Here is a 63,500-nt window from a genome sequence, read left to right as displayed (position 1 = left end):
TCAAAAGTTTAAAAAATATAAAGCATAATGGTCAATTTAAAAATGTCATTTAAGATTGTTTTTTTTTAAAAGATATTACTGTTTACCGTTGCAAAAATATGAAAATATATAAAAATGTCAAATTAGTGTTTTAATTTTTAGCCATAAAAAAAAAATTAAAAAAAAAAGAAAAAGAGAAAGAGAAAGAGAGCTGTGTACTTAAACAATCTCCATGGATACTAGTGAGAGGAAATAGGTTAAGAGAACAAGCAAAAAAGCAATGAGTAAACCGAGAAAAGAACCTAATACGAAAATACAATGGGTTTGGGTCAACACTCATATATTGCTTGCCTAGCACGAAGGAATAAGTGATGCGTTGCATCTTTCAACTCACGTGACAACGAGATTGCTCAGAAAAAAAAAAAAAAATAGTATCAGATTACGTGACACTACAGATTCGTACATACAGCTCCTAAAATTAGCCGTTTTTCAGCGCTCTCCGCTGCCAAAACTTGGTTCAGCTTTATGCAGAATGTTAGAGAGAAATTTTTTTAGAGAGAGAAAGTTTTTTTTTTTTTTAATGAAATAAATGACCTTATTTATTTTTTTGAAATGTCTACGTGGAAACCTTTCAGAAAAATGTTGAAATTAATATCCCTTTAAAATCATGTGGGGACTAAAAAAAAGACTTTATGTAGAAAAAAAAACTCAAAAATAAATCAAAAATAAATTATTCTTTGTGATACTAATAATAAATAAATAAGGTCATGCGTAATATTATTCAATAATTATTTTACTTTTTTTCCCAAATTTGAACTTGGTGTCAAATGGTAATGTACTAACTTTGTTCTTCTGTAATTGTATGAGACTTGATATATATATATATATATATATATATATATATATATATAAAGGCCAGACAAAAGCTGACGGATTCCTACACGCTGGCAAAAGCTACTGGAGGTAAAGACAAATTTGACCTTCACAATAACCAAAATAATGCTTATGTGGACTGAGGAGTGGCCTGATACGAGGGGCCAGCTGAGCAGGTTGTACATTTTTCTTCATTTGGGTAGGGGGGATTACTTGTATTAGGCACACAAGATAGAGGGGTATTTGAGTCAATTGAAAAGAACCTTTTACACAAAAGGAATGTCAGCTGTCTAAGTATTATTGGTTCGAGGTATTTATATGCATGCAAATGGTAGTTTCACTTTCCAGAGAAAACTGGCACATAAAATAAGTCAAAAACAATACTAGCAAAATGTAGTCAAATCTTGTTTCTCTGTGTTACTTGGTTCAGCCAGCCAAAGAAAGAAAATTTCACCAATTTGATGCAAAAGACATGCACTCCACCAAGTCATGCAGACATTTCCACAAAAGCTAGCAATAATTTTATTTATTTATTTATTTTTTTATCCATCCTTTTTAAGTTGCTCTAAGTCTTATATATATATATATATATTTTAAAATTCCACTCATGAAAAGGGATGAAATACTTTGATCTTCATGACATATATTCTTCCTAATTACACATATGTGTATTTTGTGTCCTTATTTCTCACAAAAATACCATTAAAGCTAGTCCTACCCGAAATATATAAAAAGTAATAATAATAATAATACAAAATAAGTGAACCAATAAATTAACAACCTGATAATTTTGTAACATGTTTGAAGCTAATAATGGTGGCAGTGTCTGCTAATTATTTAATCAAACTTGGAAAAAGGAAAAATGTTTATGAAACTAGTAGTAAAAAGACATTTTATTTCTATTGTTTCTAGACATGTCAATAGGGATATACAGTTAGCTTAAAAAGGAAAAGGGGAATCACACTATGTATGTTTGTGGGAAGAAGAAGATCACCAACAAAACTAAAATGGTGGGAAGAAGAAGACCTGATACGAGGGGCCAGCTGAGCAGTTGTACATTTTTTTCATCATTTGGTTAGGGGGATTACTTGTATTAGGCACACAAGATAGAGGGGTATTTATTTTTCGAAAAAAATATATAGGGGTATTTGAGTCAATTTAGAAGAACCTTTTACACTAAAGGAATGTGAGCTGTCTAAGTATTATTGGTCCCAGGTATATACATGCATGCAAATGTTAGTGTCACTTTCCCAAGAAAACTTGCACAGAAAATTAGTTTCCACTCATGAAAAGGGACGAAATACTTTGATCTTCAAGACATATATTCTTCCTAATTACACATATATGTATTTTGTTTCCTTCTCACAAAAATACCATTAAAGCTTTTGTACGTAAGCATCTTGTCCATTTAAAATTATTACATTACCTATTTAAATCTATTGTACTGTCAATTAAGACAAGACCAAAATTGCAGAGAAATGAAATAACATAGGTATAAAGTCTAGAGAGTTTGAGAGTTGACACAACATTTTTCTTTTTTTTTTTTTTTTTTTTTTTTTTTTTTTGAATAGACAATATAGTAGGTTCACCTGATGGATGGCTATTTTTGACATTTCGACGGCCTTCTTCTACACTTAAGGTATAGAGTCATGTCAATTATTCGTCCAAGGCAGTCAATATTGATGCAAATAGTAATGCTATACTAGCAAGAAAACTGAAATAGTGGGAAGAAGTATTTAAGATGGAATATATTGATATTTATTATTATTCTTTTTTTGACATGAAATATGTTGATGAACAAGTCAAAAAAAGAGATTGGTTTTTCAATATTTCTAATTATAATAAAAAAGAAAAGGTAAATTACATATTAATCATGATCCTAGAGCTATAAGGCTTTTTTTTTTTTTTTTTTTCAAAAAGTTATACCAACTTTCTTGTCACACATTATATGTTTTCATAACTTACATTAATCTTTCCATTTCTTCTCATTGTTGATCAATGCTGATTGTGGTAGATCTATTATAAACAATGTAGGCCCATGGTTAAAAATATTTTATATCATTCCAATATGCATTATTTTTCTTCTTATATCAATCAATTGATATGCACTAATTTTATTAGCTTTGTAACCATTAGGAGAAAATAAAAAAAGGAACAAAATCCTAAATTATAATATTTATACATATAATTTTTTTTTATAAATAACCATTTTCAATTGTGTCAAAGGTTAAAAAAATAATTTGGCAAAATGATTAGGACACACACTCCTACACACACTTTTGTCTTATTCGAAATAAATTCCATTTGAATGGTTCATTTTCTAAAACCCGTCCTCCTCCTTTTTTAACACACACTCCCTACACACACAATCCAAATATAAACCCTTAGAGTCGACCCTTAGATCCAGTGCTCTGGTTGATGATACCTAGAGAGCTGTGTGAGCTCGAGAGATCGATCTAGAGAGAAGAAGGTCGTCGATTCCAAAGGTGAGAGAATATCTACATCGTTTTTAGTTTTTTTTTTTTTTAATTTTCTTTCTATTTTTGCTCTTTAAATTGCGTTTATCTACTTTTTTTTTTTTTTTTTTTTTTTTTCTTCATTAGGAAACTTGCTTTTTTCTTCTTTACTTTCTATTTTCAAAGTCTCAACATGATTGCTGCTGCTTCTTTTTTTGGTTTTCACTTTCTATTTTTCACCTTAAATGTATATATATATTTCATCTACTGTTTTAGTCCGATTTTGGAACATTTTTTTTTTTTTTTTTGTTAAAAATTTTGGAACAATTTAATCCTTCGTTTTTTCATTCTTTTTTTCTTTTTCTTTTTTTTTTTTTCTTTTTATTAATTTTGAAACTTCAAAATACATCTGTTTCTTGATTTATAGTTTGATGGATCTCTGTGTTTTGTTAACTTGCTTTTCCGTTCACATGTTCATATATTGTATATATAAAAGATATAAAACCCTAGTTAATAAGTTGGTTTCACGTTAATTTCTTACAAAATAAATGTGTGAGGTTTTTTAGGTTTTGATATTGATATGAATTTGGGTCAAACTGAGTACGGAGGGAGTTTATAAACAAGCAGATACAATAAAAGCAGCTGTGTGGGTGTGTGTGAGCTATTATAGTGAAGGCAGTAATGTTTTCATTATAATTTTTGTTTTAACGCCAAATTAAACCTATTTAACATATTAGAAGTATATGTTACGATTTCTGCATATCTGCATTTGACGAAGCTACAAGAGCTTATGATGAAGCAGCGAAGACCAGAACCAACTTAATTTGTCACTCATGTTTCTGCCAATTCTCCTATCCTCTCTCCTAGAAAATCAAAAACCTTAACTATTAAAAGAAAGGCCTGTATATTGAAACTGTTTTAGTTACAATTAGTAGTAGTGTATCAGGGAAAGTAATTTGCTGCATTGAGTATCTCTTTAGCATGTATTCAAGTGAACTGTGAGAGTGACTTGGTATTTGGTGGAAAGACCGGCCACTGAACTTTGAGTCACTGTGCTTTGTGTGTGTGACATATAACAACTTGTGAGAAATTAATACAAGGTATGTAGGTTATTAATGGTTGATATTCTATTCCAACAGGGGAGAAGTTTGAAGAATTTATCGAGGGTATATAACTAACCAATGGCTGCACACAATGAAGTAAGTAATTTCCTCTCTTTAAACTTTTAAAGAGTCCTTTGTGATGGGGTCGCCTGCTTGCTTTTTTCTGTTGACTTGTTGCTTAGTCCTTATATTTTTTGTATTTTCTATTTGATGCATTTTCATGTCGGTAGTTTTTTTTTTTTTTGAAAGTTAAAGTTTAATATAAGTGTACAAAAAGCCCAAAGTAGTTAGCCCATTGCTTACTTCAGAAACAAACAGGCCCAATGGGAAAATAAAGAGCATTATAGCTCAAAACAACCCAACAACAGTTGTGTATGTTCAAATGCATTAACATAGCAATCCGGTGCTCATGGAGGATGATTCCAACAATGCTATGCATAGCTAACTTCTGATGTCTGGTGACTTCTTTGGGGGACGAATCACAGACTCAGGCAGCTCCCATTCATGTCTGTAGTTTGTTTTGTGATAGTCCTTGTATATGTCTGCTGATTTTTGTTTGGAGTTTAAATGCTCCATCTGTTGCTTTGGACTTTGGGGTTTGGGCTCCCTTAGTTCTGTACCTTTCTTTTACAATCTCTATAAATTTTATTAGGAGTAAAAGGATTAGTTAAATTGGCTAGTAGAAGACAGCATCATCAAGCACAACTTCAAGGAATTTTTTTTTTTTTTTGATGTATGTGAGCCAATGTGTTTGTTGTTATTATAGGAGGATAACATTACCGACATTGTGGATCACTCTGATAGGCTGACGGCTGTAGGACAGCAAGGACATTGCAGTATGTGCAGTACTCTACAAATTTCAAGTATGTTATAAGTATCATGTTCTGCGTTATACCTAATTTTATAATTTTTTGTAGGCTGTTGTTATGCATGGACGGGCCTGGGGTGTATAGAATTCCTTCTGAATAAGGATAAACAACCCAATGACTTTGTGGTGCTGTCGAAACAAGAACTGGCAGACTGTGTACCTGTAAAGTTTCCACCAAAAGAGGATGCCAAGCCGGATCTAGTTGGATGCTATACGTCCTCTATCAATCAAGCATTTAGATACGTCAAGAAATATGGAGTCAATACTGAGGAGAATTATGGGTATGTAGGTAGGAGAGGGGCTTGTAGAACTGATTTTGACAATATACAGGTATATGCATATAACTCTGTAATGTATATTTTAGTAGTATTAATTTGAGAATATATATCTAATTTTTTATTTTTATTTTTTTATTTTTTATGATTTCTTGTTTTAGGAAGAAAACCGGCATTGGATCACTGATTTTGAGACCATTGATTGTGAAAATGAAAGTGAAATTCTCAGGGCTTTGGTAAAACAGCCACTGGCTGCGTCGATGACTGCATACAAGTCCCTAAGGGAACTCCGGGAGGTAAACACAGCTAGCTTCATGTTCTCTTGTTAGAGATTTTCTCTTGTTTCCACTTTGGCTTGGTTGTGTGCAGCTTTTCTTCTCTTTTTATAATTTCTTATAAAAAAACAAACAGTATCTATAGTTGGCTTACATTTGCGGAATGGAACATTGTCTTAGATTCCTTGAGAGTACCACTTAATTATTAATGTTATTTTGAGGCTGTTGTCTAGAAATGTGGGTAAGCTACAACCTCTTGTTAGTTTATTTTCTTTCTCTCATACTCTTGCTTTCTTTGCTCCCCCTTCCCCTCTCTCTAGTTGGACTCACTTAGCATGTTTAGAACACCACAGTCCTAAACAAAATTTCATTTTTGGCTATCCCAAGATGAGTTGAACTACCATCTTTTTTCCTTTTCCTTTTTTTAATGATCTTATCTGGAAATCTTTGAACAACAGAGCCTTTAGGAGTAAATATTCCCATTTCAGTCTATAATCAATCAGATGCAAGGCTTTTTTTTTTTTTTTTTTTGGGTAAAATCAGATGCAAGTTGCATCCATTGAGCTCAGTACTAAATGTCATTGAAAGGTGACTGGAGATGGTCTTTACTGCTCATTTTTCTTTGCTTTTGTTGTAGTTAGTGAATAAACTTTACTGCCGATCCTTTTTTCCTCCATTATTTCTGTTTTAGCACAGCTAGCTTCCTGTTCTAGCTCTATTAGCTTTGTTTGCTGAGAATGATGCCATTGCTTTGTTGTTGGCTCATGCCTTTGACTAGCCTATATAATAAACCGCTACTAATTTATTATTTGTGTTATGTATAGGAAATTTATGAAGGCCCCAAACCTGGAGAGAAAGGAGCTGGTCATGCAATCATATTATCAAGTTGGGGCACCGACGTGGACACGGGAAAAAAGTATTACAAGGTCAAAAATTCTTGGGGTATTGGCTGGGGGGTCAATGGTTTTGGGAAGATAAGCCGAAATCTGATCAAGCGCGTATCATTTCCAAAAATTTGAGGTAATCAAATGTTTGTGACTGTATTATTGTTAATTCAATATCTTTCACGTCCTTCTATTTGGTGACTTGTTTATGTTTTCTATAAAAGCTCTGTTCATTTCAGTCATAGATCTTGAAGCCTTACAATCCTTGAATGAGGTAGGACATAAGTTTCAAATCCTTAGTTTATTTTGCACGTACCATAAAATGATTCCTTGGATAAGAAGCCAAGAAATGGCCTATTTAAAAAAGGATAGAAAAAGAAATGGCCAATATAGATATAACCATTCTACCTCTTCTTCCTTGTATACTCTATTACATCAAAGGAATCTCTACTTCTTTGTTAATTCTTGTAATCTATCCTGCAAATATTTTGATAGTTATGTTTTATCTATACATAACTGAGTATAGGTATATAAGATACTTATATGCTACCATAATTTATTATTGCAGATGTTCTGGCAGAGGTGCAAAAAGTAGGACTCTGAATGTGATTAGTGCTGGAAGTGAGTTTGCTGCTTTTTTCTAGACCAATAATCAGTTGCTGGACCTGGACATATATAGTATATCCAAACAGTGGTTTGACCCACCTCTTGTCTACTATTCCATTCTAAATGGAATATAATGCTAACTGGCACATCTTGCTAGTTTTTTTTTGGTGGACCCTCAGTGTTTACACTGTAGACAAATACAGAGTAGATTTCAAATATATTTTACATATCTAGCTAGGAATCAATGTGTTTTTTTTATTGGATAGGCTGCAATTATATGGATGCTGAACTTGTGCTAATAGTTTCTTCAACTGATGGCAAATACAGAGTAGATTTCAACCATGTTCTTTGAAATAGAATCTGGATGTTTGATGATTTGGTATGTTAATGCTTATAATACTGTTGGGGATTTCATTGTGAAATAAAAACAAAGAATTTTCATTGTATAAAGGGCTTAAATCATAAAACCCCACTACTTTTAATTTTTGATCATAAAACCCCCACTACTTTTATTAAAACCTCAACCCGTTTATAAAAACCCCATAGTACGTTTTATGATCAAGAATTAAAAATAGTGGGGGTTTTATGATTTATGCCCTTATATAAATAGACATGTTCAAGGATACATAGTTTACAATAAAACTCGAATAAGAATACAGGACTTTGTACAATAAAAGGTATTATACAACAATAAAATTGGTAATAATTCTTACTAAATAGATCAATTAAAATAATATAATTTTCACTATAAAATCACCATTAATTGTAATTTAATTATATATTTTTAAAAATATTTCCAACAAACACATCTTAGTGAATTGATCATATTTGAATTATGGTTTGAAATTCTCTCCAGTTGATTATTTTTCTTCTTATACGAGAAAGATGGCTTACAATTTGTCAGCTGTTTTCTCCCTTCTCTCATTTGTTCACATCAGCTTGATATGTCCCTGAATTAATATAAACATATGTGTGCTTCTTTTTAGCAAAGAACACTGCAATTATATGTGTAAATTTTAATGAAGGACGGCAAACTGTAAGGGAAATAGGAGGTATGAAAAAAGGGATCTAAGATTGGTTACTTTTTCTCCTTCTGTTTGGTTGAGAAGGAAGGAAAAATGTGTGGCATTCTTATCCGTCATATCTTTTACATATTGAGAAAAACATTACCATAAGGAAAAATTTCTTTCATTATTTTCTTTTATACACACACATATAAAAAGAAAAAGAAAGTCAATCCCCCTTTTTAGTTCCCACCCACTTTTGAAAGGAAAGAATTTGCCGACTTTTGAAAGGAAAGAATTTGCCGGTTATGGAGAAAAGTGATTCATCTTCTCTAACTTCTTCAGTGTGGAGTCCCAATAATACTTAAATCAAGCCAATATATGGCTCACCCTTCATCATGTCCATCCTTTACAACCTTTTTGTGGATGGAGACCCTATAATTTTCATTCATAAGTCAACGTGTGTCTCATGTCTATCATTTACCACCCTTTGTGGGTGGAGATCCTACAATACTCGAAGCGAGTTATTATGAAATTATTCTATGTAGGTGGAGACTATTAAGTGTCTTCTCTTTAGGATACCTAACTATCTCCATGCTAGCTCTTTCCCTTTAAAATACCTAGCTCTCCCTATGCTAGCCTCTTCCTTTAGAATACTTAACTTTCACCATGATAGCCTCTCAACTTAGGATACCCAGCTCTCGCCATGTTAGCCTATTCTTTTTAGGACACCTAGCTCTCGCCATGCTAGCCCCTTCTCTTTAGGTCACCATGATAGCCTCTTCTCTTTAGGATGTCAAGCTCTCACCACGCTGGCTTCTTCTCTTTAGGATGTCTAGCTCTCACCACGCTGGCTTCTTCTCATTATGACTCACATTTCCATTATGCGGGCGGAGGTCCTTACACTCAAATCGAGTCAAGTGTGGCTCATTCCATTTCATGCGGATTAAGGTCCTTAAACTCATTTGGAGTTGCATTCAACTCATTTCCTTTTCTTCATGTGAGCGGATGCCCTTACACTCAAATCGAGTCATGCATGGCTCATCCTATTTTATACGGACGGAGGTCCTTAAACTCACTTGGAGTTGCATTTAACTTACCCACTTTCCTAGCTTCATGCTGGTGGAGGTCCTTACACTCAAGTCGAGTAATTGCAACGACCCAAATTCAATGATCTAAATTGTTAACCGGGTCTTACCCGAACCCGGGAACACAAGGGTAATATGGTCATTTAATATTTTAGCGTTGGTTAATTGACATGACAAAGGGCAATTTGGTCATTTATAATGATTACCAGATAATTAATATGATCTCTTAGGCCAAATGCGAAATTTAATAGAAGTTCTTGGTTAATTGAAAAAATTACCCAAGTTAAGAACCAAAAAAATGTAATACCCCTAATTTTCATGACATTTATTTATTTGTTATAATTGCATTTAGTTCAATTATTTGGATATTTGTTTATATGGATTAATTTAATTAAAAATATTTAATTGATCATGTGCTATGTTATTGGTTGTTGTTAATTGAATTGTTTATTATTTAATGGAAGAACAGCGGGGAAGAGAGAGCACCAGCTGCCATCACCCTCATCGACGCACCCCTACTATGCTGCCATCCCAATTCCCCAACCTCCTGCCTGCCGTGGGCACTATTGAACCCACTTTAATTTTTATTATTGCCTTCCCTACTCAGCTCTGATTACCACTTTGGATCCTATCCCTCATCTTCTGTGATACCTTTGGATTTCCGAATGCGGGTTGGCCAGGCCCACGCCCGAATACCCGGGGTTATAAAAAATAAATCAGTAATAATCGAACACAGAATACAAAAAGATAAATAAGAATAGATAATAAGTTGAAGTGAAACTATAATGATAATCCAATAATTAATCCTCAGAATAAATTTTCATTAAATAATAACTTATTCCAATACAACCAATTCTCCAAATTAATACAACTCGGGAATCTATACTATGTGGACCCCTAGAAAATCCCAACTGAGCAAGTGATAGCAATAACTGTCTACAACAGAACACTGAAACACAAAGGAAACTCCTATGTAGATAATCTGGAAGAGTGAAATAGACTGATCTCTGCTCAGCACGAACAATCTCTACACCTGACGAACACCTAAAAAATAATGGTAGGTCAGGCTTACAAACAAGTTCTACTCTACTACAGTCCAAGTAGAGATCCGATAATCGTATACATCTTAGGCAATCAAACAATGACTAGTAGTCCGTATATATATATATATATATATACACACACACACTATAGGATGCTCACAAGGTTATAGGTTTGCCTCAACCTAAATAGAAGGCAACATGCAAATCGCACATAAAGTGGGCATGAGTACCTGAACCTACCAGGGCACACAGATATCTACTATATCTAGTTATTCATCCTAGGCAATATACACACCCTAATCATGATCCTGAGACTCAAGCTCATATAATGGCATATATCACATATATATATAATTCATCCTGTTTACAGCATAAAATAAATACCTGGTATGTCATCCAACTGATTCAGTTGACCTGACATGAAATATGTAGGATTTTGAATTTTAGTTAATCCATTCCGTTATACATGAATAGGTAGGACTTAACGTTTTTAGTTAATCCGTCCCTATGTTACCACTATTCCATACTGGTGCATATAATACATATGATCCATAAGTGATGCAACAATTATAATATCAACATCAAATACATCCAGAAATAAACATAATAGAAATTAGATATATACATGATCATATTATACAGCCAAGATATGATTAAAATCATATAACCTCTATTTAAATTGCTAGAATAGTTTTAAGTAATTAAATCATCCACACAATCCAATAATTGATTAAATAAGCAAAATAGAACATCAATTAAATCTAGAACCAAGCATAATAAAATCAGACAATAAACTAAATATATTATACTACTAATACACGATTAAGATCATATAACATCCATTTAACTTGCTAAATTAACATTAAACAATTAAATCATCTGTTTACAACATGCAAATTATTTAAATTTCATATTGTTCAAGTCTATGGCGTATTATTATAAATTATGCCTCCTGAGTGTTTAACATGTCCATCGCTTGTGATTTTTTGGACTTTGGATGAACTTGCCTTAGGCTGTTCTAAATCCAAGGCTGCATTTTCATGAAAAGCTTGAGATCGACTTATATGTGTGGCTTTTGAGCCCATTCAAGCTTTCTAGCCTCATTGATTATAAAATGAACCAAGCTAAAGCCTCATTTGAAGCTCACTTGTTAAACATGCTGAGCCTGCACAAGGCCATGCATGGCTTGGTAGACTCGTGAAAGAAGCTTATTCAGCTCATATGTAATTTTGTTTTAGTTATTGTCTAAATAGTAGCTTCGAAAACTATTTAATTGCGCATGTTTGCGCTGTGTTTAATGTAAAAGCATTTTTAAGTATTACCGAGTAAGGGAAAGCTTACCAATTCTTACACCTTGGAGTACGTCATGCTGATTGCTGTCCATTTCTGATTTATGTTTCTTGATTTGAAAATTTCTGATATCAGACAAACAGAAATTTGACGAATGACTAAAGTTTAAGGGCATAGCATGTGGCCTGGCTGAGCTGCCTTAGCTTGCAAGCTTGTTGAGTTACTCCCAACCCAAGCTCGAACAGAAGTTTGAAGGCAAGTACGATATTGGGCCATACTTCTATAATGTGAGCTCTAACTGCCTGATACTTGGCTTGCATGGTTCATTTGCAGCCCTTAAAATTACATCCTTTTATTAATCTGCACTCGTAATGGTATTTGATTAGTTTATGCATATGCATCAATTTAGCTGACCCTCTTAATCTTTGACATGCCAAAAGACCCCTTTAAGTCGTATATTTTGAATTGTTTCAAGTGTACATTGATTTAATCGAAGGCATATGCAAATTGAAAGGATATATACACTAATTTAGTTATTAAAGGGCTAGCCTAGTGCATGAGGCTCCTACCATTGTGGAGTCTGGGAAGGATCAAATGTATACAGCCTTGCCCTCCACATGTGGAGAGGCTGTTTTCCGTTTGAAACCTGTGATCTCCAGGTCAAGATGGAGCAACCTTACTATTGCACCAAGGTCCATTCTCACTAAATTAGCTATTATGTTTAAAAATTCAACCATCTTGATGTTGACTAGTTGTATTGGGTATTTAATTTTTTTGAACCTTTTTAGTATATATTTTAATCACGCATTATGTTTTAACGCTTAGGCTTGCACCTATGTTACGTCTTTACCTTACATTCCAAAGATCTTGGCACTTTAGTGGTCCTTGAGCATGCCGTCTACACATTACTTCTTACTGTTGGGATGTATCAGCCTATGTTTATTAGAAACTCAATGGAACTCTGTATATATTAATAGAGGGTAGTTTACTGTAACCTTAATATACTCACCGCAATTATATTCCCTTTAGTGGGTATTCCACTATAATTAATTTCTTGCGTGCATGAGTTGTCTCATGTGTTGATGAAATGTGTTTGTGGAAACAGTTTTGACCTTATGATACTACCATTTTTTATTTAATTAATTTTGTCAATTGATCCATTGTACAACAATGCTTTCTGTGTGCAGCTTTCACTTGGATCATGCTGCTTCCCTTCCATATTTCTTGAAGAAGGTTTGTTTGAATTCCTAATTAGATTTTATTCAGGTCTTTTGCAGATAAGCTGAAATGCTTGGATTTCTTTTCCAGATCACATTCAAGGGGCGAGTTTTTATGACTCATGCCACAAAGGCTATCTACAAGTTACTTTTGTAGGATTATGTAAAAGTGAGCAAAGTTTCAGTTGTAGATATGTTGTATGATGAACAAGATATCCTTCGCTCCATGGATAAAATTGAGGTGTGTTTATAACATATTAGGCTTTTACCAGCGCTCTTTAGAAGAACGCTGGTATAGGTGAAAATCATACTAGCGCTTTACCAAAAAGCGCTGGCATAGGGGTAATCGTACCAACGCTCTTTTTAGGAGCGCTGGTATAGGGGTAATCGTACCAGCGCTTTTCTCTAAAGCGCTAGTATAGAATAGTAGTTATACCAGCGCTTTAAAAAAAAGCGCTCGTAATGGCCCTTCCATTCCCTACCTTTTTTCCCCTTCCCTCCAATTTTTTATCTTTTCCCTCCACTTTTTTCCCTTACCACCACTTTTTCCCTCCGCTGTAAAATATTTGGGGCCTTTTACTACGTCGTTTTTTTTGGGGCCATTAACACTATATTCACTTTCCCATTTCATTTTGCAAGCCCTAACGCTCTCTCTCCTTCCATCACAGCTCTCGCTCGATCTTGTAATCCGTTTTGTTTTCCATCGCAGCTCTCTCTCCTTCCATCACCGGTCATCACAACTCTCTCCCCTTCCATTAGCCAGCGTTCCAAAACTCGAATTTTAATCAGAAACCAACGCTCTAAAACTGGTGGCTTGGTTTAGAGAGACAAAGTCATTGCTATTGCACACAGAGAGAGAGAGAGTCATCGTTGGGCCGGGGTTCCCAAAACCTCGTCTACACTAACAGATCGGAGCAGAATTTTTTTAGGTTAGTAACTGTTCGCCTTCTGATTTTGATTACTTGAGTAGATCACTATACCTAAGATTGTTGTTATTTTGGTGATAATATCGAGTAAATTTAGGGTTTTATGTGGATTTGTTGTTTGAAGTGTTTTAGTTTTCAGATTGCATTTGTGAATTTTACGCTAGATTTAAGGGTTACATGTGTTTAGTGTACTTTCAATGGCGTAATTATCTCTCTATACACACACAAATCAGGTTGTTTCCTTTTACTTTTCCCCTTATCTGTTACGAATTTCGTTTGAATCTGTTTGGCAAAAATTTAATCTCTTTGCTTGAAATCTGTTGAACTTGTAAGGGGATATTAAATTTAATCTATTTCCATATATTATGTTGTGTTTGGAGCATAAATTCTTTTGGCTGTTGAAATTATTGTTTTAGTTCAAACTTTTAATTATTCTTATTTTTATTTTTGCGGTTTTAATTCATAATTGCTGTTTTACAGGAGTGGTTCAGTTTTTTGAATATCTTGCAACCGAGCATCTTCCTTGCTTTGCTTGTTCTCTGTCTTTAATCTCTCGGCTTTCTTCAAGCAGACTCTTCCTTCGCATCTTCAAGAGCACAAGTTAGGTATGAAAGTCATTTTTCTGCATCTTGCCTTGGAAACTTTTGGTCATGAAGGTCCCTGCAACATCAGTAAATGGAATTTTGGTGTCCTACGACAACTGTTGAGCATCAAATGTGTTCCCAAACTCCAGAATGTCAGGCCTTAGAGTTGTCTAAATTGTTGTCTGATAAAATAGTGTTTGACCATATATAATATGCAAAACATTTTTTTATAAAAAACTATTTTAAAAAACTATCTTCTTTTTTCTTTTGTGTTACAAACAAATCTAAAAGAAAATGTCACATTAAAATAACTTTTTTTGTAGAGCAATTTCAAACAAATAAATAGTCATTTGTATGCTGGTTTAAAAAAAAAAATTTGTATGTGAATTTCCTGTATCAACTTTTTTGTTTGCTGGTTAAAAAAAAAAATCAGACCAACAGTTGGCTAACCATCCTTCTGTTCATGAGTATTTGCTCCACTCATGAATCATGGCAAGGTTGTTGTACGGCTACAATTTGCACCCTGACCTAGACTTGTGCTAATGAAAACTTAGAAACATAAATTAATCTTTCAACATGATCATTGCCAATGTTAGAAGTAATATGGTAACAAAATCTTATGTCTCTTTCAAATTTACCTCTTGAGTTACATTTTATATACTTGACTTCTGTTTTGTAGAAGTCTGTTTCAGATTGGTTTGCAATGGAGGCATTGTTATGCTTTCATGACGCCTAAAATACATCGCTAATGTCTTGTAATGGCTTTTTGTTATGGCAGGCGAGTATAATCGAGCGAGGGGAGTTGAAATAGGAAATAAGGACGTAAAGCTTGAATACCTGGAAAAAGCATTCACAACATCCAAGGATAGTTCAGATTTACAAAGTCAAACCACCAAGTAATAGGTGTTGATTAACATAAACCCTCCTCCCTTTTATGTAGGACAGAAGGAACATGGTTGATGAATTTTGAGAGCTTCTTTAGTCTAAGAACTTTTAGAGATATTCACATTTTGCCATTGAGTTTGAGTTTTTAACATTCGAGGCTTATATTTATTTGCTGGAATCCTTTATGTTGAAAATTTTATATTGCCTCCTTGCCTAATATTTATCAAGTCTTTTGATCAAGTAAATGCCCAGTTCCTTGACTGCTTGGGACGATGTAAGTGACTAGCTTAGTAGATCATAAAGTCAAGATTGGGCACTGGACCATTTCCTCTATGAAGGAGAGCTTCTAAAGATGAAACTAGATAACTATTCTCGTAAACAAATGAATCTGTGTTGGGTCTTCATGATTTTCCTTGTTATGTATTGGGTGTCTCAATTTAAGTTTTTGTTCTTGATGCTCTTGCTCTATTTTTATTTTATTTTAATATGATTTGTATAACATATATGCAATTTCAGGGGCTGGATTTCAATTCAAAAGCAAGTATTTGTTTGGGAAATTAAATATTCAGATCAAGCTTGTAGAGGGTGACTCTGCAGGGACTGTCACTGCTTTCTATGTGAGTTTCAATTTTCAACTATTATTTTTCATGAATAATATTATATTTATACACACAAACATATACACGAACTGGGTTTAATGCAATTATAGTTTTGGTACATTATATCATTCAATGCATTTATTTTAAGTGTTCAGTTGCAGAAAATAGAAAACTTGACATCGTTTAAATTCAAGAACTGGGGTAGTCTTAGCTGGCTGTTCCTTTCAGCTTGTGAATTGGATTAAATTCCATTTATTTTTCACATTTAAAGCCTACCCACCTAGTATTTTGTCCGTGAACTATTCATTTCCTCCACAAAAAAAAAAAGATGATGACCAGTTTTGCTTTACTCTTTTATTTCATTAGGTCAAATCTATTTCTTGTAAAATTAGAAGATTATCACTCTAGAATTTGCTTTATGTTGATTGGTAATTGACTGTGACATTGATGATGATGATGACCAGTTTTGCTTTACTCTTTTTTGAGCTGTTGATGTTGATATTTTGTTTTTGGTTTTGATGTGTGCAGATGTCATCAGACAGCTCAAATCACAACGAGTTCGATTTTGGCTCCCTATTTTGTTTGTGGCTTCAGTATTTTCTTTCAAGAATATTGCAATATCTCAATTAGTTGATAGAGCAATTTATAGTAGTGATAAAATAATTATGATGATTTCAGCAACTTTGTATCTTTGCTACGATTGTCTGTGTAAATCCACGTATCTTATATTTTTTAATTTGCGGTTGCAGGGAAGAGACTCATCTTTTGATTTGCTTGATGATAAATATTTGCATACTTGGCCCCTATCCTTTCTCCCCCTTTTTTGTTGTTTAAATACTTCTAAACCTAGCTCATAGTTAGGGTCTGAGGTTGTTTTTCAGCAATAGCAGGACTTTATCCCTTCTCCTACATCATTGTTCCTAAATCATGTCCTTTATATAAATAACTGCAGTTTGCTGGTCTCTTGAATCCTATTCATTTTTATTTTCTTCGTATTGTTTGAACTATTTCCTTATATTGTTTTAGGTTTCATGCAGTGATGGGATGAATTAATGGTTATATATCACTTTGTGCTGGAGACCCTTGCCCTCCAATTTTTAGGTCACCTGTTGCAGGACTGGAAGATATTATGGATAATCAAGTCATGTAAGTTTCCAATAAATCAGAGATAATCTTTAAGTGGGTTAATTAAAATAAAATGCATCTTGGACTTCTTTTCCTTTTACTTTTCTATTTTTATTTTTTATCTCCTGTTACTCCTCTATTGTTCAGTTGTGCTATATACAGACTTCCAGATGCTCATAAACATATAGCTCGACCACCAGTCGGAGTTATATTCCCAAATAAGGTATTTAGGTGACTATTTTTTACATTTTGTCGGACCATCTTCAGTATTTTGTTTTTGTCTCATCTTATCTCCTCTGTTGTTCCTACTTCCTACAACCTTGTCATTGATGTATACATATTTAAAAAATTTCAACTCGTCTTACTACTGGTAAATCTGAATTCTGCATTTTATTCATGCTCATTTTTTGAACATTAACCATCTGAAGTTCCTTTTGAACATGTTCTCTTTATATGGAGGTGTTGGGACCTACTTCTTGATATTTGTTGGTTGTGCTGCGGTGGTGGTGAATTTGGAGAAGGACAAGGTGGTGACACTTCCGGGAATAACAATTGTTTGGGGACTGGCTGTGATGGTCTTGTTTCGAGAATGTTATTACATGGAGTCTCATTTGACGCAAATTCTCATGATTTGAGACATTATAACTTTTTTTTCTTTTTTTTTTTTTTTTTTTTTTTTTTTTAACTTTGATGTGGATTGGGTTTATCTTGTTAGTAAATTTTGTTTATGAATGGACTTGATGTTTGATTACAGGTTTAACTTGTGCTATATTGGATGACATTTAGTAGCCGTAATCTATTTTAACAAAAACAATAAAGGGAATATATATATATATATATATATATATATATATAATGACCTTTTACCAGCACTTCTTAAAGAAGCACTGGTATAGGGGGGGAGGAAAAAAAAATTAAAAAAAACTTAAAATACTCTTTACCAGAAAGCGTTGGTAAAATCCTTTTACCAGCGTTTTTCCAGAAAGCGCTGGCATAGAGTATCTACCAGCGCTTTTTGAAAAAGCGCTGGTAAAAGGACTTTACCAGAGCTTCTGGAAAAGTGCTGGTAAAGGCCTACCGACATTACATTTACCAGCGCTTTTGAAAAAACTCCGGTAAAGCGCTAGTAATTGAATTACCAGCGCTTTTTAGGACTTTTACCAGCGCTTTTGAGCGCGGGTAAAAGCCAGAACTATTGTAGTGTTTATTTATTGTTATTTTTTATTCTCCATCTTGTCAGAGTATTTCTCCCAAGTAAAATTTGGTTTCGGTTCAGGATTGGCTTGCAATTATTCTGAATTTAAACTTAGAAGTGGATCACTTATCAAGAACTTTCCATATGACATTTGTTTTTGTTTTTGCGCACCTGATTTTTTTTTGTAAGTTTGTTTTCGCACACTGATGGTAGAACATCAGTCCGTTGTTAGCATATCTCTTATCATTCAAATCTCTCTGAAGTTGTTCTTCCTTTAAACAAAAGTTTCATTTTTTCATTGATTTCATGAATATGGATGTGGTGATTGTTTGTTATCTATCATTGTGTTACATTGCAATATTTGTATGTTAGCCATAGTTGTGTTACATTGCAATTTTATTACATCTAAACTTTCTATCTAATATTCTGGAAAGTGTTTTTATAAAAATAGTGTACGATCTAATTTAGATTAGAGTAATATGCTCCTAAGGGATCCTCTCATGAGAAGAGCCATGAGCTCTCCCTATTTAACTATTGGATTGGAACAGTTTTTTGAGATATGTGAAAAGTCAAATGAATTATTTAACGCATCTTTTAATCCAATAGTTAAATAGGGAGAGCTCATGGCTCTTCTCATGAGAGGGTCCTCTTAGGAGCATTACTCTTCAGGTTATATGCCAGTTGTTTTTTTTTTTTTTTTTTTTTTAATTTTTTTTTTATGTGTTACTAAAATAGTTATACATCATTTTTAACAATACAATTGTTTTATACATAACATTTTTTAGTGAAAAAATGTGCTGGTTGCAAAGCTATATTAAAGTAAATAAGAAATTTGTTATACATTTGGCTTTTCTTGATTTAAGTTCCATGTTAGAGGGTTCTATTGGTATTGCTTGTGTAGAATAATAAAAGTTAAATAATGATTGGACTTGATGGATGTATAATTTAAATATCCATGATTAAGGGAAGAATGCTAAATTAACGCACTACTTCATAAGATTGAGATAGGCTCTACAGATTACGATAAGGATTAAAGATTATGATAAGGATTAAAGATTACAATAATGATTAAGTTTACAGATTACGATAAGGTAACTCTACATGACATCTTGACCTAAGCCCTATAAAGAAGGCGGGCTAATCAACGTTTTGAGGTACGCAAAAAACCCTAACTCAAGTTATTGATTTCTCTTAAGAGATACTTATTCGTCGGAGCCTACTCTACCGGTAACACACTGGTGCTTGTAGGATCACATTTTCTTCTCTCTGTTCAGGAAGTTAGATTAGATCTGGGTTGCGCAGAATCCATCATTAACAGTTGGCGCCATCTGTGGGAACGATTTTAGTTCTCTAAATAAAGCATGGTTCGATTGCGATCTGGTCTGGCTGCCGGTGAGGATGAAGCGTTGTAAACTTTTGATCAAGGGGACTCGACGAGGCAACCCCCCGTCGTCCCAAACGATCAGGAATGCGTCGCAACATTGGAACTACATGTTTAAACCTTACATGAAGGAATGAACCAGTTAGTCCAGCAAAATGCATTGATTCTGTAACGCTTAGCCGCCCCAATGAGGAGAGAAATAGTGAAGTACTAAATAATGACTCTCGTAGGGTTAACAACGACGTTGAGTTTAGTCAAATAAGGGGACAACAGAGGAGCCACCACCATCGGTCTCCTGAGCGGAATACCACCAGGCTCCGTGGAGATACTTCTAGTTATGTTGGTGACAAGACAGAGGACTTCACTCATTTCGATTAAGAGATGCAGGATCTGAAAACTAGAGTTGAAGACGTCATGCAAGCGATGAAAGGGAAGGGCCAGGTCGTAGTGAACGATATGGTACAGAAGACCAACCTAGCTTTTAGCCCAGCTATTATGAGTTGTCCTCTACCTAGAAAATTTAAGATGTTAACTCTTGAGAGCTTCGATGGGACACGAGATCCTCTCGACCATTTAGAGACCTACAAAGCTCTTATGTATTTGCAAGCCGTATCGGACGAGATTATGTGCAGGGCTTTCCCTACCACACTAAAGGGTTGGGCTCGTCTCTGGTTCAATAAACTGAAACCAAGCTCAATTGAAAACTTAGAAGAGTTGAGCAAACAATTCATAGGACACTTCATCGCTGGGTAGAAGCATAAGAGACCAGCAACACAGTTATTGAATGTGAGGCAGTAGAAGGGAAAGCCTCTTCATGATTACATAAGTCACTTTAACACTGAAATGTTGCAGGTAGAAGAGGTGGACGACAAGGTTGCCCTCACAGCCTTTATGGGAGGACTACAGACCTCTAAGTTCCTGTTTTTCTTGTCAAAGGAAGCCCCTACGAGCATAACAGAGTTGATGGTTAGAGCACAAAAGCACATAAACGCTGAGGATGCTATGAATGCACGAAAAAACAAGGATAGTGAAGATAAGAGATCGGATAAAAAGAGGCTAGCACCTAGCACTAGGGAGGAAAGGGAATCGAAGTACAAGAAATTCTCAAACACCCAAGCTGACAGATCGTCTCGCCGTCTAGTGAGCCTAGGCAAGTATAATAACTACACCCCTCTAAATACATCAGTAGAGCAGGTCTTTCTGCAGATTCAAGATGACGCATCATTGAAATGGCCGCCAAAGCTAAAGTTGATCCAGCAAAGAGGTCTCGAGATAAATACTGTAGGTTCCACCGGGACCATGGACATAACACAGAAGATTGTTTCGACCTTAAAAATCAGAACGAGAACCTTGTTCGTAAGGGTCATTTACGCAAATTCACGACTGAAAATGGAAAAGGAGGCTCCAACCCAACCCGAGAAGGTCGAGATGATCGCCTTCCTCAACACCAACCAATGGGTGAGATCAAAGTTATATTAGGTGGCTTCGCTGGTGGTGGAGAGACTAGTTCGACTCGGAGGGCATATGCCAGGAGAATTTGGAATTTTTCAGAGGTGAATGAAGTTGGAGTGACAAGTCCTCCAATGAAATTACCGCGAGTTGAAGAGCCGGTTATAACCTTTTCTGAAGAAGATGATAAGGGAATTCACCAGCTCCATGATGACCCTCTGGTAGTTTCCATGGTCGTCGCTAATTTCACTGTGCGACGAATACTGATAGACAATGGTAGCTTGGCTGACACTATTTCTCGGGGTGTACGACAAATTAAAAATCGGCCGAGAGAAGCTCCGACCCATGAAGTCATCACTGGTGGGATTTTCAGGTGACAAAGTATATCCACAGGGGGCAGTTACCCTTCCAGACACTGCAAGAGCCAATGCAAAGCAGGTCACTGTAATGGTGGACTTTCTAGTGGTGGACTGCCCATCATCATACAATATTATCCTGGGGAGGACAGCATTGAATGCCATGAAAGCAATCACTTCCACTTACCACCTCCTGATGCGTTTCCTAATCTAATATGGTATGGGAGAGCTAAGAGGGGACCAAACAATGGCTCGAGAATGTTATGTCGCCTCTCTCATAAAAACAAAATCTCAAGAGGCACTCATGATTGAAGAGTTAGAAGGGAGAGATAGGCAAGATTTTCATAGAGCGGAACCTACAGAGGAGCTAGAATAGGTCATCTTTGGTGATGGTGAGCCAGAGAAGAAAGTGAGTATAGGGTCTTTACTCCCCCCAGGTATCAAAAATGAACTTACTCAATTCCTTAAGAAGAATCGAGACGTATTTGCATGGGCGCATAAAGACATGCCGGGTATAGACCCAACTATCATGGAGCACCGCCTATAATAAATCCCAACTTCAAACTTGTCAGACAAAAGAGGAGGACTTTCGCTCTAGAGAGGAATCAGGCTATATCAGAAGAAGTGGAAAAGCTCTTAAAAGCCAACTTTATTTAAGAGGTGTACTACCCCGACTGGCTGGCAAATGTGGTCTTAGTGAAGAAGGTAAATGGAAAGTGGAGGTTATGTGTGGATTTCACCGACCTTAACAAAGCTTGCCCGAAGGACAGCTTTCCTCTCCCAAGAATCAATATGCTCATTGAGGGAACAGTTGGACATGAACTACTAAGTTTTATGGATGCATATTCTGGATACAACCAGATATCTATGTACACCTTAGATAGAGAAAAAAATCATTGATAGAGGTTTGTACTGTTACAAAGTAATGTCTTTTGGGCTCAAGAACGCTGGTGCAACATACCAGAGGCTAGTGAATGCAATGTTTAAGCACCAAATTGGTAAAAACATGGAAGTATATGTTGATGACATGTTGGTGAAAACCTTAAAAGCTGAAGACCATTTAACCGACTTGCAGGAGACCTTCGAGGTACTTAGGAGGCATAAGATGAAACTCAACCCCAGCAAGTGTGCCTTTGGGGTTTCCTTAGGAAAGTTCTTAGGATATATGGTATGCAGAAGAGAAATTGAGGCCAATCCAGAGAAGATCTGTCCAGTCATTGACATGAGATCGCCAAGATCAACTAAGGATCTACAACGACTAACAGGGAAGATTGCTGCCTTGAGTAGGTTAATCTTTCGGTTAACTGACAGGTGCCTACCTTTCTTTTGTGTGCTAAGGAAGGCTTTTGAATGGACCCTAGAGTGTGAACAGGCATTCAAAGAACTAAAACAATACCTTAGTTCTCCCCCACTACTGTCTCGAACCATACCGGGAGAGGAACTATACATATACCTTGCGATCTACACGACAGCTGTCAGTTCAGCTCTGATACGAGAAGAAGAAGGGGTCCAAAGGCCAGTGTACTTTGTGAGCAGAACACTCAGGGGTGCGGAGGAAAGATATCCAATGATGGAACAGCTGGCTTTTGCTTTAATTGTGTCCGCCAGGAAACTGAGACCATACTTTCAAGCATATACGATAATGGTGCTAACAGATCAACCCCTCCGACAGGTCCTACACAAGCCAGAAAGCTCTGGTCGACTGATGAAGTAGTCAGTAGAGTTAGAAGAGTTCGGCATTCAGTACAAGCCAAGAACAGCAGTAAAGGCCCAGGTGTTGGCTGATTTTTTAGCTGAGTTTATGTGATACCCCCTAATTTTGGAACACGGGTTGATCAAGTCCGCGCACAAAACCAGAGGATATCAAAACAATTAAAGTATTTCAAATAAGCACAGAGTACAAAAAGAAAATAAAAAGAATAAATAACTCGCTGAAGGAAAATCTATTAAATAATAAATCCATTAATAATTCTCCAATGGTTACAGCTCGGGAATCCTGTAATTCAAGGACCCCTTAACCAAAATCCACTATCCAGAAATTCATCAATACATACTGAAGTAATAATATCCTACTTTGAAATAAAATAGAAAGAATGGCTAAGTCCTCCAGTTGCGGATCCTCAACCTTGAGACTTGGAACTTCTAATAACCTGAAAAATAAATCGTGGGTTAAACCCTACGAGCAAGTTCACTCTACCAGGCCTCTGAAAACCAATAAGCAGATCATCTCTGATCAAAACCAAACCTAATAAAGTTTTAACTTTAATAAAGCACGATATATATAGCTACATATAATTATATATACTATACTAATCACATCCATTAATAGGTTTATTAAATTTTCATACCTATTAAATAATTATTAGAATAATAATCATTCCTAAACCAATCCACCATTTATTTTTAAAAGAAAACTCCTTGAAGCTTAACTCCATCCTAGTCAATTGTTTAATCATTTAAATAATAAATTATAATAAAAGGAATATTATATTTAATCCCAAAATCCAATAATGATTTTAATTATTTAAATCACATATGCAAAATCTAAGCTTTGACAAATCATCCATGTCTCCACCAGTATTATTTTATTAATATGCATAAGATAATACACTAACCTGTAAGTACTAGATTATTCTAATTTAAGAATATCTAATCCTAATCCAACCTATACAGACAATAACTATAGATGATATTTTAATCATCTAACACACAACAATAGAATTACACTTTGGCAAATCAACCATGCCATTATAAATATATTTATTTATATATTGACAACTCAACCATGCCTCCTTATGTATATATATTTATACTTGTAATTAACAACTCATCCATGTTTCCAATGTATGTGTTTTATTCATACAAATATTTAGGCTATATATTTAAGCCTCTGGCAGCTCATCCATGCCTACAATTCAACCATATACCAACTTTTAACTTAATGATGAACTAAATCACACATAGACTAATGTCATGCATTTCATAATCATAACATTACTTTAATAACCAGCCTATCCAAATATACCAAATAAGAATAATTTATATTAATCATCTTAAATGATATATATATAGACACACACACATATATTATATAATATGTAAATATGTATAATACCATCCATAATAATATTTGATTCTTTAAATCATATATATATATACACACATACATCCATCCTTATCCTAAACAATTAAACCATATATACATATATATAAATAATATTATATATATATATACTTCCTTCCATAACAATATATTAATTTAATTATATTTACTTAATTTAAATGTTACTAAATCTCGTCAGAAATAGTTTCCCATAAATACTCCATCTCGGTAAATAATTTTTCGACACTGTTCCACTAAAACATAAATATCTCCTAGTATGATGGGAATTCGATAACGAAATCAGTACCATTGGAAAGAGGACAAAAAATCGTTAAATTTGAGCTCAAGAATGACCTAATTTGGATTTAAGATGACTAAGTTATGACCGTTTCAATTTCAAGTAACAAAACAAGCAACACAATACGTTGAGCTCAATTGCTACTGTGAGCGCGACCACACCGAATGATAATTCAGTTGACTAGACCAAGTCAACGGTCCCAAAGCGCAGACGCACAGAACTCCATGCGCCGCGATGCACCAGATCTCTTTTCTGTTGACAAGACTACACCAAGGGCATAGATCAGTGGTGCATTGAATCCCATGGACGTCCACCACATCGAATCAATCCAATTATATTAAAGTAATCCTATGGTCTACATCAGCGCACTCACCCTTGTACCATAAGCCGCGCCTCACTGGATTACAGCCCCCTCTTTCATGCGCCGTAACCCAGATTACATAAACAGTATATATATTTATTTATTTATACACAATTTTCCAAATAAATAATAGGAAAGGAAATCTAATAAATTCCAGAAAAATATATAAAAATACCAGAAAATTTCAGAAAAATACCAAAAATTCCAGAAACCATCTTTACCCTCTTGAATCATAGATCAACCTATAAATTGATTTTAAAATATATATATACAACATCTATATATACAATTAAAATCTAATAATTCAAAACTAAAAATAAATCATAATTCATACTTTTAAATAATCTGATCTAAACATAATTTAATCAAATAAATTTAAGTTAATGTTTTTTTTTTTTTTTTAATCCATTCTAACCATGATTTAAATTAATAATTTAATTAAAATCTTGATACTCAAGGTGAAATCCTTATGGGTTCTAAGAGGAAAATTAGAGAAGAACTTGCCTGAAGATTTCGAAACGAAACCGACGCTTCAAGCTTTAATTATCTCTTCCAATTCCGACGTCCTCCTTTTCAGATCCGACCTCCTCCTTGTCAGCCCTTCTTCTTACTCTCTCTCTGTCTGTTTTATTTTTCTAACGTGTAAAACCTTTAACCCTAAAGTTTTATGTGTATTTTTATACACCTTAAATTCCAAATCCTATTCCAACTAGTATTATGAATTAAAATAATAACCTTTAAATAATTTATATCTATAAACATATATTATATATAAATATATATTCCTTCCATAATTAACTCATTAGTTAATTAAATCATATATACTTATAAATATCAATAAATATATATCTATATATATATCTTTCCATAACAATTATTAATTAATTATATTTATATATAGATATATATATATATATATATATATATCTATATATAAATATAATTGATACAAAAGTGATCATTTAAATAATTAAATAACCACGGACCTTCATTAATTAACCCAATAAGATTTCATACAAGCCCAAGACCACATCTTTTGGTCCAACTTTCCTTAAGCCCAATCCAATTAATTTAAATAAATAAGATAATTAATTAAATACAGAAATTAAAATAACTAATTACATGAAGCACATAAACAAACAAGAATTTACAACTAAGTCATATAATACCAATAAAATCAACACACCAATAATTCAATCAATAATCAACCACACAAACAATCAATCATCATACATAATCACGAAATATAACTTAATTAAAATAAGATAATTAATCTAGCACTCAATAAAATAAAATAAATCATTGAAAAATAAAATAAAATAATTAATCCTAATTAATAAATCTTTTAAAATTATCGGGGTATTACAGTTTACCCCTCCAGAAGAGGAAAAACAACCCCAATTTTTGGCAGAACCAGGTTCAAGCGAGCAGATAGGCCCAGAAGTAGTCTAGAACTTGTTCGTGGGTGGGTCATCTAATGTTCAAGCTAGTGGAGCTGGGCTTGTTCTTGTCTCCCCAGAAGGAGAAAGTATACAGTACGCACTTCGGTTTGGTTTCAAAGCAACCAACAACGAGGCAGAGTACGAAGCCTTGATAGCAGGATTAAATGTGGCAAATGCCCTAGGGGTTGAGCAATTAAAGGTGTACACCGACTCCAAACTGGTCGCTGGACAAGTTCGAGTGGAATATAAGGCAAGGGACAAGAAGATGAAGAGTTACCTATAGAAGGTAGAGGAATTAAAGAATCTACTTCCCTTGTTAAAGGGTGAGCTGGGTGAAGCTCATAGTAATCTACTTTCCATGTTAAAGGGTGAGCTGGGTGAAGCTCAGAGTAATCTACTTCCCTTGTTAAAGGGTGAGCTGGGTGAAACTCATAGTAATCTACTTCCCTTGCCAAATGGTGAGCTGGGTGAAACTCATAATAATCTACTTCCCTTGTCAAAGGGTGAGCTGGTTGAAACTCATAGTAATCTACTTCCCTTGTTAAAGGATGAGCTAGGTGAAACTCATAGTAATCTACTTCCCCTGTTAAAGGGTGAGCTGAGTGAAGCTCGTATTCATCTACTTACCTTATTACGAGCTGCGTGAAACTCGTCTTAATCTACTTTCCTTATTAAAGGGACGAGCCGACTAAAGATGTCAATAAGATGAAGTATTAAATTACATAATGCGACAATCGCAATGACAAAACATAACTGTCCATCTTACTCATGAACCCTACAAATATAAATGGAAACTAATTGCAACGACACATAACGGTAGGATGCCAGCATGGCAACTTGCCAAATAACGGTAGGCTGCCAGCATGCCAGTATGACAGCTTGCTACATAACGGTAGGCTGCCAGCATGGCAGCTTGCTACGTAACGGTAGGTTGCCAGCATGACAGCTTGCCAAATAACGATCGACTGTCAGCATGCCAGTATGGCAACTTGCCACATAACGGTAGGCTGACAACATGGCAGCTTGCAACATAACTGTAGGCTGCAAGCATGGCAGCTTGCTACATAACAGTAGGCTGCCAGCATGGCAACTTGCCACATAACGGTAGGCTGACAACATGGCAGCTTGCAACATAACTGTAGGCTGCCAGCATGGCAGCTTGCCACATAACGGTAGGCTGCCAGCATGGCAGCTTGCCACATAATGGTAGGCTGCCAGCATGGCAACTTGCCACATAACTATAGGCTGCCAGTAAGCCAGCATGGCAGCTTGCCAAATAACGGTAGACTGCCAACATGCCAACTTGCCACATAAAGGTAGGTTGCCAGCATGATAGCTTGCCAAATAACGGTAGGCTGCCAGCATGGCAGCTTGCCACATAACAGTAGGCCGCTAGCATGGCAGCTTGCCACATGACGGTAGACTGCCAGCATGGCAGCTTGCCACATATACGAGCTACCAATATGGCACTACGACAAATATACGAGCTTGCCAATATACGACAAATATACTAGCTTGCCGCATATACGAGCTGCCAATATGGTACTACGACCCTCGACTATATTTGCGAAGTGGCAATATAAGTCAGGCTAATGGACAAGACTCTACAATTCTAACTATATATTATTATGTAATGTTTTGGAATTAACGTTCCGGTGGTTTGACAAGCAATACTCCGAAACGGGGGGCAACTGATGGATGTATAATTTAAATATCCATGATTAAGGGAAGAATGCTAAATTAACGCACTATCTTATAAGATTGAGATAGGCTCTTCAGATTACGATAAGGATTAAAGATTCTGATAAGGAATAAAGATTATGATAAGGATTAAGTTTATAGATTACGATAAGGTAATTTTACGTGACATCTTCACCTAAGCCCTATAAAGAAGGCGGGCTAATCAACGTTTTGAGGTACGCAAAAAACCCTAACTCAAAGTTCTTGATTTCTCTTAAGAGATTAGTTCGCATACTGACTTATTCATCGGAGCCTACTCCACCGGTAACACACCGGTGCTTGTAGGATCACCTTTTCTTCTCTTTGTTCAGGAAGTTAGATCAAATCCGAGTTGCGCAGAATCCATCATCAACAGGACTTGTTTTTTCTTCTAGAAAGTTGCTGGTTGCAAAGCTATATTAAAGTAAATAAGAAATTTGTTATACATTTGTCTTTTCTTGATTTAAGTTCCATGTTTAAGGGTTCTATTGGTATTGCTTGTGTAGAATAATAAAAGTTAAATAATGATTGGACTTGTTTCTTCTTCTAGAAAGTAGTAAAGACTTATCTATCAAAAAAATAGTAATAATAAAGTTGTAAAGACTTGAAGTTCCTTTTCCTTTGAAGGTTATGCATAGGGACAGAGAATTATTGTCACTGGATCTGCCACAGCAAAAGTACTTGTCGAGCACTGGAGGACAGAACACCTTTTGTCCACCACATATCTGGAACCTGTTATACACTTGCAAAGGATTTACTTTCAGATTGTGGAAAAGAACTAGTGAAAGATGCCTTGTGTTAGAAACCTATTTAAAAGTTGTCTGTTAATTCGTTCTTTAGTTTAATTGCATTTGAAAACTCGGAAGGGTATGAATTTGATATAGAAAGCATATAAATCCATTCATCTTGAATCCTCTCTGAGTGTCTAAATTTTGTGGACCTACCACATCTAACCTATCAGTTCCATGTCTCGAAACCGGCAGAGAAATTATTTTAAAGAAAAATTACACTTACTTTTTGCATGTGATCAGAGTCCTCATGGTTGTTTGTTACACTTCAATTATCAGATTTTGCAATGCTTTGGATTGAAATAGGAACTGGGTTTGTGCCCTAGTTCAGTTTGAGTGGTTTTGAGTCCCAACCTGCAATTTGCTGGCTAACTTGAATATATGAAAGTACATCAAAAAACAATTTAAAATTATGTTCACAGTATCAATATGATTTGAAATATATTTGGGTTACATGTGGTTCAGTCTCTAACCTCGATATAATTATGATTTTGTACTTGAGATCCTGAACGTCACGTACGTTTAGGTATTATTTTGATCCTCTAGTATACCCTTAGTTCAACCTTAGTTTGGCCATTGTACCCTATAAAATTATAAATTCCGGGCAATCATATTTTGCAGCCTATTTATTTGACCATAGCTAGCTCTGATGCATTTATTCTCTCTGGTTTATATTGACAGTTCCCGTATCCTACTACTGTTTTATCAACTACTTTAACCTGAAGCCTTTTTACATGCCTATCCAGACTTGGGGACCTTAAGCATAGCTTCTGCATAGCATAACAAGTCTCACACCCATCCTGAAACTCTGCCAGCTTCTTCTTTGTAATTGGCTTCTCTACATCACTCTAAGTATTGGGTGAAGGGTTTCTTGGTGTTCTGGATTTTAGGAGTCGTTGACAAACTTGACATTAGCTTATGCAAATAAATTAATCTTAATTGTTTATCTTTTGAGTCTCATTCGACACCAGAATTTCCCTCTTTGGCAGGTTATTGACTTCCATCAGACTTTAGAAGTAAATGGTATCCGCTTCTGGTGTTACACTGCAGGTCATGTCCTTGGTGCTGCCATGTTCATGGTTGACATTAGTAGTGTCCGAGTGCTCTACACTGGAGACTATTCTCGTGAAGAAGATAGGCATCTCTGTGCTGCTGAGCTCCCACAATTCTCCCGACATTTGCATTATTGAATCCACCTATGGTGTTCAACTGCATCAACTCGACATATACGAGAAAAGCGCTTCACTGATGTCATTCACTCTACCATTTCTCAAGGGGGTCACGTCCTGATCCCAGCATTTGCCCTTGGCCGTGCCCAAGAACTCTTCCTGATCCTTGATGAGAATTGGTCGAACCATCCTGAGCTCCATAATATTCCTATATATTATGCTTTACCTCTCGCAAAAAGGTGTATGGCTTTTTACCAGACATGCATCAATTCCATGAATGAGAGAGAATCCGCAATCAATTTGCCAACTCGAACCCCTTTGATTTCAAGCACATATCACCATTGAAGAGTATTGAAATTTTCGAAGATGTAGGCCTGTCAGTGGTTATGGCAAGTCCGAGTGGCCTTCAGAGTGGGTTGTCTCGCCAACTATTTGATAAATGGTGAGTTGATAAGAAAAATGCTTGTGTTACACCTGGATATGTTGTGGAAGGGACATTGGCAAAAACCATCATTAATGAACCCAAGGAAGTTACTCTCATGAACGGTTTGACTGCTCCTCTCAACATGCAGGTCCATTACATTTCCTTCTCAGCTCATGCGGATTATGCTCAGACGAGTACCTTCTTAAAAGAGCTTATGTCTCCTAATTAACATTATTCTTGTTCATGAACAGAGTTATTCTTGTTCATGGCTTAAGCGCGCAGAACTTATCTCCCTGTTTGCTGACCGCAACACCAAAATTATCTCCCCTAAGAAGAACTGCCAGTTGGTTGAAATGTATTTCAACTCTGAGAAAATGGCCAAAACTATTGGAAAGATGGCGGAAAAGACCCCAGAAGTTGGTGACTGAAACCGTCAGTAGTGATTTACTGGTAAAGAAAGGCTTCACTTATCAGATCATGTCCCCTGATGATCTTCGTATCTTCTCGCAGCTATCCACTGCAAATGTCACTCAAAGGATTACCATCCCTTACTCAAGTGCCTTTGCTGTGATAAAGCACAGGCTCAAGCAAATATATGAGTGTAGAGTCATCTGTTGATGATGAGTCCGGGGTTCCAACTTTGCGAGTGCATGATCGAGTGACGGTGAAGCGGGAATCGGAGAATCATATTTCCGTGCATTGGGCAGCAGATCCTATTAGTGACATGGTCTCAGACTCAGTTGTGGCTCTGGTTTTAAATGCAAGTCGGGAGATGCCCAAATTAGTTGAGGAGCCAGTAATACATGAAGAAGAAAACGCGAGGAAGGCTGAAAAAATCTGCCATGCTCTTCTCGTTTCTCTCTTTGGAGATGTAAAGCCTGGAGAGAATGGGAAGCTGGTGATAAGTGTTGATGGGAATGTGGCGCATCTTGATAAACAGAGTGGCGATGTTGAAAGTGAAAATGAAGGCCTTAAGGAATGAGTGAGGATGGCATTTAAGCGTATCCAAAATGCGGTGAAGCCAATCCCTCTCTCTGCATCTTAGTTTTTCTTTTGCTCTTTTCTAGTTGTTCTCTACTTTTGATATCAGTTTATGCGTGAATTTAACTTGTATGCTGTGTAGAAGGAACTGATCATAGAATTCTCAATGCTAGCTAACGTACCTTGGTATCAAACTGGAGCACAAATAGCAGCTTTTTAGTTCATATTATTCTTTGATGTGCTGATGTTAACAAAAAAAAAAATCTATTTAGATTTCTAGTGTTAGTGAGCATGAAAGCCATATTTTCTGCTTCCACTCATGCTTCTCTCTCTTTAAGCAGCAACAAGAAGCTCTTTGAATTTATGCATCCACTAGGAGAGTGCTTTCATCTCTCTCTCTCTCTGGTTATTTATGTACTTTTCCAGGTCAAGTTCAGGGTTATTTCTACACATCTCTCTCCCCCGAAAATTCCAAGCATTGAGGAAGGAAAAAGTGTGGACTGATATTGGATCATTGCCAACCTTAGGCTACGAAGATGGATTGCATTAGTTTGGCCACGAGGAAGGAAAGTTCATGATATGGATTGCATAGGTTTGGCCATGAGGTTTAGGGAAAAGCTGAATTGACCCTCATTTGGTGTTTTGGTTGATTGTCTCAGGCAATATTAGCAATTTTATGAAGATGGTATATATATACATATATATATAGATCTATCTTTCCTTACAATAAAATCTACTGTCACCGGACTTTCTTTGTCTTGGTGGCTTTGGGTCTTAAGGTTTGGTTGAAACCTAGATTCTTATCTACTTAGGCTGAATATATTTGGAATCAACTTTTAGCTCTTAAGATCCATCATGGATCTGATAAAATATTTTGGAAACACAGTGTCTTTTCATTCAAATCAGTTTGGAAGAATCTAAGGCCATGTTCGGCGGGTATGGAATTGAAATTGGTAAAATTGAAGAAAAACAATCCAGAAAATTGAACCAAAATTTCCTCTAATTTCAATTTCAAAACTCCAATCCCATACTGCCAAACACAATCTAAGAGGTCATCACCCAAAAATAAATAGAGATACAAATCCTCTCCATTTAACCTCTCACTGGTGATTTAATTGTTTTTTTTTTTTTTTTTTAGTTGGTAAAGCAAACACAAACACACTTTTTTGCCCACGCCGACCCCTCCCCTCTTCTTTGAAGATGGGGAGGTTATACCATTGGGCCAAAGGCCCTTTGGTGTGATTTAATTGTTTTTTAATAACAAACAAAAGAATTGGAATTATTAGCTTCCATATAAGAACGAAAGCTAGTCCAATGGAATTGAATTCTACGAAGTCCTACTCTGTCTTCAATTGAATTATAACTTCATACAATTGAACACACTCTTAGGTGTGTTTTTCATGTACAAGTTGGGACAATTTGAAATTCCAAATTTGTTGGAATTATGAATTCGAAGTAATTAGTACTCCGTATTTAATTATTTAGATCAAATATGAATTCATATCAAATTAAGCTCCAAAATCTGTTTAGTATTCACTAATATATTTTTAGGTAAATACATTAACACTATGTAAAGTTTGTCATATTGACAATTATATATAAGTTAGGTCTTTTTTAAACAATGACACCTATCAAAAATTGAATCCAAATAGCTCCTTAAAATATGTGAAAAATCTTTCCCAATCTTGATCGCTTTGGCACTAGCTGCCGCGGTCACAAGGGTGGGTCCAAAGTTCCCTTTTGGGATGTGTAGGGCTTGACACTATTTTGGTACCAACTCTTCACTTGATCTTTATCGCGCGGCCACTATTTAATTTGGTACCAGTGCTTCACTTGATCTTTATGAGCCGGAGATTGACAATGGAAATGATGAGAAAAATGGCCATCATAACAGCCTCAATGGCAGTGATGGTCATTTTCCCGGCCATTATGTATTTTGTGTTGGGCACTGGTGACTACTCTTTTTTTTTAATATGAATTTCTAAAATGAACGGAAGATCTATATATAGACCTGTCAATGGAGCGGATCTTGATCTGGATTCGATCCGATTAGTCGGATATGGATTGAACAAAAAATTCGATAACCCGATTACGATCTGAATCAGATAATCCATTAGTTTAACAAATCGGATATGGTTTATGCTGATTCGATTTGAACTGATTAAAATTATATATAAAAATTATTATATATATAATTATTTATCAATAATTTTACAAGTATATAGATATATATATATATATATATATATATATATATATATCAATACTCCTATTAGAATTGTACTAGAGGTAACCCAAAAATCCAAAATAAAAAAATAAAAAATCATAATGTTATATATACAAAAGTGTGGTGTTTTCATCCACATGATAATACATCTCTTAATACACGTACTAATAATATCATACTCTTTATTCATTAACAAAGAGTAAATAATTTTTTTTTTCCTTTTCCATTCATATTAGAGTAATTTTTTTTTTTCTTTTCCTTTCATATTTTACTTATCTTTTGTTTTATATCTTTTTCTTATAATCATTGCTTCTTTTTTTTTTTTAATTCTCTTTTGACATTAATTATATATATATATATATATATATATAACCTACATTTTTATCGGATCTAATCAGATTATCGGATCGAATATCCGTTTATTAAAAAATCGGATTCGGATTAACTTACAAAATATCCGTCGAATTATCGAATCGGATTGGATAAACTAAAATACTTATCGGATTCGGATCGGATCAGGCGTGATCCGGTCCGAATCCGATCTGTTTACAGGTCTATCTATATATAAATATGAGAAAATTGAAGAAAGTGATATGGAGTGTTCATAGACCATTTTGGTATTTGAATTAAATTTGATTTAATTCTAAATCAATGCCACAATTAATTTCTTTCAAATATAGTAAACAGTCGAATTGATCAAATTTTTGGACATTACCTGATTGCTTAGTTGGATGGAGGATTAGCAAGCTTGACAATTGAATTATAAGAACAAGTTAGCATGATTCCCCTTCTTGAACAAACTCTTTTTTTTTTTTTTTTAGGTAAATGGATAAGCTTTGAATAAATAAAAAGAAGAATGTACGGAGGTCCAATTAAGGACATTACAAGCCAAGGCCAAAGACAACAAGGTTGTCACAAGATCAACCAAGCGATCAACAAGAAAACAACCACAGCTAATACAAAAAACTACCAGGCACTTCTATGAATTGACTAATACACACCTTCAGTAAAAACTGTGCAGAAAAGCAAATACACTGAAGTAGCCGCAATAAGCAGTCTGCAGTTCCAGAATCAATGTAGGATCCTCAAATACATTTGCCAAAGCAGCTCATATGACTTTTTCACCCTTTAGAACTCCAAAACCATCATCTAAACAGCTAGAGAGTAGTAGAAATCAGTGTTGCACCAGCAATGCAATACTGAGCACTGAGAATCCAAGAGATATGAAACACAACCATGACCATGTGGAAACCATAGAATCTTTGAACCCATCAGCATTCAACCCTCCCAATAACGAGACAGAAGGTAGCTGCTAGTCTATGATACACCATGACTGTCCCCCTGCAAATGTGCATCCCTTTAAAAATAATTGATGAAGATCATCCAAGGAGTCCACTTTCCTTAGTTCATGACCAGTCTTGAGCATGGTAGAGGTAAATCTAGCTCTAACTATGCTCTTGATAAGGGTTATGGTATGCTGTGGGGATGAAGAAATGTTTCTGAATGCCCTTGCATTCCTCTCCTACCAGATGAAATATATTGCAGCAGCAAGCAGGAGCTTGTTTGTTATAAAGTGTTTTTAAGTCTAATTGCTACTAGACCAGGTAATAAGGTCCTGCTAGCAGTTGGGTTGAATGTAAAAGCCATTTGCATGCTGAATGAAGTCCCAAATGGCTGAACTATAAAGGCATTTGAAAAAGAAATGGTCAAATGATTCCCATTCAGAAAGGCAAAGGTAACAAACATTTGTATAATGCTTGTTCAACATTGGTTTGGTGTCCATAGTTTACAATCTCTCTCTCATTGCCAACCATGCAATGTAGCTATGCTTTGGGATATGGTGTTTAAACCAAATTAGGTGGTGCCAGAGGAAGGATATAGAGGGAGGGTTGAAGTAATCCATGGTATGTTTCTAAGAGAAGCCTTTTGTAGGACATGGCAGCCAATCAATCAAGTCAAAAGAAGATGATGGGGATGGAAGGGAGTGTAATTGATTGGAAAATGATTACTGACTTAGCGGTATCAGCCTCTTACATTTCAAAGGGAGGTCAAGGGTTTAAGTCTCAGAAGAGACAAGTGTGTGTGAGTACCAATTAAAAAAGAAAAAAAAAAAAAAAAAAAAGGATTGGGACTGTAGGAAGGGTATGTGCTGAAGGTGAGGAGGAATGGCCCATTGATCGTTGGAAATTAGGCTATCAACTGAGACTTGTGTGTTCAGTTGAAGAATTTTCACATCAGTGAGACCTAATTGAGTGGATAAAGGTCCATTTGGCAACCAATAGTCCAACCAAAGCATTGTGCCCTTCCCTGTCCCAATTCTGTGTTTAATAAGGCCCCTACCCATATCTCTTATTAGCTTAAGCAGATTCTTCCAAAACCCTGAACTTAGTGTAGAAGCTTTAACAGTCCAAATAGACTTGTTCTTGATCAGGTACCTGTGAGTCCAAGCCACCCAAAGGCTCTCCTTCTTGGCACATAACTTCCAGAGAAACTTGAGTCCAACCACTCTATTTGTCAGGTCAACACAAGGGAATCCAAGTCCACCAAACTTTTTTGGTCTGCAAATAGAGGACCAAACAACCTTTGCCCCTCTCTTCTTCGTATTTATACCAGCCCAGCCCAGTAGAAGGATCTAAAAATCTGATTAATTTGGTCAATAATCTTCATTGGAAGTCTAAAACAGTGTGCCCAGTAAGCTTGAACAGAGTAAAGGATTTACTTGATGAGTACAGCTCTTCCTGCATAAGATAAAAATCTTGATTTCCAACAATAGATTCTTGCTGTGATCCTCTGGACAAGGGTCTGACAGTCAGTGGCATTGATTGAAGAGGAGGATAAAGGGAGCCCAAGGTAGGTGATTGGAAGAGTTCCAGTCTCAATTTGTAGTGAGAGAATGGCAGTCCTTGAATCCCCATCGACATCAGAAAAGAAGGCATGGCTTTTGGAGCCATTAACTGATAATCCAGAAAAAGAGAGGAAATCTCCCAAAGCAGCATATAGTATTTGTACAGATGCAAGACTACCATGAGAAAAGAGGAGGATATCATCAGCAAAAGCAAGGTGTGAGATGGCCAGTCTACTACACCTCCAATGATACTCAAAGCCTGGGTTATTTGAAATTGCAGAACCTAGGGATAGTGACAAGACCTCCATTGCTAAGACAAACAACAGGGGTGAGATAGTTTCTTGAACAAACTCACTCCCTCAGCTGAAGAAGAAAAGTAGTGTTCATACTTTAACCAAATACTATTTCAAAACTCAAACCACAAAATGTGTATCATAATTATATATATAATATTGATACATATAATATTGATACAGAAATATATATGGAGGAACAAATATATATATATTGAATAAGACACAAATAATACTACGTATTGCTTAAGTGAGATAGGAGAATCTAATTTAAAAGTGATAACAGGAAAATAAAAAAAGGGGTGACATAAAGAGTTCCATTACCTTTAACTTAAGCAATATTGGGTATATAAATGGCAATTAAATACTTATAATGCTATGCAACCAAACAGATGGTCCTTAATTAGTTGCATGATCATGTTATATTAAGAGGTTTTATTATTATTATTCTTATTATTATTATTATTATAACAAAGGGATATATTAAAATTGAGAAGATTTGTTTATATATATAACTATATTTTATGCAAGATAACATTAGACTATCGAGTATATATTGACTTCAAAAAAAAAAAAGTCCCAAAATTAAATGAAATAGGCCCACTGAATTCTTTCTAGTTCAATCCCATCCAAATCCAATATATAACCCTTCAAATTTCACTAAAACTATACTTGGTACTATTTAGTGATACCATTTTTAGAATTGCAAGCAATAAATGTTTGGTTGGCAACAAAGGAGGTTAAGCCCGGACATGTATAGATAATTGGGAGACAAATCTGATATATATACCAAACAAAAATTGAAAGCATAAACGATCAGTCCTACTTTCTCCTTTTGTCTATATGTGTACAAATACTTAAACGTATTATAATACCAATTGCAAATTCAAAACAAAATAATGGAGAATAAAGAAATTGATTATAATTTACCAATTTAATTCATGTAATGGGACCTATATATCATCTCTCTCACATAAATTAAAATGAATATATGCAGAATTCAATCCTAAATTACTATTATAAAGAAATATATTATGTCAAGTTCAAATAACCTATTGATTATTTAAATACACAAATTTAAATTGCTCTTTTAATTTCCGATTTCTATAGCAGTGTTATTTAATTTATACTATTAATTTAAGGTTAAAACCATTTTAGTATGTCAAAATTGCATTACAAGTGGATGATGGTTAACATTTGATTAATCATCAAGCATAGGTTAATTAACTAGATGCCCTGTTCAATTAAATTGTCTTTATGAGCCAGTTTAAAATTTTTAAAACATAAAATAAATAAAAATTAAGCTCTACTCCCTTCAGACCCTCTCCTCCAATTCCTTATAAATTTATAATAATTTTCCAACAACTTTGACAAAGTTACTACAGTACTACTTTGTGATCTAGTTAAATTAATTGTCCGAAATTGTGAACAAGTCAAAGTGAAATTACTTTAGCATTTTAAATAACTTTGGCTATTAAGGAAAAACCCTAGATTTATAATTGAATTTGTACATTGAATAGTAAGATTAAAAAACTTATTTGATTAATTATTTGGGTAAAAAGAAAGTATGCCGTCCATATTAAAAATAAATATATCAATTTATTGGACAATATAATGCATTTTGAAGTGGTTTTCTTATGAACCATTATCTTTAAAGATGTTCTACTGATTTTAATATTTATTTATTAAAGCAATATTTTCTATGTCCAAGATAAACTAGTTTTTTTTTTTCGTTAAAGATTTTAGATCTTATTTTGGAGAGATTATAGTTTGAAAGAAAGATCAAATTAAAGTGGCAAATATAATTTTTATTTTGAACTTATGTTACTAACTAGTTGAAAAAATTAAGTTAAAACTATTTGGATCTTACTGCACTTATGCGAATAGGAGACGGACATAAATACACTCTGGATATGTCCGACTTACAAACGTTCTGTCATGACTTCACCTAATTAAGAACGTGTTTGATATGTGTTTTATTTTTGTATATTTTTTTGAATAGAAACAAAATAAGTGTTTTATTGTATGGTATTTTGAATAGTAATTGAAAACGTCTTTGGTAATATTTATTTGTTGCAAAAAATTTGGAAGCAAAAACATAAAAATATATAATTGGTAAAAAGTGTTAGAAGTTTAAAAAATATAAAGTATAATGGTTAATTTAAAAATGTCATTTAAGAATTTTTTAAAAAAGATATTACTGTTTATCGCTGCAAAAATATGTAAAAATGTCAAATTAGTGTTTCAATTTTTAGCCATAAAAAAAAATAAAAAACAAAAAGAGAGCTGTGTACTTCAACAATCTCCATGTATACTATTAAGAGGAATTAGGTTGAGAGAACAAGCAAAAAGCAATGAGTAAACATAGAGAAGGACCCCAATACGAAAATACAATGGGTAAATAAATGACGGTATTTATTTTTTTGAAATGTCTACGTGAAAACCTTTTTGAAAAATGTTGAAATTAATATCCCTTTAAAATCATGTGTGGGGATTAAAAAAAAAACTTTATGTAGGAAAAAAAAAAAAAAAAAAAAAAGCTCAAAAATAAATCGAAAATAAATTATTCTTTGTGATACTGATAAATAAATAAATAAATAAATAAGGTCATGCGTAATATTATTCAATAATTATTTTCCTTTTTTTTTTTTTCCAAATTTGAACTCGGTGTCAAATGGGTACTAACTTTGTTCTTCTGTAATTGTATGAGACTGTATATATATATATATGAAGGAAAGACAAAAGCTGACGGATTCCTACACGCTGGCAAAAGCTACTGGCAGTAAAGACAAATTTGACCTTCACAATAACCAAAATAATGTTTGTGTGGACTGAGGAGTGGCCTAATACGAGGGGCCAGCTGAGCGGGTTGTACATTTTTCTTCATTTGGGTAGGGGGGATTACTTGTATTAGGCACACAAGATAGAGGGTATTTGAGTCAATTTAAAAGAACCTTTTACACAAAAGGAATATCAGCTGTCTAAGTATTATTGGTTCGAGGTATATATATGCATGCGAATGGTAGTTTCACTTTCCAGAGAAAACTGGCACATAAAATAAGTCAAAAACAATACTAGCAAAATGTAAGAGTCAAATCTTGTTTCTTTATGTTACTTGGTTCAGCCTTTAATGCACAATTTGATCAGAAAGTTATCAAAAAGAATACTATTCAAAGCTTGTGAAAATAGAAAATTTTATTTGATTTTTTGAGAAATTACACTGACTTTTTCTAAAATTTGGATATATTACATATTTAGATCGTTTAACATGAGATTTGTAAACTTCGTTTTCTTTCCATCAAATATATGTCAACTAAATTTGATAAAATGATAATTTTATCATTTCTTAATATATATATATATATATATATATATATATATATATAATAAGAGTGTTATTGATTTTCACACTCAAAATTACTTTTCGACGAGTGAGATTAGGAGAGGCTAAAAATAATAGACGCTAATGGTTTATTCATGTATAATTTGTCCAAACTCCAAAAAAAGTCAGTAAAATGTTAATTAAACAGTGATCTTCCCACTATTCGTATTTTCGTATGTTCATCCCAGCTTTTAATGAAGAAAAAGGTCATGCATAGAGCAAGAAAACTCTCTTGGAATCCAAAGAGAGGGTCTAAAATGTCGACAAGGATCCTCTCCAGGAAAGGAGAGTTCCTGCACACTCGCCAATCATTGGATTGAATTTTTTCATTAGTAATGATGACATATCAATGGTTGGTGGGTGTGTAGGATCTTTCATTTCTTGGAGAGAATCCTTATCCCTAGATAGCACTGCAAACGAGCCGAGCCGAGTAATGGTGTGTTCGAGCTCGACTCGGTCAGGTGATAGAATGTTCAAGCTCAGTTCGAGCTTGAGCCAAGAAAATTTGGCTCAAGCTCGGCTCAGCTATGATCGATGAGCCTCGAGCCGAGCTCAATAGCTCATTTAATTTAATTTAATTTTATTTTATTTTATTTTTTTGTGGTACTTCGCATCTAACAGATCTAGAACGAAAGATAAAAAAAAATTTAATGGACCAATCAAGGCCCAGACCAAGACAATGCGGCTTGGACAAGCCTGAATTTGCAAGTCCACTTGATTTTTCCGAAGTATCCAAGCCCAGAGAGACTCATGCCCTTGCTCATTGGTGGCAAATGAAAATCATTATAACAATTAATTAAGAGTAGTTTTCATGCTTTTCATAAATAAACAAGACCAATTTAATAGAATAATATATATATTTTTTATTGACGGGGCATACTAATAATGTGTGGTACGCATGACAGGGCAACTGGAAGGGTTGGAACTTGGAAGGACCAGAGAGTTAATTATAAATAATAATAATAAATAAATGAAATCTTGATTGGATTAGAAATTCAATTTTCGGTTAAAAAAACCTTCTAATATTATATTGGAATGGGTTAAAGAGATTTTTCACTAACTCATTGGACTATCGAGACATCAACATAAAATTTTAAAATTTATTTTTTTATTATAAAAATAAGTGTAAAGACAGTGAACCTTATCCATACTGTCTAATTTTTATTCTGTTCATTTTATTTATTTTCATTTCAAAATTTTTTACCAAATATATTATTTTCCTAAGTTATCGTTACCTTTTATTTTATTTTATTTTATTTTATTTTTCTTCCATTTTATCTAACCAAATTAATCCTGAGATATGAGAAGTTATACATAGTCTCTAATCATTGATTTAGGGCTAATCAACAAGCAAATAATTGGAAAAAAATATGTAAAAAAAATTTAACTTTTTATTTACTGTTATTTGGCCTAACAATCTAAAAATTTCTCCTACATTGATGAGATTCTGCACTATCATATTACATTAATTTTTTAATCCAAGCGTCTTGATTGGATTGAACCACAAATGTCAACTTTTTAGAACCATCTAGAATTTGGACCACATGGTATGCTCCTGAACTCTACCCCTTCCAATCATTACCCTCTCTTTCTCTCTCCCCGTTTGCCCTTTTTTTACCACCATTGTATGCTACTACAGTGAAACCAGCCAGAGCATGAGCAGTGTTTGACTGGCGATGATTTTCATCCTTTCTTCACACCCTCTCTTTCTTTCTCCCTCTCTAGCTATGACCGACTGTACGGAGCCAAGAGAATTAATATATATACACCCAAGAAAAGAGCCATTTGAACACGTACTCATCCCCATTCCCAAGCTTAACTTCACCAATGGAACACAAACCCTAGCTCCCCTCAAGAACAATCTCGTCCACCAATCTGCACCCACTCACCAAGTTAGCTTGCTCACCGTCTTTGAAGCTCTCCAAATCTCTCCCGACCACGCCCGCCTCGTCATCGACACGCTCGCCTCTATCCTCCACTCCGATTTCGAGCCGTTCATCACCGCTAAGCCCTCCGAGATTGACTCAGTTGGAGTCAATGTGAATGATTTGATATTATTCTTGTATACACAGTCGTATAAGCGGTTGCTTCCAAATGGATACAAGGACTCGGCAGCGGTGGCTGATGTGTGGCCGACTACTTCGTCGTTTGATGGAACACAACCCCTAGCTCCCCTCAAAGACAGTCTCATCCACTAATCTGCACCCACTCATTGAGTTAGCTTGCTCGCCGTCTCTTAAGCTCTCCAGATCTCTCCCGACCACGCCCGCCTCGTCCTTGACACGCTCGCCTCCATCCTCCACTCCTATTCCGAGCAGCTCGTCACCGCTAAACCCTCCGGGATCGACTCAATCGGAGTCGATGTGAATGATATAATATTGTTCTTGTATACTGTTACGAAATAAGGATCGAATAGGAGTTTATGAGAACAAAGAGAAAGTTAATGACAAGAAAAATAAATTGGCACACACACAAACGAGACAAGGATTTACGTGGTTTGGCTATACCTACACCCACGGGGAGAAGACAGAACAATATTTCACTATAAAAATAAAGAGATACAAGGCAAAATAGCCCACACCCAAAACCCAATTACACCCAAACTCTCTCACTCTATAACTGATATTACAAATTCACAATTGATGATTTGGATGCATTACATCGTGAGGAACAAGACTATTTATAGCCAAAATATCATCACACAAAAATGCTACACTTGGTGACCACACATGGGCTGACACCATAGCTTGGTGATCAAGTATACTTGTTGGTCATTCATCTTGAAGGCCAAGTTGATGATGCAATGGATTATGTAAATGGGTGATGCTGATGCTGATGAAATTGAGCCACAAATATCCAACAAATCTCCACCTTGGCGAAAATTCAAATGAGCCACTGTATCTCTATCAAACAACCTATCTTCTCCACAAAACAAATTAATTAAGAATTTTAGTTAAGTTTGAGTCATGCTCAAACTTAACCCTCGGGCTCTCATTCTTCAACCCATGCATGTTTTGCGTAGTCACATGCATACCTCTAATATTTGTGTCAAACTTTAAATGCTTACCAAAAGCAACCTCAGAAATTTCAAGTTTGATATCTCCTTCAGCAACCTTCTCTAACCGTCCACAAACCACTGACTGGTAATGAAAAGTCATCTTCTCACCCTTGTGGAGAATAGGACATCCTTGACTTTTCCTCGCATCTCTATTGTGACCTTCCTCGCATCTCTATTGTGACCAACTACATACCTCCCACGCATCTTAATGGCACTCGAATGGACTATCTCATTACCACCAAGATTATTGCAAGTCAATATCACACCTGTCCTCATGGGTCTGCCTCCCTGTAAGGACTGCTGCAATTTCGGTTGCCATCTGAAAACGGATGTCATTCTCCCACCATTTTGTGTAGTCCCCTCACAACTCTTTTGAGAACTAGGATCGTCATTCCTCTTTCAAACACTTCTTTTGCCAAGACTCGAACGCAGATTTCTGCTAACTGTAGATGACCCTATAGAAACTCCACCTGTTACTGTATTCCCTTGAAGAAGATACAAAATTTTCACCTTGGTGCCCTGTAGCACCATAAGAGAATCCATCACGACCATCATTGCTCCACCCTCTGTTACAACCTTGTAACCTTTGGAGTCTAGCACACTTACTGAAATAAGATTTATCTTCAGATCCGGTACATGTCGCACATCTGACAATGTTCTCACCAACCCATTGTGCCTCTTGATCTTGACTGTTCCAATTCCTAAAATTTTGAAAGCTTTCTTATCTAATGTCAAAATTAAACCACCTTTCACCTCTTTATAGGAAGAGAAAGAATCCCTAGGGACACATATGAATGGAATAACTAGAATCAAGAATCCAACTGTCATTAAATAACATACCTGAACATAAGGTTGTCATGAGAACATATTCGTCATTTTCAGAATCACTCGTTGTAGCAATTGCCACAGAAGCTGCTTCTTGAACCTTCTCTTTGTCATTCCCATTCTTTGCCTTTAGTTTGGGACAGTGCTTGATGATGTGCCCTATCTTGTGACAGTAGAAACATTCCACATTTTTATGAGATTTAGATTTGCCCTCTACTACCAGAACTCTTAGTTTCACTTTTGCCTCTTACAAATAGACCCTCGGCCTGTTCATCTCCAATATTCCCACACCTTTTTCCTCAACTCCTGAAAGTTCAATGAGGATTTAATATCCTCCATACTAATAGTGTCTTTTCCATAAAGCAATGTGGTAACAAAATGCTCATAGGAAGGAAGCAAAAAACACAACAAAATAAGGGCTTGATCCTCGTCATCAATTTTAATATCAGTATTTTTTTAATCCATAATAATAGAATTAAAATGATCAATATGCTCCTTAAGAGGCATACCTTCCTTCATACGAAGCGTGTAGAGTCTCTGTTTCAGGTAAAGTCTGTTAGTGAGAGACTTCATAAACAGACTCTCTAATTTCAGCCACAACTTTACTGCCCTGTCTTCATCAATAACTTTACGCAGCACCTCATCAGCTAGATTCAAAATAATCGCACTGCGCGCCTTTTCATCGACCTCATCCTTGTCTTCATTGGACATAGTTGTTGGCAACTTGTCCTTCCCGAACAACACCTTCTTTAAACCTTGCTGAGTCAACAGGGCTGCATCTTAATGCGCCAAAGACTGAAGCTAATCTTGCCATCAAATTTCTCAATTTCCTATCTAGTCGACATCTCAAAAACTCCCAAAAAAATTTCTTGGTGAATAGTATCGAATTTGTGAACAGTACCCAAATAGTATCTATACACAATACACGAACCGAGCTCTGATACCAGTTTGTTACAAAATAAGGATCGAATAGAAGTTTATGAGAACAAAGAAAAAATTAATGACAAGAAAAATAAATTGACATGCACACAAACGAGATAAAGATTTACGTGGTTCGGCTATGCCTACGTCCACGGCGAGAAGACTTTCACTATTGAAATAAAGAGATATAAGGTAAAGCGGCTCACACCCAAAACCCAATTACACCCAAACTCTCTCACTCTATAACTGAAATTACAAACTCACAATTGATGATTTGGATGCATTACACCATGAGGAACAAGGCTATTTATAGCCAAAATATCATCACACGGAAATGCTAAACTTGGTGACCACGCATGGGGTAACACCACAGCTTGGTGATCAAGTATACTTGTTAATCACTCATCTTGAAGGCCAAGTTGATGATGCAATGGATGATGTAAATGGGTGATGATGATACTGATGAAATTGAGCCACAAATATCCAACATATACCAATAAGCTGTTACTTCTGAAGGGACAAAAGGACTCGGCGGCGGTGGCTAATGTGTGGCTAACTGCTTCAGCGTTTGGTGGCTTTTTATCAGCCCTATCGACGTTACAGGTAATTAAATTATGTGTTGGAGGTGAGATTTTAGTTGATTATTTAAACCGAGTTTTGATTGGGAAGGCATTGATGTGTTTGGGAGGGCTGTATGGGAGGATGTGTGAAAAGGTTCATTTGAATTTTATATGTTTATTTAATTGTTGATTATGTTGCATTTTGCAAATTATGATTGGTTTGTGTTTCTGAAACGACGACAAACAATTTTTAATTGGCGATGTCAATATTTTTCTTCTTTAATCTTTTCTGCTTTTCTTTTCTTTTCTTTTCCCCCTTTGCGTGTGTGTTTATTCTGATGAAAAATTAATATGGAATGATGATGATGATGATGTGTGTGTGTGATTGTGTTTTGAAGTGGCATGAAATAGAGTTATGGCAAATGGAAAACATTTCATTTGTAATCACTATGCAGTTTTAGCGCATAGTGGATCTTGATATATTCTTCATGAATATTCAGTTTTTGAGTATTCGAGCATTTCTGTAACTCTGTTATGGTATTTTTCTTCTTTAATCTTTTCTGTTTTTCTTTTATTTTCTTTTCCCCCCTTTGCGTGTGTGTTTATTCTGATGAAAAATTAATATGGGATGATGATGATGATGATGTGTGTGTGTGATTGTGTTTTGAAGTGGCATGAAATGGTGTTATGGCAAATGGATAGCATTTCATTTGTAATCACTATGCAGTTTCAGCGCATGGTGGACCCTAATATGTTCTTCATGAATATTCAGTTTTTGAGCATTCGAGCATTTATGTAACTCTGTTATGGTATTTATCTTTTTTAATCTTTTCTACTTTTCTTTTCCCTATTTGCGTGTGTGTTTATTCTGATGAAAAATTAATATGGGATGATGATGATGATGATGTGTGTGTGTGATTGTGTTTTGAAGTGGTATGAAATGGTGTTATGGTAAATGGAAAGCATTTCATTTGTAATCACTACGCAGTTTCAACGCATGGTGGACCCTGATATGTTCTTCATGAATATTCAGTTTTTGAGCATTCAAGCATTTGTATAACTCTGTTATGGCATTTTTCTTCTTTCTTTTCTTTTCCTTTCCTCTTTACGTGTGTGTTTATTCTGATGAAAAATTAATATGGGATGATGATGATGATGATGATCTGTGTGTGTGATTGTGTTTTGAAGTGGCATGAAATGGTGTTATTGCAAATGGAAAGCATTTCATTTATAATCACTATGCAGTTTCAGCGCATGGTGGACCCTGATATGTTTTTTTATGAATATTCAGTTTTTGAGCATTCGAGCATTTGTGTAACTCTGTTATGGTATTTTTCTTCTTTAATCTTTTTTGCTTTTCTTTTATTTTCTTTTCCCTCATTGCGTGTGTGTTTATTCTGATGAAAAATTAATATGGGATGATGATGATGATAATGTGTGTGTGTGTGTGATTATGGTTTGAAGTGGCATGAAATGGTGTTATGGCAAATGGAAAGCATTTCATTAGTAATCACCATACAGTTTCAGCGCATGGTGGACCCTGATTTGTTCTTCATGAATATTCAGTTTTTGAGCATTCAAGCATTTGTGTAACTTTGTTGTGGTATTTTTCTTTTTAAATCTTTTCTGTATTTTTTTTTTTGCCCCCCTTTGCGTGTGTGTTTATTTTGATGAAAAATTAAAATGGGATAATGATGATGTGTGTGTGATTATGTTTTGAAGTGGTATGAAATGGTGTTATGGCAAATGGAAAGTATTTCATTTGTAATCACTACGCAGTTTCAGCGCATGGTGGACCCTGATATGTTCTAATAGATAAGAGTCAAGTCAACCCCATATATCTCTTAAAGCTGTTGTATATATTTTAAAGTTTGAATTATATCTTAGTTATATGAGTTAGCTTTGGACTTGTAACTTACTGCTTTGAATTTCTTGTATTTTGTATCTATATATTGACTGAATGAATGTAAAGCAATGTGGCTATTCTTCTCCTTTGTTTCTCTATTATGTTATTCATGAATATTCAGTTTTTGAGCATTCGACCATTTGTGTAACTCTGTTATGGTATTTTATTACGTTTTTTTGGTATTTTTCTCAGTTGTTCTGGTTTGGATTGTGTTAAGTAGCCACTTTAAATCACCTATTTCTACAAAATATTTCACGAGGTAACCATTTAATATCACTTGATAAACATGTGTTGCGTGTGAAAGTTCCAGCTACAAAAAAAAGATATATCACTCAGTTATATTAGACCAATATTTTGGATTGTAAACATAAGTTCACAAAGCATAAACAACGGATGTTGTAGGCAGAATAGAGTGACAAGAACTAATTTATTTGACAGTAGCATTTGATTTGTGTAAGGACATATTATATACTTTATTTACAATATTTACTACTAATTTTGACTTTCCTTGCTCAATAAACTTTTGTATTTGGTAAAAACTTTATACCGTGTTCTGGTGTGGATAATGAGTTTACCAATAAGCTAACAGCCGTCGATATACCATCACAGGCAGATGAAGAGGCTCATTGGTTTTCCTATTTACAGAAGCATTTGGGCAACATTTTCTCTAATTGTTCCAGAGCAGAGCCCGTGGAATAGGGAGGCGGAGAATCTTTGGTTTGTAAACTTCATGCTTCCATTAAATGTCATTAGTTTGTATCATGAAAAATGATTGCCCTTCAGATAAAGGAAAATACAAGACTTGCATAATTTATGATGTTCTTTTCTAGTTCTATTCACACTTTGTATATCTATTTTATTCTATCGACGTAATTATAATTTTTGGTATTAGTCTTGATGAATCATCATTGCCGTAATATCAATGGATTCCCTTGTGGTGACACAATTTGTTAATTGTTAACTGTTTTGTTATATAAATATGATGAATGGGAAAACTATATAATTGTTAAAAATTACTTATAATAATTTTATAGCAGAAATTGTTTGTATGTCATGCATTACTTGGTCAGTCCACTGCATTAGATTTAAATATCAATAATTCAGTTATTTTGCTTACATGATAAAGTCAATGACAGTTAACTGTACTACACTGATTTTATTTTTCTATAATCTCTGAGAATTCAATTCACATTTTTTATTCAATTTGTTTGGACAGTCATTAATGCTTGCAACTCTTGCATAATAAGATTATTGATTATATTATGTAGCATTATGCGTCACTGATCTCTATGCTGGCTGTTATTATGTATTACCAAGGAACGGAATTGATGTATCACACTCTAAAAACTTGAAACTTAGACAGAGAGATATCTAAGAAACAGAATCCCAAACAAAGTTATGAACCACTTTGTTGTGCATAATTTATTCAAACACTTCCTCCACCCGTAAGCATTATCAAAACCACTGTCAGTTACTCTCTTGAAATTTCTTTAAAAGCACAATTTAATTGTTCACTATCTTTATTTTGTTACTAAATAATTGCACTAAAGATGCTATTATTTACATAAATTCTTTCAAATGATCATTGCCTTTTTAATTTTGTTACTAAATAATTGCAATAAAGATGCTTAAGCTTTTGAAAGTAAATGGTTGCTAACAAGGTTATTGTTGGCTTCTTGGTTGAAGTTTTTGGTAATCTAAATTGGAAATGTTTTATTATAAAGCAATTAGCAAATTACTGAGATTTATGTGGGTCATTTCAGGTTTTCGGCAAGGATGCAGTAGAATCACCGATTGGTTCAACTGGAAAGATTAGGTAACAAATCCAATCTTCTTATCTCATTTCATTGTCACAAGGGTTGGATTCAATAATTATATACTGATATTTCTTGTCATGATTACTTTGTTATAATTGCTCATTGCCAGGTTTCGAGACGGACCTTTTGATCTCATCAGAAGGTCTAAAATGGAGGTCTTTTTGTTCTCCACTGGTCTATATATGGACCACTCAAGCTTATTTTTCGTTGATAGCCTCAATCATGGACAAGTTCTAGTTAGTGTGAGTCCATTTGAGGTTGTGGGACATTCCAGTGAAACTAGTTGGGCTCTATTAATTTCGCAGTTTCGTGTTCTCCTATTTGATGGATCTAGTCAAACACTTGAACTTCCTAATTTGCCTCAGGATCTGCCTCCGGTTAAAGGTGATAATACTCTGACTCTAGGTTGTTTTATTATGAATGAGAACAATACTAGTGTTCTAATTGTTTGATTTGAAGATGCACGATATCATGTTTTTCGACATAGAACAAATATGGGAGAAGAATTTTGGCGCCTTGACACTGTTTTTCAACATAATGCACCTCAAGGGTTTCATCATGATGATCTTTATGTTTGTTGGGTAGGCACAAATAACAATCAATTAACTGTCATCCAAAATTCACAAAATCATGCAAATGTTGTCACAAATTCTGAAGTTTATAATGAATTAGTGGACATAACCATGGTGAGTGCAATTGCTCATGATATGCATGTTGTGTTCCTTCGGGGAAATGACTTTTTTTGTCTATGACTTGTTTATGTGGGAGGATCTGGAACACGCACAAGCCTTTTTTAGTCAACGTGGTCGTGGTTGAAATGGTCGAGTCGGCAGAAGTCAGTTTAATTCAAAAGGAAGAGGGTTAACACCCGCTGGTTGCTACAATGCCCAGTATGGAAATTAAAATAACAACCTCAAGCACCCTGACAACAACACAGGAAAGTCAAAAGTAGGGAATTCATTCGAACAACAAAAACAACAAGACACCAACAATAATGACAATAGTAAGGCAACCTATCAAATTTGTGGAAAATCAAATCATTATGCTATTGATTGTTGTTATAGGGTTGACTACTCTTATCAATCTGTGGATTTTCCATAAGCCCTTGCTGCCCTCGCCTTGAAGATTCAGATGATCAATCCTTCATTGTCGATTCTAGTGTTGTTGCACATATGACAAACAATGCAGGTAAACTATCTCACAAAAGGCCTTACCATGGAAATGATATGATTTATGTAGGTGATGGGAATTGTTTGCCTATAACTCATATTGGTGATGCTCATGTTCTCACAAAAGAAGGAAAATTGAATTTAAATGATGTTCTAGTAGTTCTTGATTTGAAGAAAAACTTGTTATCTGTTGGTAAATTTGCTTCTGATAATCTGTGTACTTTTGAATTTACCTTGTCTAGTTTTGCTATTAATGATTAAACCAAAAGGACGATTGTGAGGGGGCATAAGAAAGGGAAATTATATGTCTTAGATGGAAATAAACAAGAGGCATTGAGTGCAATAAGGAAAGACGGTTCCTCCTCATCTATTTGGCATTAAAGGCTTGGGCACCCAAACTTAAAGATATTATCTTCGTTAAGGGAAAAGAAAGTTATTGATGTTACTAACTGGCTAACTAACCCTCCTATATGTGTTAGTTACCAGATGAGTAAGAGTTGTAAATTGCCTTTTAATCATTCAAATAAAATCTCCCAATTTTCTCTTGATAAAATCCATTGTGATCTTTGAGGCCCTGCCCCATTAATGTCAAATCATTGTTTTCGGTTTTATGCAATCTTTATGGAGGATTATTCAAGGCTCACGTGGCTTTACACTTTAAAAAGAAAATCATAATTTTTTGATTGCTTTCTTAAATTCCAAAAGATGACAGAGAATCAATTTGATTAACAAATTAAGATTTTTCAATGTGATGGAGGAGGAGAATTCAGTTCAAATATTTTTATTGATCATCTCCAAAATTGTGGAATAGAACAACATGTTTCTTATCCTGGAACTCCAGAACAAAATGGAGTAGCAGAACGAAAACACCAATATATTGTTGAAATTAGGTTGACTATGCTTTTTCATTCAAGTTTGCCCTTGTCTCTTTAGGTAGAAGCTTTTCTTATTACTGTGTATCTAATTAATAGAATGCCTTTATCAGTATTATAGAATGACAGTCCTTGCTACAAACTTTACAGTAGACATCCTGATTACAGTGGCTTGTAAGTGTTTGGATGTCAATGTTTTCCTTCATTAAGGCATCAAGCCTGCTCAAAATTTGATAAGAAAACATACCCTTGTGTTTTTATTGGTTACAGTCCAATCCATAAAGGGTACTGCTGCTTTGAGCCAAAAACAAAGAGGGTGTTTTTATCTCAACATGTCGTATTTGATAAGGAGACTTTCCCTTTTAAACCACCGGTCACTGCTGTATCTTCCCTAGATCTGGTGGTATACGAATTTCCCTCATTAGATGAATAGTTTGACTCACCAAAAAGGGCAATTAAAATCACGGACAATTTCAAAAATTCAAATTTATCCAAAATGGAAAATTCTGAATTTTTGGAAAGTCCAAAATTATCTCCTATTACTTGTTGTGATTCTGATTTAGTTGCAGGTCCTATACAGGATATCACCAGAAATATTCCTAAAATTGCGGAGCAAATCTCTCCTTAGACATATAGGATATCACCAGAAATATTCCTACAATTACGGAGCAAATCTCTCCTTAGACATCCTCATAATCAATCATTCCTAGAGATGATAATGTTACATCACATTCCATTTCAATGTTGGATCCTCCTTCAATACCACCTGTTGGTCTTCATCAATCTGAAAATTCAAGTGATCTCATTGACCAAACCTCATCACATCCGACAAGATCTCATCGACCACCCACATATCTACAGGACTATGTTGCTTTAGCCACAAATGGTGCACCAACTTCATTACTATATGAGCCCAAAACCTTGAAAACAACCCTCAAAGACTCACGATGGATTGAAGCAATGAAAGAAGAATTACAAGCTCTCCATGACAATAAGACTTGGCAACTTGTTCCAAGGCAATCCAACATCAACATAGTTGGCTCTAAATGGGTCTATCGTGTCAAGACAAGGGAAGATGGTTTTATAGATCGTTTTAAAGCACGATTAGTCGCTAAAGGATCTACTCAAGTGTCAGAAGTTGATTATGACAAAACATTCAGTCCAGTTGTTAAACCAACTACCATTCGTCTAGTCATTGCTCTATTCTTATCTTTGAAATGGAGTTTGCGATAACTTGATGTCAAAATTATGTTCTTATATGAGAATCTTAAAGAGATTGTTTACATGGAGCAACCTTCCGGGTTCATTAATCAATCGCAGCCCGATTATGTTTGCCTCTTAAAGAATTCACTATACTGATTAAAACAAGCACCACGTGCTTGGTTTGATCGGTTATCTCAGTTTCTACTCCATCTTGGCTTCTACTGTAGTAAGGCTGACTCCTCTCTATTTGTTTATTGCAAAGAATATATTACTGTGATTCTTTTCATCTATGTATATGATATACTTGTCTCGGGAAATAACGATAATTTCATCAGCAACTTAATTGCTCAACTTAGCCAAGAATTTGCAATCAAAGACCTTGGGAACCTACATTCTTAATACGTGACACTGGCATCCCACTCTCACAGCCACCTCAATTATTTTGTGACAACTTTAGTGCCCTCTACATGTCTATCAATCCCATGTTTCATGCACGGTCAAAGCACATCAAGTTGGATTAACATTTTGTTCGTGAAAAGGTGGTTATGGGAAACCTCATTACACAATATATTCCTTCCTCGTCTTAACCAGCTGATATTTTCACTAAGCCTCTGCCTAAGGACGCTTTCATTCTCTTCCGCACCAAGCTGGGTGTTCATCCTCATTCCCATTCCAGCTTGAGGGGGCATGATAAGGGATATAATCATCCCTATGATCGTGGAGTACGTTTTAATTGTAGTTGTCAAGGACCAAAGTCAGACTTCTAATAAAATCACAGCTGGCAACATATGTAATGGCACACGTAATAGCTCTCTAACAGCTCCATTTCACCCAGCTAGCATATCCTTTTGATTATTTCTTTATTTATGTAATTTCCTTAAATTAAGATCATTTACGTGTATATATTGCACCCCTATAAATAAATAATACAGAGCCTTATTTTACTATTTCATAATAATATTTTCACTTTGAGGTTTCAAAAAGGTATCACACTCGAGCTGGCAGCAAATTTAGTTGGATGTGAGGTGCAATATCTCACTTTCAGAATGGTGGTCGAGGTGGTAGTCAGAGTTTGGCGAACTTACTATTATTTGTAAACACAAGCAAGAAAAATAAATTTTAAAAAAAAATGCTTTGTTGGTTCAAATGGTTTCTTGATCATGTTTAATAAAGCTAAGCAGGGAACCAGGAGGAAAAGAAACTGAAGTTATAAATTCAGCGAAAAAGAAAGATAAAAGTGAGAAAGACCGAAAGAGCTAGTCCTCAAATTAATAACCAGGTTATTTTTTGTAAAACATCATTCCTACTATATTTTGTTGAAACAACTGATAACTCTATTTAATTCATGACAAAGTGCTGGCCTGAAGCAGGCTCAAGCTATGGTGTAAAACTGCTACGAGGGACGGTGTGACGACCCGAACCCGGAGGTCCGAACCGTTAGCCGGGTCCATACTCGAACCCGAGGTCATCTATGTCAAGCTTAATATTTCTAGTGTCATGACATCACCTTTAAGATCGTCATTAAGCTTTCACGAGGTTCAAAACAAATTCCCAAGGTTTTAGAGAAGGATACATTAACTAGAAGAGTAAATTGGACCAAACAAATTCACTTCGGTCGACCGAAGTGGAGCTTCGGTCTGCCAAAGCAAACCCTTCCAAACTGGTTGATTGAAACCCCCCTTCGGTCAACCGAAGCAAGACCCCCCCTTCGGTCGACCGAAGCAAGAAATCCTGAGAGCATGTGAATGGTTCGGTCGACCGAACCCTATTTCGGTCGACCAAAACAGGAGATCCCGAGAGCATGCAGGAGAATCGGTCGACTAATGCACCATTTCGGTCGACCGAAATGGCTCTGCCGAGCCTAGAACCTAATGCTGAGAAGCTGCACTTGTGGAACTGAAAAGAAAGTGAAATGGGGACTTTGCAATTGATCTCATAACCATATCATTAGATACTGTTACATGAAGTTTATACATTGTCCTTGCAATTCTCATACTTTATAACAAAATAACTTCGAGCTCCAAGTTATAACAAGATTTACAAGCTAAATGAACATAGTACATTTCATATCATGTTGCTATACAAAATAAGTGCAAATCTTTACAAAATGCTCTCAAAATGCCTTCAAGTTTCTTTAAGCCTGTGGTGGATTTTCATCCGCCAACTCTTTGCCATGTCCTGAAAAATGTTAAGCATATGGGGTGAGCAATTTGCTCAGTAGATAGCACTTAAGACACGTCTCTTATGTCCCCGTGAACCCACAACAAAGAATAGAACAATGGGAATGGGGATCATACCATGTCGGGATATTACAACATACTAATCAATCTCAAGTATAAGCAATAAAATGCAATGGAATGCAATGCATGCCGATGTTACTCCCCATTTTCACTTTCAAACCATTACTTTCAAACTGTTAATATAACCCGTCCTTTGGTGACCCTGCAGCGACACGAGAGAAGGATTGACTAGTGTCCCTGACCCTTGGTACCCCCGCGACGTCATTATGGAGCCCAGCTAGCTCAACCACGCTAGGGCAATCTCCCTAGTTCCCTCTAGGCTATATCAACACTCCGGCCCTTTGGTACCCCCGCGACGACCGGGTTTTTACAAAACCAATTTATCAAAACACATTCCCAAAATTCTCCATTTTCATTTCAAAACAATTCTCCCCATTCATGTCCCATGGTATGCATGTACATCTCATGTTCTTAATGCCATGGATATGAGGGCTTTTATATTACACAATTGAGCATACTCTACAAGTACTCTAAAGAAATTGCACATGCCATCACATATCATTTCTAGCAAGTTCTATAACAATATAGGCATGGGAGATCAACTATTAGACAAGGAGATTAACCAAACAAGCATGTTCTCATACAATTCACATAGCACATTTGACCACAACTTCACATGTAACATTTACATCATCTTTAAAACAGTTAATTCAAAAACAAATATGCTTTACAACAATTTATGGGATATAATTCACCAAGGAGCAAGAAAAACATGAATTAAGAACTCCTACCTCAAATTAAAGCAAAACCCTCAAATGAGTCAAGAAATTCGAAATCCCTTGGGAGGCCCAAAGCTAAAATTGTTGGTACTTACGCGTAGAGCTCGTCGTGCTCTCCGTTTTGCCTCAAACAACACTCAAAAATTCCGAGTATTGAAGATAGAATCAAGATTTGAAGTCTTGAAACCAAAAGAAAAGAAAAATGAAGGAAAAATGAAGGAGAAGAAGAAGTTACGAGAAAGAGAGAAAAATAAGGAAGCAAATTGTGGTCTCTAGACCACTTATGTGGTTAATGGTGGGTCCCACCAATTTTTTTTTTTTTTTTTTCCCTTTTTTCTTTCTATCTCAAAATTATACCACACATTTAAATACATCCACCACCAAGTAAATGCCACTTAATTAACATAAAATAAAATGTGTGAAATGCAAATGGACCCAACTAAAATCCCCGTACACAATAATACCGGTAGCGGGTCCCACACGAGACCGTCCGGTTTGAAAAAATGAAAAATGTGAAAATGACAAACCTTGCATTCCAAAGAGTCCTGGACTCAATGAAATGCCCCAACTAACTCATCGACACACCCGGCACACCCCACGGTGTTTGGTGCGCAAAACGTGAAATGACAAAAATGCCCTTGATTTGATGTCTGGTATCGTGCCGATTTCTATGGCACCGTATCGTATGACACCAGTTGAATTTGAAGAGTTGAAAAGACAGCTTGATGATTTGAGGATGAAAGGTTTCATCCGACAGAGTGTGTCACCGTGGGGCGCATCGGTCTTGTTTGCTAAGAAGAAAGATGGTTCTTTAAGGTTGTACATTGATTATCGGAAGTTGAATCATGCCACCATCAAGAACAAGTATCATTTGCCGAGAATAGACGACTTGTTTGATCAGTTAAGGGGAGCCAGTTGTTTTTCGAAGATTGATTTGAGGTCTAGCTATTATCAGTTACGGGTTAGGGATAAAGATATCCCGAAGACAGCGTTCCGTACACGGTATGGACACTATAAGTTCCTTGTTATGCCTTTTGGCTTGACTAATGCGCCAGCGGCATTCATGGACTTAATGAACCGCGTTTTCCACGATTACTTGGACCAGTTTGTGGTAGTCTTCGTGGATGAGATTCTTGTGTACTCGCGGACTCGGGAAGAGCACGAGATCCATTTGAGTACTGTTCTACAGATTTTGCGGGAGCACCGATTGTATGCCAAATATGAGAAGTGTGAGTTTTGGTTACAAGAGGTAAAGTTTTTAGGACATGTTGTTTAAAAAAGCGGAGTGTTAGTTGATCCATCAAAGATTGAAGCTGTTATGAATTGGGAGCAACCCAAAAATGTGTTTGAAATCCGCAGTTTTCTTGGTCTAGCGGGTTATTGCCGGAGATTTGTGAAAGATTTATCCCATTTGGCAGCGTCTATGACCCGTTTGACTTGGAAAGGAATCAAGTTCGTGTGGAATGAAGCCTGTGAGTCATCTTTTCAAGAATTGAAGACAAGGTTGACTACGACTCCAATGTTGGTGTTACCTGAGCGTGGCTTGGGTTTTGTGATTTATTGTGATGCTTCATGCAATGGTTTGGGATGTGTGTTGATGCAGGATGGTAGAGTAGTGATTTATACGTCTCGACAGTTAAAGACTCACGAGTACAACTACCGTACTCATGATCTGGAGTTAGCGGCAGTCGTGTTTGCTTTGAAGTGTTGGAGACACTACTTGTATGGTAAGAGATTCGAGGTGTTCTTGGATCTTAAAAGTCTCAAGTATTTTTTCTCCCAAAAGGACTTGAACAACACACAGAGACGATGGGTTGAGTACTTGGAGGATTCCAATTTTGATTTGCAGTATCATCCGAGTAAGGCAAATGTTGTAGCTGATGCCTTAAGCCGGAAATCTCGTGGAGCTTTGGCAAGTTTAGCCATTCGGAAATGGAAGATGCTTAATGATCTGGCAGAGATGGGATTACAGTGTTTCGATGATGATGATTGCAGTGAGTCGGCGTTCTTGTTCAGTCTCATGGCTCAGCCTACTCTTGTTATACGAGTGATTGAGTTGCAGAGACAGGATCTAGACTTGGATGTCGTTCACGCTTTGATTTCCAGTGGTGAAACAGTGAAGGATTGGACCTTACATGAAGATGAAGGTTTACGGTTCAAGGGTTTGTTGGTGGTTTTCCACAGGTTGTCGTGAGGGCGTCTTAAGGGAGTTTCATACTTCCCGCTTTGCAGTTCATCCAAGTGGTACCAAGATATATCACAATTTAAGACGCCAGTATTGGTGGAACGGGATGAAGAAAGATGTTGCACAGTTTGTGGCTAAGTGCCTTACCTGTCAACAGGTGAAGGCTGAGCATCAGAAACCGGCAGGGTTGTTGCAACCATTACCTGTAGCGTAATGGAAATAGGAACAGATCGCTATGGATTTTGTGATAGGTTTTCCAAAGTCACAAAGAGGTAATGAGGTCGTATGGGTCATCATAGACAGATTAACCAAGACGGCTCACTTTTTGCCCATTAAGGCAACAGATGATGCAGAAGCACTTGGTATTCTATATGTGAAGGAAATTGTAAGGTTACATGGGTTCCAGTAACCATTGTTTCGGATAGGGATACAAAGTTCACTTCTAAGTTTTGGGAAGGACTTCAAGCAGCGTTTGGCTCAGTGTTGTATCTTAGTACTGCATTCCATCCACAGACGGAAGGCCAGTCGGAGCTACTATCTAGATCTTGGAGGATAAGCTTCGGGCATGTGTGCTTAATTTGGGAGGTAGTTGGGAGGATCACCTTCTACTCATTGAGTTTGCATACAACAACAGTTATCAGGCGAGCATTGAAATGGCTCCATTTGAAGCGTTGTATGGTAGACCTTGTAGATCTCTTGTTTGTTGGACTTAGGTAGGCGAGACAGCCGCCTTAGGACCCGACATTGTACTTGAGACTACCGAAAAAATTAAGTTGATCAGATAGAGGTTGCTCACAGCTTAGAGCCAACAAAAGAGCTATACAGATAGGCGGAGACGACCGCTATCTTTTGAAGTGGGAGACCATGTTTTTCTGAGAGTTTCTCCACGAAAAGGATTGATGAGGTTCGGGAAAGGTGGCAAGTTGTCGCCACGATTCATTGGATCGTTCGAGATCTTGGACCGTGTAGGAGAAGTTGCCTACAGGTTTGCTTTGCCACCACAGATGGACAAGGTTCACAATGTCTTTCATGTGTCGATGTTATGGAAGTACGAACCAGATTCATCTCACGTTTTGGATTGGTTTGACGTGGACGTTGATGAAGATGTTTCCTATGAAGAGGGACCAGTGCAGATCCTTGACACATGGCAAAAAGTGTTAAGGGGCAAGACGGTACAGTTAGTGAAAGTTCTTTGGAGGCACCATGGAGTCGAGGAGGCTACTTGGGAGCTTGAACAGCAGGTTCGCTCCAAGTACCCAGAGTTGTTTTCTTTCCCAGACATGGCTTGATTTCGGGGATGAAATCCTTTTAAGTTGGGGAGATTGTGACGTTTTCGATTTTCAGCATTTTTTTCAATTTTCTGAAAATGTGTTGACGCAAGGGCATTTCGGTCTTTTCATATGTTGCGTGTGGGATTGTGGTTGGGTCCAATTGAATCTTGTGCATTTTAATTTGCATGAATTATATGGTATTTGGATAAGGTGCATTTGCATGTTGTGTGATGTAAAATGGATGAATAAAAGGAAAAATGAAAAGTCAAAGGATAGTGGTGGGACCCACCACTACCCAAGTAATGGTCTAGAGACCATTTTGCTTCTCATTTCTTCTCTGTCCTGTAGCTTTTCTCTCTCTCTCATTTCTCTTCCATTTTCTTTCTCATTTTGGAAGCAACCTTTGTATCAAGATTTCTCTCTCATTTCTTATCGGATTAAGGTGCCGTTTGAGGCAAAACGAAGAGCACAACAAGCTCTACGCACTAGTTCCAGCAATTTCAAACTTTGAGCACCCTTTGGATTTCGAATTTGAGGACCCATTTTCAAGGGTTTTGCTCACTTTTGAGGTAGGGGCTCTTAATCCACTTATTTCTTGTCCCATTGTGAATTACATCTCTCTTATATGCTAGCATGTTTTATTTGAGAATTAATTGTGTTAATGATCATATGAGATCTTGTCTAAAGAAATATATGTTTGTGTACATGAGTTGTTTTATGTGAAAAGCATGCTTAGATGTATTTTGTTGTGTTTAATATGTTAATGACCTATCTAGAAATGTTGAACATGATATATGTTTGATTAAATGCTGTAATTCTTTAAATGCCATAATGTTGGAAACATGGAGCATATATACATGCATGTACCATTGGGTTGCATGAAACGGGAGAAGTTTGTTCTTGAAACTTGAAAATGGGGAATTTCAGGGAAGTGTTTTGATGAAATGGTTTTATGCGAAACCCGGTCGCTGCGGGGTTACCAATAGGCCGGAGGTTAATATAGCCTAGAGGGGACTAGGGAGTCGCCCTAGCGTGGTTGAGCTAACTGGGTCCATAATGACGTCGCGGGGTTACCAAGGGTCAGAGACACTAGTCAATCCTCTTCTCATGTCGTAGCGAGGTTACCAAAGGGCGGGCTGTAGTAACAATTTGGAAACGATGTTTTGGATTATGAAAATGGGGAACGACACTAGCATGCATTGCATCTCATTGCATTGCATTGGATATACTTGAGATTAAATCGTTATGCTGTATTATTTCCCGACATTGTATGATCCCTATTTCCCATTGGCCTATGCTTTGTCTGGATTCTCAAGGCCACAAGATGTGTGTCTTAAGTGTCACCTGCTGAGCTTTATGCTCACCCTACTACATATATCTTTTTTTCAGGTCTTGGGAAAGAACCGGTGGACGATGATCCACCTCAAGCTTAAAAAATGATAAAAGATTACTTTTGTTATTTTTGCAGCTAGGCCATTCTTTTGTATAAGGAGCATTCTGAAAATGTAATTAAAGTTGTTCAAATGGCTTTGTAAATTAGGAATGGAACTTACTTTGTTGATATCAATGAACTTTTTGAAGTTATTGTATATATTTGATTCTATGTAATTCAATTAATTGAAGTTGTATTATGATCTCATGTTGGCATTCGAGTTCTTGATCTTGGAATTGAAGATTTTTAGTCGTTTAATTCAAGCACGGACCATTTCCAAGCTTCCATTTCTATTTTCCTTCCCTTCCATAGCATAACAGGTTGGTTTTAGGATCCAGGCTCGGGATCTCCATTTCGGTCGACCGAAATGGTGCATCGGTCGACCGAAACAGAAATGTTGGATCTTGGGATCTTCACTTCGGTCGACCGAAATAGAGGTTCGGACGACCGAAGCTCAGGAGCTTATTTCGGACGACTGAAGCTCCACTTCGGTTGATCGAAATGAAGCCTTGTGATCAAGCTTTCTTCTTCTCTTTGTTTGCTCTCGGGATCTCCATTTCGGACGACCGAAGCCCCACTTCGGTCGACCGAAATGAAGCTACTTGATCATCCTCCATTTTCTTCTTGGAAATAGTTTGATTCAACGACGGATTAGACTTTGAGGCTTACTGAGGGTGAAGTACAAGTGTAGTAACGGTGTTTGGCTTCAGTAAGGTCGCGTTTGACCTAGAGGACCTCAGGTTCGAGCAAGGACCCGGTTAACGTTTCGGATCTCCGGGTTCGGGGCATTACATCACCAGTTATAAAATAGTAGATTCATAGAAGACTTCTTCCATATCTATAGAGGGCCAATCTTTTGCAAGTTCGATCGATATTGATGAAATGCTCCTCCCTAGCGGAGTCGCCAAAATTTTAATGTTAGTTCGTGATAATGTGAAGAGATCGTTTCACGTCTGTCGGGAATGCTAAGATCAGAGGCTGAGTGGAGCTTCAAGCTAGCACAAGGAATTCTCCGTAAAGGAGACTGAGAGAGATAAGGCAGATTTGTTTAACACCCTATGGTAGCTCGAGCCCTAGAAGACCATTCTTTATGGTTATGGTTGTGATGGTGTATATGTATTCCAACTTCCCTAAATGGTGAGAGTTTAGTCCTATTGATATTACTTTCATTTAGGTAAGGACCCTTGGTCATAAGAACTAACTCCCTCTTTATCCAATGAACGCTTTACCTAGGTAAGGACCCTTGGTAACGAGGGTAGCTCATTCTTTATCCAATGGTTATTCTATGATATATATATATATATATATATATATATATATATATATATATATATATATAATATTATATGGTCTCTATTACTCGAGCTCAATTATTGAGTATTAAACATTCTATCCCCCTTGTGTAGACCTCGAGGTGAGGCAATTCCTTGGAATTTAGCCACCTAACCACTGATACTCAGATTCCCGCAACTGAAGAGAGGGGAAAGAGCCTTCCTCGGGGTCCCGCCATCTCTGTCCCGCTAGGCTCCGTCCCGGTCCTATACCTCAAAGCTTTTGTAGTTAAAGGGGCTCGAGGTGAGGGCCTAAAAATGCCAAAGGCTCCATCTGCAAAAGGGAACCTCGAAAGGAAAAAGAGAAGAGGGTCCCATCTGACTGGAGAGGGGCGCGTCCACAGGAAAGCGAAGGGTAACGACTCCTTCCTCGTTCAGTAAATTTAGTTATAGGACAAATGTAGGTGCAAATTTTTACACCCGAACTCTTAAAGAAAATATTAATCTAAAAAATCAAGAACAAGAATGAGCTTAAATGAATCAGACAATAGAGGAAGTATTCTTAATGGAATTCGATGATCCTTTCCATTCTCATTTAGGCTTTTTTCATAAATTTATATGGAGTCGTTTCTTGGTTTTTATTCCCAGATGTGGGTATTTATAGCTACTGGTCATGTGCACATCATTATGGTGAGCATTATGGATTTATGGGCCTGCGCTATTTATTCGGTCTTTAAATCAAGTGGAGCTTCCTAAACTAGCATGCACATATGGCTCTTATTGTTGGGCCTCCAACTGTTAGTGGGCATATGGATGCTCTCAGTTTAGTAGCGAGCTGATCTTTTGCTGCCATGTGGCATGTTGTGATTGGTAGGGGTTTTTCCCTTCGCAACAAGTAACTTGAGATCACTTGGTCCTTTCAGAGACATGCCAAACAAATACTAGCTAAGTGTCTCATTTTTCCAGAAATGGTGCCACACGAGTGGGTGTCGTGGCACCTTTATCAACAATCTCATTATTACTTCACTATCAGTGTCCATGTAAACATAAAGCATCATATATATATATATATATATATATATATAAAGGTCATAAATCAACTAGCAAGTAAAATTGTGCAAGTGACAAAACATACCATTTACAATGTTATTAAGTAGCAAAATGTAACTATTGAATCATAATCTTAATGTGGATGCGGTGCTAACCCAACGGTAGAGCGAGTGTTGTTTGAGACTTTGGCTCGTGTTCAAAACTCCCAGCATCATTTTTCCTCCCTAACCCCACTAACCATTGTCTAGTAAAAAAAATAATAATAATAATAAATAAATAAATAAAGAAAAAAGGGAATCTTCTATGTATTGCAAAAAAATTATATGAAGGCAATTCAGAGTGTAATCTAGCACATGGAAGGTTTGCTGCAATTTTCAATTCTTGATGACCAAAAAGGTCCAATCCAACCATACTATATTCAGAACACGCAATCTCCCATCTTAATTCA

The 63,500-nt window shown here is 35.9% G+C and overlaps 2 protein-coding genes and 1 long non-coding RNA gene across 11 annotated transcripts; all 3 read left to right on the top strand.

Annotated features, from left to right (window-relative positions):
* The first annotated feature begins 4,489 nt into the window (after nt 1-4,489).
* Nucleotides 4,490-7,671, top strand: LOC132314453 (uncharacterized). Its single transcript, XM_059813317.1, has 7 exons — nt 4,490-4,507; nt 5,178-5,247; nt 5,329-5,609; nt 5,716-5,850; nt 6,654-6,745; nt 7,282-7,334; nt 7,586-7,671. The coding sequence occupies exons 1-7, from the start codon at nt 4,490-4,492 to the stop codon at nt 7,669-7,671; spliced, it is 735 nt and encodes a 244-aa protein (XP_059669300.1).
* Nucleotides 7,672-13,566: 5,895 nt separating this feature from the next.
* LOC132312422 (uncharacterized) lies at nt 13,567-17,833 on the top strand. Of its 9 annotated transcripts, none has more exons than XR_009483260.1 (7): nt 13,568-13,890; nt 14,368-14,492; nt 15,250-15,374; nt 15,873-15,973; nt 16,484-17,101; nt 17,228-17,303; nt 17,540-17,833. It is a non-coding gene; the product is annotated as an uncharacterized LOC132312422 (long non-coding RNA). The 9 variants fall into 9 exon arrangements; XR_009483264.1 differs by having other exon boundaries at nt 13,570-13,890; nt 16,484-16,512; nt 16,993-17,101; nt 17,228-17,833; XR_009483262.1 differs by having other exon boundaries at nt 13,567-13,890; nt 17,243-17,833.
* Nucleotides 17,834-20,037: 2,204 nt separating this feature from the next.
* LOC132314452 (uncharacterized) lies at nt 20,038-21,675 on the top strand. Its single transcript, XM_059813316.1, has 4 exons — nt 20,038-20,115; nt 20,509-20,937; nt 20,997-21,381; nt 21,479-21,675. Exons 1-4 carry the CDS (start codon nt 20,038-20,040, stop codon nt 21,673-21,675), a joined length of 1,089 nt encoding a protein of 362 aa, XP_059669299.1.
* The last annotated feature ends 41,825 nt before the right edge of the window (nt 21,676-63,500 follow it).

Source organism: Cornus florida, unplaced genomic scaffold (assembly GCF_030987335.1).
Source record: "Cornus florida cultivar Cherokee Brave unplaced genomic scaffold, ASM3098733v1 CherokeeBrave_3.0.0_Hap2_Chr06, whole genome shotgun sequence".
Taxonomy (NCBI): domain Eukaryota; kingdom Viridiplantae; phylum Streptophyta; class Magnoliopsida; order Cornales; family Cornaceae; genus Cornus; species Cornus florida.
This window is presented reverse-complemented; position numbering and strand designations above follow the sequence as displayed.

Bases quoted from the DNA above. Each gene is read 5' to 3' on its own strand.
- LOC132314452 (XM_059813316.1), top strand. From the start codon at position 20,038: ATGCAGGATCTGAAAACTAGAGTTGAAGACGTCATGCAAGCGATGAAA. The intron at 20,938-20,996 runs GTAGGTTCCACC...CTTAAAAATCAG, and splicing joins GAGGTCTCGAGATAAATACT to AACGAGAACCTTGTTCGTAA. The intron at 21,382-21,478 runs GTAGCTTGGCTG...TGGGATTTTCAG, and splicing joins ACGAATACTGATAGACAATG to GTGACAAAGTATATCCACAG.
- LOC132314453 (XM_059813317.1), top strand. The intron at 5,851-6,653 runs GTAAACACAGCT...TGTTATGTATAG, and splicing joins CCCTAAGGGAACTCCGGGAG to GAAATTTATGAAGGCCCCAA. The intron at 7,335-7,585 runs GTGAGTTTGCTG...TTTATTGGATAG, and splicing joins GAATGTGATTAGTGCTGGAA to GCTGCAATTATATGGATGCT.